The sequence below is a fragment of the Rhinopithecus roxellana genome, unplaced genomic scaffold (genome assembly GCF_007565055.1).
Source record: "Rhinopithecus roxellana isolate Shanxi Qingling unplaced genomic scaffold, ASM756505v1 contig2531, whole genome shotgun sequence".
NCBI lineage: Eukaryota > Metazoa > Chordata > Mammalia > Primates > Cercopithecidae > Rhinopithecus > Rhinopithecus roxellana.
The window spans coordinates 39203-111291 of NW_022142117.1; the positions used below are offsets into that span (position 1 = coordinate 39203).

The 72089-nt window shown below is 46.4% G+C and overlaps 2 pseudogenes; both read left to right on the forward strand.

The window, feature by feature from the left end:
- The first annotated feature begins 11428 nt into the window (after positions 1 to 11428).
- Positions 11429 to 33604, forward strand: LOC115895796 (annotated as a pseudogene).
- Positions 33605 to 33871: 267 nt separating this feature from the next.
- LOC104670156 lies at positions 33872 to 48591 on the forward strand (annotated as a pseudogene).
- Positions 48592 to 72089: the final 23498 nt, after the last annotated feature.

The following is a 72089-nucleotide window of genomic DNA, read 5'->3' on the forward strand; positions in this document are numbered from 1 at the left end:
CAGCTCTCCCCAAAGCTGTCAGACAGAGTCGTTCGCGTCTGCACCGGCCCCCGCTGTTTCCCCTGTTGGTCTTCAGCTGTGCGCTGTCCCCAGAGGTGGAGTCTACAGAGACAGGCAGGCTTCCTTGAGCTGCTGTGAGCTCCACCCAATTCGAGCTTCCCAGCGGCTTTGTTTACCTACTTAAGCCTCAGCAATGGCGGGCGCCCCTCCCCCAGCCTGGCTGCTGCCTTGCCGATAGATCGCCGCAGACTGCTGTGTTAGCAGTGAGGGAGGCTCCGTGGGCATGGGCCCCTCCCGGCCAGGTGTGAGATATATTCTCCTGGTGTGCCTCTTTGCTTAAAGCGCTGTATTGGGGTGGGAGTTACCCGATTTTCCAGGTGTTGTGTGTCTCAGTTTCCCTGGCTAGGAAAACGGATCCCCTTCCCCCTTGCACTTCCAGGTGAGGTGATGCCTCGCCCTGCTTCAGCTCTCGCTGGTCAGGCTGCAGCAGCTGACCAGCACTGATTGTCCGGCACTCCCTAGTGAGATGACCCCAGTACCTCAGTTGAAAATGAAGAAGTCACCGGTCTTCTGTGTCGCTCGCGCTGGGAGTTGGAGACTGGAGCTGTTCCTATTCGGCCATCTTGCTCCACCCTCCGAAAAAGGAAATTTCTTCAGAGAAAAACTGGAGAGAAGCTTTCTGAGAAACTGCTTTGTGATGTGTGCATTCCACTCAGGGTGTTATACCTCTTTTCTCATAAGGCAGTGTTGCAACACTGTTCCTGTAAAACGAAAATGCGATATTCTGGGGCGCATAGAAGACTATGGTGAAAGGTGATATATCCTCAAATGAAACCCAGAGCAAAGCGTTCGAAGAAACTGCTCTCAGATATATGCATTCATTTCACTGAGGTAAAGCTTAGTCTACATTGCCGAGTTTGGAAATTCTGTCTTTCAGTAATCTGTGAGGGGATATTCAGTGGTGCCGGGAGGCCTGTGGTGAGCTTCTCTTTTCATTGAGTAGTATCATAAAACTGTTTTTGTTTGGTCTGCGAAGGGATATTCAGGAGCACTTTACTGTGATGAGCAAGGAATGTCTTCTGTTGAAAACTGGGGAGAAGTCTCTGAGCAACTGCTTTGTGATTTGTGTATTCATCTGTTAGTGTTAAATCATTCCTAGGATTGAGCAGTTTGAAATCACTGGTTCTGTGGAATCTGAGGCAGGATATTTGGGAATGCTCTTTTGAATATGGAGAAAGAACTATCCTCAAATAAAAACCGGAAGGAAGCTCTTTGAGGGTTACAGTGAGAAAGGAAACGTATTCAGATAGAAACTGGAGAGAAGATTTCTGAGGAGCTGCTTTGTGATGTGTGCATTCCACTCACAGAAATATACCATTCTTGTAGAGGATTCCGGAAACCCTTTTGCAGAAAAAGCTACCAAGAGACATTCAGGAGTATAGGGACGGCTATGGTGAAAAAGGAAATATCCTCAGACAAAAACTGGAAAGATTTCTGTGAAACTGCTTTGTGTTAGATATATTTATTCATCTCACATAGTTAAAACTTTTCTTATATTATGCAGTTTGGAAACTCCGTCATGCACGGATCCATGAAGGGACATTCGGGAGCACATTCAGGCCTATGGTGAAAGAGGAGATATCTTCAGATAAAAACTGGATGGAAGCTTTCCGAGGAACTACTTTGTGATGTATGCATTCCACTCAGGGAGTTATACCTCTTTTCTCACAAGGCAGTGTTTGAACACTGTTCCTGTGAAACTGAAAAAGTGATATTTCGGAGCGCATTGAGGACTATGACGAATAGTGAAATATACTGAAATAAAATCGAGGAAGAAGCATTCCAAGAATCTGCTCTCTGATATGTGCATTCTCTTCACAGAGTTAATGTTTACTCTATGTTGCCCAGTTTCGAAACTCTGTCTTTGAAGAATCTGTGCAGGGATATTTAGTGACGCCCGGAGGCTTGTGGTGAGCAAGGAAACGTCTTCCGATGAAACCTGCAGAGAAAGGTTCTGAACCACTGCCTTGCGATGTGTGTATTCGTCTCATAGAGTTAGAGCATTCTTTGGATTGAGCAGCTTGAAATCACTGTTTTTGTGGCATCTGAGGAAGGACATTTGAGAACGATCCTTAGAACATGGAGAAAGAAATATCCTGAGGTAAAATCCAGAAGGAAGCTTTCTGTGAAACTGCTCTGTGTCGTCTTAATTCCTCTTGATCAGTTAAGCCTCTCTTTTCATTGAGCAGTTTTCTAACCCTGTGTATGTTTAGCATGTGATGGGATGTTCGGGAGCACTTTGAGGCTTATGGTGTAAAAGGAAATATGTTCAGGCCGAAACTGGAGAGAAGCTTTCCGAGGAACTGCTTTGTGACGTGTGCATTCCACTCATAGTGTTATACCTCTCTTCTCATACAACGTCGGGGAAACCCTTTTGCAGAAACAGGTACCAAGTGATGTTCGGGAGCATGTTGATGCCGATGGTGAAAAGGAAAATAGCCTCAGACAAAAAGTGGAAAGAAGCTTTCTAGGAAACTACTCTGTGATATGTGTAATCATCTCACATAGATAATTCTTTCTTTACATTACGCAGCTTGGAAGCTGTAATGGACGGATGAACAAAGGGACCTTCGGGAGCACTTTCAGAACTATGGTGAAAAAAAATCTTCAGATAAAAACTGGAAAGAAGCTTTCTGTGAATCTGCTTTTTGCTATTTTTATTCATCTCACATAGATGAACCTTTCTTTACCTTATGAAGCTGGGAAACTCCCTCGTGGATGGATCCGCAAAGGGATATTCGGGTTCACATTCAGGCCGATGGTGAAATAGAAAATATAGTCAGATAAATACTGGAGAGAAGCTTTCTGAGAAACTGCTTGGTGACGTGTGCATTCTACTCGGGGGGTTATAACTTTCTTCACATAAGGCACAGTTTGTATTCATCTCATAGATTGAAATCATTCTTTGGAATGAGAAAATACGTGGTGATGTGTGCGTTCCAATAAGGGAGTTAAACCATTTTTCTCATAAGGCACTGTTTGAACACTGTTCTGTAAAACTAAAAAAGTGATATTTCGAGCACGTTGAAGACTACGGTGAAAAGTGAAATGTCTTCAATAAAACCCGGAAAGAAGCATTTCAAGAAACTGCTCTCTGACATGTCCATTCATTTCACAGAGATAAGCTTACTCTACATTTCCCAGTTTGGAAAGTCTGTCTTTGAGGAATCTGCGAAGGGATATTAAGTGGCAACTGGAGGCCTGTAGCGAGCAATGAAATGTCTTCTGTTGTAAATTGGAGAGAAGCTTTCTGAGCAACACTTTTGTGATGTTTGTATTCATCTCAAAGAGTTAAATGATTCTTTGAATTGAGCAGTTTGAAGTCACTGTTTCTGTGGAATCTGAAAAAGGACTTCTGGGAACACCCTTTAGAATACCCTGAAGAAGAAATAACCTCAGATAGAAACCAGAAGAAGATTTCTGTGAAACTGTTCTGTGTCGCATGAATTTCGCTCATACAGTTAAGCTTCTTTTTTCATTCAGCAGCATTCTAACACTGTTTATGATTAGTCTGCAAAGGGATATTCAGGAGCACTTTGAGGTTTATGGTGAAAAAGGAAATATCTTCAGATAGAAACTGGAGAGAAGCTTTCTGAGGAGCTGCTTTTTGACATGTGCATTCCATTCAGGGACTTTTACCTCTTTGCTCATAAGGTAGTGTTTGAACACTGTTCTTGCAAAAATCGAAAAAGTGACATTTCGGAGAGCATTGAAGACTATGGCGAAAAGTGAAATAACCTCAAATAAAACACAGAAAGAAGCATTCCAAGAAACAGCTTTCTGATATGTGCATTCATTTCAGAGAGTTAAAGCTTACTCTACGCTGCTCAGTTTGGAAACTCTGTCTTTCAGGAATCTGTGAAGGGATATTAACTGTTGCCTGGAGGGTTTTGGTGAGCATGGAAAAGTCTTCCGATGAAAACTGAAGAGAAGGTTTCTGAACAACTGCTTTCTGATGTGTGCATTCATCTCATAGAGTTAAACCATTCTTTAGACTGAGCAGTTTGGTATCATTGTTTTTGTGGCATCTGAGGAATGACATTTGGGAATGCTCTTTAGAACACGGAGAAAGACATATCCTCAGGTAAAATCCAGAAGGAAGCTTTCTGTGAAACTGCTCTGTGTCGTCTTAATTTCTCTCACTCAGTTAAGCCTCACTTTTCATTGAGCAGTTGTCTAACCCTGTTTATGTTTAGCGTGTGCAGGGATATTCGGGAGTGCTTTGAGGTTTATGGTGAAAAAGGAAATATGTTCAGACCGAAACTGGAAAGAAGCTTTCCAAGGAACTGCTTTGTGACATGTGCATTCCACTCACAGTGTTATACTTCTCTTTTCATATAGCACCAGGGAAACCCTTTTGGTGAAAAAGGTACCAAGTGATATTCAGGAGCATGTTGATGCCTGTGGTGAAAAGGGAAATAGCCTCAGACAAAAACTGGAAAGAAGCATTCTTTGAATCTGCTTTTTGCTGTGTTTATTGATCTCACGTAGATAAAGCTTTCTTTACATTATGCACCTTGGAAACTCTGTCACAGATGGATCTGTGAAGGGATAATCCGGATCATATTCAGGCCTATGGTGTAAAAGGAAATATTGTCAGATAAAAACTGTAGAGAAGCATTCTAAGAAACTGCTTGGTGATGTGTGCATTCTACTCAGGGAGTTATACCTTTTTTCTCATAAGGCAGTGTTTGGACACTGTTCCTGTAAAACTATCACAGTGATATTTCGAGCACATTGAAGATTGTGGTGACCAGATAGAAGCATTGCAAGAAACTGTTCTCTGACATGTCCATTCATTTCACAGAGTTAAAGCTTACTCTATATTTCCCAGTTTGGAAAGTCTGTCTTTGTTGAATCTGCGCAGAGATATTAACTGGCAACTGGAAGCCTTTAACGAGCAAGGAAATGTCTTCCGTTGAAAATTGGAGAGAAGGATCCTGAGCAACACTTTTGTGATGTTTGTTTGCATCTCTAGAGTAAAATGATTCTTTGGATTGAGCAGTTTGAAATCACTGTTTCTGTAGAATCTGAAAAATGACATTTGGTAACGCTCTTTGGAATATCCTGAAAAAGAAATAACCTCAGATACAAACCAGAAGGAGCTTTCTGTGAAACTGCTCCGTGTCGCGTGGATTCCATACACACAGTTAAGCTTCTCTTTTCATTGAGCAATATTCTAACACTGTTTATGTTTAGTTTGCAAAGGGATATTCGAAAGCGCTTTGAGGCTTATGGTGAAAAATGAAATATCTTCAGATAGAAAGTGGAGAGAAGCTTTGTGACGAGCTGCTTTGTGACGTGTGCATTCCACTCACAGAATTATATGTTTCTGCTGATAGAGGATTGGGGAATCCCTTTTGCAGAAAAACCTGCCAATGAACAATGGGGAGAATATGGACGGCTATGATGAAAAAGGAAATATCCTCAGACAGAAATTGGAGAGAAGATTTCTGTGAAACTGCTTTGTGATAGGTATGTTTATTCATCTCACATAGATGAAACTTTCTTTATATTACCCAGTTTGGGAATTCCGTCTAGGACAGATCCGCAAAAGGACATCCGGGAGCACATTCAGGCCTATGGTGAAAAAGGAGATATCTTCAGATAAAAACTGGATAGAAGCTTTCTGAAAAACTGCTTTGTGATGTGTGCGTTCCACTCACGGAGTTATACCTCTTTCCTCCTAAGGCAGTGTTTGAACACTGTTACCATAAAACCAAAAATGTAATATTTCTGAGGGCCTAGAAGACTATGGTGAAAAGTGCAATGTCCTCCAATAAAACCTGGGAAGAAGTGTTCCAGGAAATTGTTTCCTGATATATGCATTCATTTCGTAGAGGTAAAGCTTACTCTACGTTGCCCAGTTTGGAAAGTCTGTCATTTAGGAATCTGTGAAGGGATATTAACTGGCGCCCAGAGGTTTGTGGTGAGCAAGGAAATGTATTCCGATGAATACTGGAGAGAATCCTTCTGAGCAACTGCTTTGTGGTGTGTGTATTCATCTCATAGAATTAAGCCATTTTTTGGATTGAGCAGTTTGAAACCACTGTTTTTGTGGAATCTGAGGAAGGACATATGGGAACGCTTCTTAGTATATGGAGAAGAAATATCCTCAGGTAAAATCCAGAAGGAAGCTTTCTGTGAAACTGCTCTGTGTCGTCTTAATTCCTCTCAGTTAAACCTCTCTTTTAATTGAGCAGTTTTCTAACCCTGTTTATGTTTAGTGTGTGCAGGGATATTCGGGAGTGGTTTGAGGCTTATGGTGAAAAAGGAAATATGTTCAGACCGAAACTGGAAAGAAGCTTTCCAAGGAACTGCTTTGTGACATGTGCATTCCACTCACAGTGTTATACTTCTCTTTTCACATAGCATCAGGAAAACCCTTTTGGTGAAAAAGGTACCAAGTGATATTCAGGAGCATGTTGATGCCTGTGGTGAAAAGGGAAATAGCCTCAGACAAAAACTGGAAAGACGCATTCTTTGAATCTGCTTTTTGCTGTGTTTTTTCATCTCATGTAGATAAAGCTTTCTTTACATTACGCAGCTTGGAAACTCTGTCATAGATGGATCTGCGAAGGGATATTCAGGATCATATTTGGGCCAATGGTGTAAAAGAAAATATCAACAGATAAAAACTGTACAGAAGCATTCTAAGTAACTGCTTCGTGATGTGTGCATTCCACTCAGGGAGTTATACTTTTTTTCTCATAAGGCGCTGTTTGAACACTGTTCCTGCAAAACTATCAAAGTGATATTTGGAGCACATTGAAGATTAATGTGACCAGAAAGAAGCATTCCAAGAAACTGCTCTCTGACATGTCCAATCATTTCACAGAGTTAAAGCTTACTCTACATTTCCCAGTTTGGAAAGTCTGTCTTTGTTGATTCTGCGCAGAGATATTAACTGGCAACCAGAAGCCTGTGACGAGCAAGGGAATGTCTTCCGTTGAAAATGGATAAAAGATTTCTGAACAACTCTTTTGTTGATGTTTGTATGCATCTCATAGACTAAAATGATTCTTTGGATTGAGCAGTTTGAAATCACTGTTTCTGTAGAATCTGAAAAAGGACATTTGGGAGCGCTCTTTAGGATATCCTGAAAAATAAATTCAGATAGAAACCAGAAGGAGCTTTCTGTGAAACTGCTCTGTGTCATGTGAATTCCGCATGCACAGCTCAGCTTCTCTTTTCATTGAGTAGTATTCTAACACTGTTTATGTTTAGTCTGCAAAGGGATATTCGGGAGCGCTTTGAGGCTTACAGTGAAAAAGGAAATATCTTCAGATGGAAATTGGAGAGAAATGCTTTCTGAGGAGCCGCTTTGTGACGTGTGCATTCCACTCACAGAATTTTATGTTTCTTCTGATAGAGGATTGGGAAATACCTTTTGGAGAAAAAGCTACCAATGAACATTTGGGAGTACATGGACGGCTATGGTGAAAAAGGAAATATCCTACACAAAAACTGGAAAGAAGCTTTCTGTGAAACTGCTTTGTGATAGATATGCTTATGCATCTCACATAGATAAAACTTTCTTTCTATTATGCAGTTTTGAAATGCCGACATGGACGGATTTGCGAAGGGACATTCGGGAGCACATTCAGGACAATGGTGAAAAAGAAAATATCTTCAGGTAAAATCTGCATAGAATCTCTGAAAAACGGCTTTGTGATGTATGTATTCCACTCAGGGAGTTTTACCTCTTTTCTCATAAGACAGTGTTTGAACACTCTTCCTGTAAAACCGAAAAAGTGATATTTTGGAGCTCATTGAAGACTATGGTGAAAAGTGAACTCTCCTCAAATAAAAACGAGAAAGAAACGTTACAAGAAACTGCTCTCTGATACATGCATTCACTCCACAGTGTTAAAGCTTGCTCTACATTGCCCAGTTTGGAAACTCTGTCTTTGAGGAATCTGCAAAGGGATATTTAGTGGCACCCGGAGACCTGTGGTGTGCAAGGAATGTCTTTCGTTAAAAAATAGGGAGAAGTTTCTGAGCAACTGCTTTATGACTTGTGTATTCATCTGTTAGAGTTAAATCGTTATTGGGATTGAGTAGTTTGAAATCACTCTTTCTGTGGAATCTCAGGAAGGACATTTGGGAACGCTCTTGAGAATATGGAGAAAGAACTATCCTCAGATAATAACCAGAAGGAAGCTTTCTGTGAAACTGCTTTGTGTGGTTTGAATTCCTCTCTCTCAGTTAAGCTTCTCTTTTCATTGAGCAGTTTTCTAACACTGTGTTTCTTTAGCGTGTCAAGGGATATTCAGGAACACTTTGAGGCTTACAGTGAAAAAGGAAATATGTTCAGATAGAAACAGGAGAGAAGCTTTCTGAGGAGATGCTTTGTGACGTGTGCATTCAACTCAGTTTGTATCTCTGTTCTCATACGGCATCGGGGAAGCCCTTTTGGAGAAATAGGTACCAAGCTATATTCAGGAGGATATTGACACCTATGGTGAAAAGCGAAATAGCCTCAGACAAAAAGAGAAAAAAAGCTTTCTGTGAAACTGCTCTATGCTATGTGTATTCATCTCACATAGATAAAGCTTCCTTTACACTACACAGCATGGAAACTCTGTCATGGACGGATCCGCGAAGGGACATTCAGGAGCACATTCAGGACTAGGATAAAAAAGGAAATATCATCAGATAAAAACGGCAAGGAAACTTTCCGTGAACATGCTTTTTGCTATGTGTATTGATCTCACAAACATAAAGTTTTTTATGTTAAGCAACTTGGAAACTAAGTCATGGACTGATCCACGAAGGGACATTTGGGAGCACATTCAGGACTCTGGTGAAAAAGGAAATATCTTCAGATAAAAACTGGAAATAGGAGATATCTTCGGATAAATACTGGACAGAAGCTTTCCTAGAAACTGCTTAGTGATGTGTGCATTCCACTCAGGGAGTTATACCTCTTTCCTTAAAAGGCAGTGTTTGAATACTGTTCCTGTAAAACTGAAAAAGTAATATTTCAGAGTGCATGGAAGACTGTGGTGAAAAGTGAAATATCCTGAAGTAAAACCCAGAGAGAAGCGTTCCAGGAAACTGCTGAGGCAGGAGGATCACTGCAAAAACATTTTTAAAAAATTAGCCAAGTGAGCAGGCGCAGTAGCTCACACCTGTAATCCCAGCACTTTGGGAGGCCAAGGCAGGTGGGTTACCTGAGGTCAGCAGTTCGAGCCCAGCCTGGCCAGCATGGTGAAACCCCGTCTCTACTGAAAATACAAAAATTAGCCTGGTGTGGTGGCTGATGCCTGTATTCCTAGCTACTCGCGAGGCTGAGGCAGGAGAATCGCTTGGACCTGGGAGGCAGAGGTTGTGCAGTGAGCCAAGATCGTACCATTGCACTCCAGCCTGGGTGACAGAGCAAGACTCCCTCTCAAAAAAAAAAAAAATTGCCAGAATGGTGGTGTGGGCCTGTAGTCCTAGCTACTCAGGAGGCTGAGGCAGAAAGAACACTTGAGTCCAGGAGGTTTGAGGCTGCAGTGAGTCATGATCACACCACTGCAGTCCAGCCTGGGCAATAGAGCAAGACCCTGTCTCTACAAACAAATTTTTAAAAATTAGCTGGAGTGGTGGTGCGTACCTGTAATCCCAGCTACTCAGGAGGCTGAGGCAGGAGGATCACTTGAGCCCAGGAAGTTGAGTCTGCAATGAACCAAGATCATGCCACTGCCCTCCAGCCTGGACAACAGAGCAAGATTCCATCTCAAAAGAAAGATAAATCAAGATGGATAGAGGGAGGGAGAGAGAGAGACATGGAGAAGGAAAGAAGAGATGGGGGAGATGGCAAGAAAAAGAGACAGAAGAAAGCTCATGCAGTCCTTGCCAAAGGGTGCCCACTCTGGGCTCACACTGCACCCATACTGGGGACTGGCAGAATTGGACTCTGCCTTTTACTCCTGCCCACACTCTGTGCACTCCCATGTAAGACACTGTCACACACACACACGCTCTCCATGTGCTTATTACAGATCACGGTTCACTCTAACCTTCCCCACTCTCACACCCATGTACACACACGGATATCTTCCCTCCTACACTCTCCCAGTCTCTCACACTAACTCTTGCATACTCCCCACCAGAGATCCCTGGCATCATTTAGTCGCTAATGTCTACTCAAGAAAGGAAGGGAGGCCAGGTGCGGTGGCTCATGCCTGTAATTCCAGCATTTTGGGAGGCCAAGGCAAATGGATCACCTGAGGTCAGGAGTTCAAGACCAGCCTGGTCAAGATGATGAAACCCCGTCTCTTGTAAAAATACAAAAATTAGCCAGGCCTGGTGGTGTATGACTGTAGTACCATCTACTTGGGAGACAGAGGCAGGAGAATTGCTTGAACTTGGGAGGTTCAAGCCATGGGAGGTGGAGGCTGCAGTGAGCTGAGGTCATGCCACTGCACTCTAGCCTGAGCAACAGAGCAAGACTACCTCGAGAAAAAAAAAGAAAGAAAGGGACTTCCCAAGGTCATGTATCAGGGCAGGGAAGAGCTGGGGGCCCAGCTGGCTGCTCCCCTGCTGAGCTGGGAGACCACCTAGGTCTGACTTCTCCCATCTTCCCAGCTTAAGCCAGGCCCTGGGGTCATGGAGGCTGGGGAGGCACCGAGGAACACGCCTGGCATGTGCTGACAAGGGATTTTATGCTCCAGCCCAGCTGGCTGGGAGGAGCCTGCTGGGCAGAGGCTGGAGCTGGGGGCTCTGGAGGGCACCTGGGGGAGGTTGCACTGTGAGGATGAGCTCAAGTTGGGTCAGAGAGCAGGGCCGACTCTGCCAGTGCCTGCATCAGCCTCATTGCTCTCCTGGGCTCCTGGCCTGCTAGACTCTGGGCTGCAGATCCTTCTTGAGAGGCCGTGAGTAGTGAGACAAGGAGCAGGGGTGAGGGGTGGCAGGAGAGAAGATATATATAGAGAGAGAAAGAGAGGACGAGACAGAGAAAAAAGGAGAGAGAATGCCTTAGACAAAGGAAGATGGAAAGATAAAGAGACAGTCTGGGGGCAGTGGCTCATGCCTGTAATCCCAATACTTGGGAAGGCCAAGGCGGGAGGATGGCTTGAGGGAAACAGTCTGAGATCAACCTGGCCAACATAGTGAGACCCTGTCTCTAAAAAAAAAAGAAAAAAAATTTATTTTAAAGGGAGAGAGAAAGAGACTCAGAGATTGAGACTGAGAGAGCAAGACAGAGATAGAGAGACACTGACAGGAGGAGAGGAAAACAGAGAAAGGGAGGAGAGTAATGGAAAGAGAGATAAAAAGAAAAGCAGATGGCAGAGACACAGAGAGAGGGACCCAGAGAGAGCCAGACAGACGCAGGTGGCTGGCTGCGGGCACTGTGGGGGTAACAGGAGGGGGACCTGTGATGGCCCTGGGGACAATGCTCAAGGCTCCTTTCCTGCTCCTGGGGCTGCTGACTGAAGGTAAGTGGGATCCCAGCCTTGTACCCAGCGCCAAGTGGCCCCCATTTCCCACTTACCTTCCCTAGACAAACCCTCTGCCCTTTCCTTGCACCCTGCTGTGTCCCCAGGCCTGGCGCAGTTGGCGATTCCTGCCTCCATCCCCCGGGGCTTCTGGGCCCTGCCTGAAAACCTGACAGTGGTGGAGGGGGCCTCGGTGGAGCTGCGGTGTGGGGTCAGCACCCCTGGCAGTGCGGTGCAATGGGCCAAAGATGGGCTGCTCCTGGGCCCCGACCCCAGGATCCCAGGCTTCCCGAGGTACCGCCTGGAAGGGGACCCTGCTAGAGGCAAGGGATCAGAGCCTGAGACCCTCAGCCACCAGCCCAAGTTGCAACCCTGACCTCCGGCTCCCCCTGCAGGTGAATTCCACCTTCACGTCCAGGCCTGTGACCTCAGCGATGGCGCGGAGTATGAGTGCCAGGTCGGCGGCTCTGAGATGGGGCCCGAGCTCGTGTCTCCCAGAGTGATCCTCTCCATCCTGGGTATGGGTGACAGGCCCCCAGGACCCAGGAGTCCAAGCCCCTGGCCCCTCCTCTCCCAGACCCTCGTTACCAAGCTCCAATCTTCAAATCCTTCTCAGTGCTGGAAGCTTACCCCAGACCCTTCTCACCAGTTCCTCCCAAGCTGCTCCACCTGACCCCGGAGGCAGGCACCATGGTCACCTGGGTAGCTGGGCAAGAGTACGTGGTCAGCTGTTTGTCTGGGGACGCGAAGCCAGCACCTGACATCACCATTCTCCTGAGTGAGTGAGGGTGAACTGGGTGGCAGGGGACAGCATGAAGCCTCTGGAGTGGGAAGGGTGTGTGTTCCTGACCAGTGCCCTCCTAAGGGCCCCAGAAAAGATGTCATCCCTGGGATGGGTACCGAGGAGAAGGTGTGGGGAGATGCTGAGGCCAGTGTGGGACCCGGTGGATGGGAGGGCACATTGAGGAGGCAGCATCCAGCACAAGGCTGAGGACCAGATAGAGATATGGGCAGTAGCGCTGGTGCAGACATGAGAAGCTGAGGGATGCGGTGCATGGTACAACCCAGCAAGGAGTTGAGAGGAGTGGGGAGACCCAGGACCCAGCACTGAAGATTGCAGCCTTCAGGCAGTCCAGAAAGTCAGGAGGGGATGCAGCTGTGCCCCAGGCCCTTTTCTTCTAGAACCAGGAGGGAGGGGGCATCACATCCACTTTGAGAACTTCCAGGCCATGCTCCCCAGAATCTATCTTGCGGGGAGCCCAGAACCCCTCTAGCCCTCTTGTTGCCCCAAGGTGGACAGACATTATCCAACATCTCTGCAAACATGAATGAGGGCTCCCAGCAGAAGCTCTTCACTGTGGAGGCCACAACCAGGTGTGGAAACTGAAAAAACCCCCCAACCATGACCCCTAATTTTCCCCATGGGAACCACAGACCCCAGGGATGCAAGCATGAAGCTTGGGCTAGGTATGAACATCTGCAACCCAATGCTTCTTCATGGGGAACTCTCAAAGCTGATTCTCAAAACTTCTTCACAGGGAACAGGGGTGGTGGCTCATGCCTGTAATCCCAACACTTTGGGAGGCTGAGGTGGGTGGATCACCTGAGGTCAGGAGTTCAAGATCAACTGGGTCAACATGGTGAAACCCTGTTTTCACTAAAAATACAAAAATTAGCCTGGCGTGATGGCGCATGCCTATACTCCCAGCCTATCAGGGGGCTGAGGCAGGAAAATCGTTTGAACCCAAGAAGTGGAAGTTGCAGTGAGCTGCGATCGCACCACTGCACTCCAGCCTGGGCGACAGAGCCAAATTCTGTCTCAAAAGACAAACAAATAAACAAAAACTTCATGGGAACCTCAGTTCCAGAGTCCCTGGCACTAAAGTTTTGATCAGATGTGGGTCTCTCTAGGCTCCAGTTCTCGCTGCTCACTCCCAGAATCTCTCCCATGGAACCCCAGATCCCAGAGGAGATCGGCATGGGGACTTAGACCAGGTGTGGGGACCAGAGGTGGCATCCCCACCTCTTCTCCCTGACTCCCCAAATTTCGGATGATGACTCTGACTCCAGAACCTTGAATTCTCATCCCAGGGTGACACTCCAGAGCTCGGATAATGGGCAGTTGCTAGTCTGTGAGGCGTCTAGCCCAGCACTGGAGGCCCCCATCAAGGTCTCATTCACCGTGAATGTTCTGTGTAAGTGGAGAACTGGGTCAACTAGGGCGCTGAGGATGGGGAGCAGGCACTGGGGGGTGTAGGGGAATCACAGGGATTACGGAAATTCAGGCACTCAGAGAAACATGGGGTTTCAAAAGCAGGTTGTGGAGCCTGGAAAGAGTGGATGGGCTACTCCAGGCCCATTGAGTGACTGATATCTCCCAATCCCTCCAGGACCCCCTGTCATCGAGTGGCCAGGCTTGGATGAGGGGCACGTGCGGGCAGGACAGAGCTTGGAGCTGCCATGCGTGGCCCAAAGGGGGAATCCCTTAGCCACACTGCAGTGGCTGAAGGTGAGGGCAGAAGCGCGCATGGGAACTGTGGGGAGAGCGGGGGCCGGGAGCTGGTCCTGAGCTGGCTCAGGCCTGTCCCTGTCTCCAGAATGGCCAGCCAGTGTCCACAGCGTGGGGCACAGAGCACACCCAGGCCGTGGCCCGTAGTGTGCTGGTGATGACCATGAGGCCAGAAGACCATGGAGCGTGACTCAGCTGCGAGGCCCATAACAGCGTGTCTGCAGGGACCCAGGAGCACAGCATCATGCTGCAGGTCACCTGTGAGTCTTGGTGCCAGCTGCCCACCTGTCAGTCTGTGCCTCAGAGAACCATCTATGTGTGCCCCCAAATTATGCCTACTGGATGCCAAAGATCTCAGCATCTGTCTGCAGTCCTGTTGTTCTGTCTGGGCTGGTCTGTGAGAAATTCAGCTCAGCTTTAGTGTCTTCCCTCTCTGTCCCTGCTGTTCCCCCTAGTGCCATTACAATTCTGGGATCTGCATACCAGGTTGAGAACAAGAACGTGACACTCTCCTGTGTCAGCAAGTCCAGTCGCCCACGGGTCCTGCTACGATGGTGGCTGGGCTGGCAGCAGCTGCTGCCCATGGAGGAGACGATCATGGATGTGAGGCGGGGGCCAGGCTCCTGGGTCTGAGCATGGGGGGTGCTGAAAGCATGACTCGTGGATTAGGAAGGGGATGGGTCCAGCAGCCTGGGGGCTTTCTCCTTGACGACCATGGGTCCAAAAGAGAGGGAGGTAGAGATGGCTCATGTGTCCCTCCTGGGGACTGGGATGGACTCAGGCCTCTAGCATGATGGATGGGGGTGCTGCACTCCCCACATCTGAAGCTCACTCCCTGCCAGAGACTGCATGCATGGTGGTTACATCTCCGTGTCCAATCTGACATTCCTGGCACGGCGGGAGGACAACGGTCTGACCCTCACATGTGAGGCCTTCAGTGAAGCCTTCACCAAGGAGACCTTGAAGAAGTCACTCACTCTGAACATAAAATGTGAGTGTCTGCCCTTGCCCAGCAATGCCCCCAAGCCTCAGGACCCAGCCCAGAGAAAAAGTCACTCTTCCTGCCTCTCTTCTCAGATCCCGCCCAGAAACTGTGGATTGAGGGTGCCCCAGAGGGGCAGAAGCTCCGGGCTGGGACCCGGGTGAGGCTGGTGTGTTTGGCCATCGGGGGCAACCCAGAGCCCTCCCTCACATGGTACAAGGTTGGTGCCACACCAGGGCTATGGGGGTGGCCAGGAATGTGGGGGAAGGACCAGGCCCCCTTCTTTACTTCAGAATGTTGGGCAATCTTGGAAAAAGATTAAATTTCTTGAAAAGTACTAGAGATTCTGAGGTTTGGCAGGGAATCAGGAAAGACACAAATGCCATGAGAATTAAATGGAATCCTAGGAAAATTCTGGGGAAACAGTGAGAATTCTAGGATAAAAATTGGAATTCTGAATCAAGATTAGGTATTCTAGAGAAAAGGTAATTTCGTTAAATTTATGGAAAATTCTAGTGAAAAATCTCAGAATTCAGGTGAAATGTCACTAATTTTAGGGAAAGACTTGAATCCCAGAAAAAAAGAAAAAGAAAAAGAAAATTTGGAGAAAAACTAGTAATTCCACAGACTATCGAAAATTCATTAGTATTAAATCGAATTCTTGGGATTTGGAGGTAAGAAAATGAAATTTCATTAAAATGAAAGAGAAGCCTAATTCTAGGAAAATCCTGGGAAGTTAGGGAGCTACTTGAAAATTTTGGGGGGAAGACTAGGAATTATAGAAATGACAATGGAGTTTCATTTTAATAGGATGGAATTCTGGGGAAGTGCTGAGAATCTGGGCAATATAAAGGAATCTGTTAGAAGACTGGGATTATAAGATATTATAATATCGGGAAAGAGTCAGAATCTATGGAAAGTTTAATTTGTGCAGCAGCACCAAAAACAAAAACAAAAACAAAAAAAACAGTAATCTATGGAAAGGCACTGGAATTACGGAAAATTTCAAAGGAAATCTTTGGGGACAGTGGGAATTTTAAGAAAAGGAACTGAGGCATTCTGGGAAAGGCCTGGGAATTTCAAGGGAGTTTCCTGCACGTGGCGTTGGGTAAACAGAGCAGAAATAGATTTTGAGGAGTGCCCTGAGGGCCTGCAGGTGGCTGCAGAGGCGGAGCGGGGGTTGGGTGTGGTACAGGAGGTGGATTCAGATCCCCAAAACTGCCGTGCATTCAGATCCCCAAAACTGCCGTGCACAGGGATCCGGGGAGGCGGGAGAGACTCCAGGGCGGGGGTCACTCAGTTCCACTCCCCACTGCTTTGCCTTAGGAGGGTGGCGCTGATGGGGGTGTTTCTCCGTATCACCAAAAGGCTTTGTCTGGGCTGGCGGCACCAACCCAGTGGGCAGGGTGTGGGAGTTGGGGGTTGGTGGAAGCCGCAGGGCTGCCTGCGGCCTCCAGTCACTCCCACCCCATAGGACTCGCGCACCGCGACTGAGTCGCGACTGCCGCAGGAGCCGCGGCGCATGCAGCTCGGCAACGTGGAGAAATCTGGGAGCACCTTCTCCCGAGAGCTGGTGCTGGTCACAGGGCCGTCGGACAACCAGGCCAAGTTCACGTGCAAGGCTGGCCAGCTCAGCGCGTCCACGCAGCTGGCGGTGCAGTGTGAGGGCGCACACGGCTGAGGCCGGCGGGCGGACTCGGCGGGGGCAGGACGAGGTGGGGGACAGAGCCAGGTGGGGCAGGGACCCAGCCAACTCTGGACTGGGGGGGTGCGGGTGGGGGCGGGGTGGGGTACCCGAGACTGGACGGAGCCTGGGGTGCAGGCGGGATGGACGCAGACCAGGCCGCCCCTAACCTCTGAGTCTCGCTCCTCCAACCCCCTCTCCCAGTTCCCCCAACTAACGTGAAGATCCTGGTCAACGCATCTGCACTGCGCCCAGCGGACGCCTTAAACTTGACATGCATCAGCGTTAGCAGCAACCCGCCGGTCAACTTGTCCTGGGACAAGGAAGGCGAGAGGTGGGAGTGCGAGGGATCCCGCTCCTCTCTGGCCTCGCCCCCTCCACGCGTGTCCCGCCCGCGCCTAGCCCCTCTCCAGCCTCTGGCCCTGCTGGCAGCCCTGGCCTCACCCCAGGTCCACAGGCTGGAGGGCTTGGCCGCCCCGCCCCGGAGAGCCCCGTTCAAAGGCTCCGACGCGGCCAGAAGCGTCCTTTTGCAAGTGTCATCCCGCGATCATGGCCAACGCGTGACCTGCCGCGCCCACAGAGCCGAGCTCCGCGAAACCGTGAGCTCCTTCTTTGGCCTCAACGTGCTGTGTGTGCCCCGGCCTGAAAGGTCCTCTTGATGCCTTCTTGACCCTAACCTACTCCTTGCGTCTCCCCCCCCTCCCCGCCCTTTTTTTTTTTTGACGGAGTCTGGCTCTGTCCCCCAGGCTGGAGTGCAGTGGCTCGATCTCGGCTCACTGCAAGCTCCGCCTCCCATGGTTCACACCATTCTCCTGCCTCAGCCTCCCGAGTAACTGGGACTACAGTCGCCTGCCACCATGCCTGGCTAATTTTATTTTTGTAGTTTTGGTAGAGAGGGGGTTTCACCGTGTTAGCCAAGATGGTCTCGATCTCCTGACCTGGTGATCCGCCCGCCTTGGCCTTCCAAAGTGCTGGGATTACAGGCGTGAGCCACCACACCCGGCCTCCTTCCTTCCTTCCTTCCTTCCTTCCTTCCTTCCTTCCTTCCTTCCCTCCCTCCCTCCCTCCCTCCCTCCCTCCCTTTTTTTTTTTTGATGGAGTCGCCCTCTGTGGCTCGGGCTGCAATGCAGTGGCGCAATCATAGCTCACTGTAGCCTCCAACTTCTGAGCTCAAGTGATCCTACCTCAGCCTCCTGAGTAGCTGAAACTACAGGTGTGCACTACCACTTTTGGTTAGTTTATTTTAATTTTTTTGTAGCAACAGGGCCTCACTATGTTGCCCAGGCTGGTCTTGAACCCCTGGGCTGAAGCAATCCTCCTGCCTTGGCTTCCAAAAGTGCTGGGATTACAGGCGCATCCCACTACACTAGGCTGATTTTTTGTACTTTTAATTTTAAGTAGAGATGGTATCTCTCTAAGTTGCCCAGGCTGATCTTGAACACCTTGACTCAAGTGATCCTCCTGCCTTGGTCTCCCAAAGTTCTGGGAGTATAGGCATGAGCCACTGAGCCTGGCCTGGGTCTTTGCTTTGACACTATCACTCTATCATTAACCCCATCCTGAAACTTGAAACTCCCTACCTTCATCCTGACCAGTGGTCCTGGGCCAAATCCTATCCTGTCCACTCCCATATTGCCTTTGTCCTCTCTCCTAACCCCGATCCCTATCATGACCCCTCTTTCCATCCTTCAACCTGATGCTGGCTTCTACTCTTTTCCTAAACTGTATTCTAATTTCTATCCCAAACTTTACCCCTGAATTCAGTTCTGAACTTGTTACCTTGTCCACAACCTTAAACCCTGTAGTGATCCTCCAACTTTAACCCTTGAATCTGTGATTGATCTCCAATCTGTCCTTGATCCTGACCTTGACAACAACCTTGACTCCCTGCGGCGCCCCCTCTGAAGACCGTCCAGAGTTCCTGGGGGAGCAGGTGCTGGTGGTGACCGCAGTGGAGTAGGGCGAGGCGTTGCTGCCCATGTCTGTGTCCGCTAACCCCGCCCCCGAGGACTTCAACTGGACTTTCCGCGGCTATCGCCTCGTATGATCCTGTATAACTATATACTTACCAGGGCATGCTCCCAGAATGAATAACTGTTGGTGGCAAAATGAATGGATGGATGAATGGTAGACAGTCAGGCGAGTGGGTGGGTAGATGGATAGATGGGTCGATAGGTAGGTAAGTGGATGAACAGGTGGATGAATGAGTGAGTGGATGGAGGAACAGATGGACAAGTGAAAGGATGGATAAATGGGTGAGTGGATGGGTGAGAAGATGATTGAAGGAGAAAAATCAGTGTATAGATAGAGGGTAGATGGATGAATGGATACACCAGCAGAGGAAAGATATCTATGGAAGGATGATGGATGAATTAATGGATGGATGGGTGGAAAGATCAATGGAGAGATGAATAAATAGGTAACTGGGTAAATGTTTGAACAGATGTATGTATTTATGGGTGTGCAAGCATGAGTGAATAGTTGTGTGAATGGGTGGAGAGCTACAAGGGTGGATGCACGGGTGCAGAGAAAGAAGACAAATGGGTGGAGGAATGAGTGAGTAAACCGATGAGTGGATGGAAAGATAAATGGATGAATGGATAGATAAGCAGATGGATAAATGAATGGATGGATGGATAGATGGTTCCAAGCATAAGTGGTTGGGTGAATGGATGGTAGGTGGTTGCCTGGATTGGTGGATAAAAAGATGGATTGGGTAAATGGATAGATGGATGACAGGAGAATTATTTTTTTTCTTCAGTACCTCTGTGGAGGGTGATTGTATCTAGGAGAATGAGACTACAAAAGGGACAGTTTGAGCAGTGATGGATCTGGGGCTAGACTGGGAGGACAATTCTTGACTCGGGCCTCCAGGGAGAAGATGAGGAGGACCAGAGCCTGGATGACATGGAGAAGATATCCAAGGGACCCACGGGGCGCCTGCGGATTCACCAGGCCAAACTGGCCCAGGCTGGTGCTTACCAGTGCATCGTGGACAACGGGGTGGCGCCTCCAGCACGAGGGTTGGTCTGTCTTATTGTCAGATGTGGGTATCACCCAAACACCTGACTTTAAGACCTGCCACTGAACCCACAGCCCTCATGTCTCCCACATAGCTCATGTTGACCTCCCATCCCCTCCCAGTTGCCCCCCAGGTGGAGCACCCCACTCCGCTAACTAAGGTGGCTGCAGCTGGGGACAGCACCAGTTCTGCCACCCTCCACTGCCATGCCCGAGGTGTCCATCGTTTTCACCTGGACCAAAAATGGGGTCCCTCTGGATCTCCAAGATCCCAGGTGAGCCCAGGCCCAGCCAGGCAGCACTCCAGCCCCAGGTCTGGACCTCCAGCCCCATTTCCCCTCCCTGAGTCCTTACAGAGAAGGGTGCAGAGAAGGAAGATGAATGCGTGGAGGAATGAGTAAGTGAATGGATGAGTGGATGAAAAGATTAATGGATAAATGGATAGATAGGCAGATAGTTAAATGAATGGATGTCTGTATAGATGATTCCAAGCATAAGTGGTTGGGTGAATGAAAGGGTGAGTGGTGCCCTACCTTCTCTCTAGGTACACGGAGCACACATAACACCAGGGTGGTGTCCACAGCAGCCTCCTGACCATTGCCAACGTGTCTGCAGCCCAGGAATACGCCCTCTTCACATGCACAGCCACCAACTCCCTAGGCTCGGACCAAACCAACATTTAACTCGTCAGCATCAGTATGGAGGGGTTGTGAGGGTGTTGGGGAGGGGGTGCTCCTTGGATCCATTCTCACATCCCTGATTGGCCCCGGGCTGCCCATGTTTCTGAAACCTGAGAATATGTGTATATGTGAGGCTGGAGTTTTTGCCTGCCCTGAAAATCCTAGTGGAGACTGGATATTCAGGGAGACCCACAGCAAAAGCAAAAGAAAAGAAAAGAAAAGAAAAAGATGGAGAGGGGGTACTTACTAGCTCAAGTAACTAAAAAATGGATTTTCAGGGGTTTCTGGAGCTAGGTTCAGCTGTCATCAGCAACTCTCCATTCTTTGTTGTTGAAACAGAGCTTTACTCTCGTCACCCAGGCTGGAGTGCAATGTCGCAATCTTGGCTCACTGCAACCTCCGCCTTCTGGATTCAAGCGATTCTCTCACCTCAGCCTACCAAGTAGCTGAGATTACAGGCGCCCGCCACCATACCCAGCTAATTTTTGTATTTCTAGTAGAGACGGGGTTTCACCATGTTGGCCAGGGTGGTCTCCTGACTTCAGGTGATGTGCCTGTCTCAGCCTCCCAAAGTGGTGGGATTACAGGTGTGAGTCATCACACCCAGCCCTCTCTATTGTTATGTCTGCATACCTCTGTGTTGGCTTTATTCTAAGGGCCCTCATAGTGGTCTGTTAGAATTCCCAGAGGAAACAGAATTCTTTCTCTTCCTAACAGTGGTATAAAAGTACTAGGATTAGCCAGGCGTGGTGGCTCACGTCTGTAATCCCAGCACTTTGGGAGTCTGAGGTGGGCAGATCACAAGGTCAGGAGTTTCAGACCAGCCTGACCAGTATGGTGAAACCCCATCTCTACCAAAAAAAAAAAAAAAATAGCTGGGCGTGGTGGTGCGCACTTGTAATCCCAGTTACTCGGGAGGCTGACCATGTTGGTCAGGCTGGTCTCGAACTCCTGACCTCATGATCCACCCGCCTCGGCCTCCCAAAGTGCTGGAATTATAGGCCTGAGCCCCCACTCCCAGCCTTATTTTTTATTTTTGAGATGGCGTCTCGCTCTGTCACCCAGGCTGGAGTGCAGTGGCGTGATCTTGGCTCACTACAACCTCCACCTCCCTAGCTCAAGCAATTCTCCTGCCTCAGCCTCCTAAGTAGCTGGGATTACAGGCATGTGCCACCACACCTGGCTAATTTTAGTATTTTTAGTAGAGACGGGGTTTCACCATGTTGGCCAGCCTGGTCTTGAACTCCTGACCTCAGGTGATCCACCTGCCTTGGCCTCTCAAAGTGCTGAGATGACAGGCGTGAGCCACACGCTTGGCCAGTTTTTGTTTGTTTTTGTTTTGAGACACAGTTTTGTTCTTGTTGCCCAGGCTGGAGTGCAATGGTGCTGTCTCAGCTCACTGCAACCTCCGCCTCCCGGGTTTGAGCAATTTTCCTGCCTCAGCCTCCCAAGTAGCTGGGATTACAGGCATGCGCCACCACGCCTGGCTAATTTTTTGTATTTTTAGTAGAGACGGGTTTTCGCCATGTTGGCCAGGCCGGTCTTGAACTCCTGACCTCAGGTGATCCACCTGCCTTGGCCTCCCAACATGTTGGGATTACAGGTGTGAGCCACCACACCTGGCCTAGTTTTTTTTTTTTTTTTCTTCAGAATAACCTCAAATGCATATTCTAAGTTTTCATCTTAAGAAAGCATGGCTCACTCCTGTAATCCCAGCACTTTGGGAGGCCAAGGCAGGTGGATCACCTAAGGTTGGGAGTTCGACACCAGCCTGACCAACAAGGAAAAACCCTGTCTCTACTGAAAATAAAAAATTAGCCGGGCGTGGTGGCACATGCCTGTAATCCCAGTTACTTGGCAGGCTGAGGCAAAAGAATCGCTTGAACCTGGGAGACAGAGGTTGGAGTGAGCGGAGATCTTGCCATTGCACTCCAGCCTGGGCAACAAGAGCAAAACTCCATCTCAAAAAAAAGAAAAAGGAAAGAAAGAAAGAAACTAATAAAAGAACAAATTAAACCCAAAGTAAAAAGAAAGAAGAAAATAATAATGGTAAGAGCAGAAATGAATGAATTAGAAAACAGAAAAACAATTGAGAAAATCATTGAAACCAGAAGCTGGTTATTTGAAAAAAAAAATCAGTAACATTTATAAAGCTGATTAAGACAAAAAAAGAGAGATGATACAAGTTACCAATAACAGGAATGGAAGAAGGGGTGTTACCACAGATTCCACAGACATTAAGAGGATAATTAGGGAATATTATGAATGACTTTATTCCAATAAATTCAGCAAGTCGGATGAGAAGGACAAATTCCTTGAATATGATGAATATGTTACAATTCTGATAGGTACAGTATTGTAATGGTTCATCCTTACAGAGCCTGGTTCAGAGAAGCTTGGGTTCAAATCCCCTCTCTGCTACCTCCTAGTTGTGTGACCATAGGCAAGTGTCTCAGTTTCTAAAAATATGTAATATATAGCACAGATCTTTGTGGCTCAGTTTCTTTTTCTTTCTTTCTTTCTTTTGTTTTCTTTCCCCCTTTCTTTTCTTTTGTGTGTGTGTGTGTGTGTGTGTGTGTGTGTGTGTGTGTGTGTGTGTGACGGAATCTTGCTCTGTCACTCAGGCTGGAGTACAGTGGCATGATCTCCGTTCACCGCAACCTCTGCCTCCCAGGTTCAAGAGATTCTCCTGCCTTAGCCTTCAAAGTAGCTGGGATTAAAGGTGCATGCCACCACACCTGGCTAATTTTTGTATTTTTGGTAGAGACGGGGTTTCACCATGTTGGCCAGGCTGGTCTCAAACTCCTTACCTCAGGTGATCCACCTGCGTCAGTCTCCCAAAGTGCTGGGATTACAGGTGTGAGCCACCACTCCCGGCTGCAAGCTGCTTCTTTCTGTTTTTCTCTTCCTGACAGAGCAGGCTTTTTCTCAATGTAAGGAAGGACACTTTCTCATCTCTACAATCTTCTCTGCTCTTCCCCCCACCCCATTCCTGTCTTCCCTTTGAACACTGAAACATAAAGTATGACACTTGCCTCCTTTGCTTTAGAACTTATACTTCTATTAAGGGATCAAGAGCCCAAAGTCTTTTTTGGTTAACTCAACAAATTGATAATTCAGGTGAAAAGGATCTTGTATACCGAAAGTGCTCATCAACAATTAATTTTGGGGCCAGGCATGGTGGTGGATGCCTGTAGTCCCAGCTACTCAGGAGTCTGAGGCAGGAGGATAGCTTGAGCCCAGGAGGTCGAGGCTGCAGTGAGCTATGATCATGCCATTACACTCCAGCCTGGACCACAGAGTGAGACTCTGTCTCTTTAAAAAACAAAATAAAATAAAAAAAAAATTGGCCAGGCACAGCAGCTCATGCCTGTAATCCCAGCACTCTGGAAGGCCGAGGTGGGTGAATCACAAGGTCAGGAGGTCGAGACCAGCCTGGCCAACATGGTGAAACCCCATTTCTACTAAAAAGTTAGCCAGGTGTGGTGGCAGGCACCTGTAGTCCCAGCTACTTGGGAGGCTGAGGCAGAACAATTGCTTGAACCTGGGCGATGGAGGTTGCAGTGAGCCAAGATTGCGCCACTGCACTCCAGCCTGGGTGACAGAGCAAGACTCTGTCTCGGGAAAAAAAAAAAAAAAAATTATCTGGGCGCAGTGGCTCAGGCCTGTAATCCCAGCACTTTGGGAGGCTGAGGTAGGCAGATGGAGTCTTGCTCTGTGAACCAGGTTGGAGTACAGTGGTTTAATCTCAGCTCACCGACTTAGTGTTAAGTTGCAATCTCTGTATCCACTCCCCAGGTCTGGACCAGCCTTCCGGAGAACCTGAAGACCAGCTGCCCATAGAGCCGCCTACAGGCAAGTCCTCTGTCCCCTGATCCCTCCCGTCTCCCCAAAGGAGACGTCTCCTTGTCTTTGACCCTACCTGCTCTGCTCGTAGTCACAGCTGCTTAACAACTTAGTTCTGGCCGAGCTCAGTGGTTCACGCCTTTGGGAGGTCAAGGCATGTGATCACTTGAGCCCAGGAGTTGAGACCATCCTGGGCAACATGGTGAGACTCCATCTTTGCAAAAATAAAAAATAGCTGGCTGTGGTGGCATGTGCCTGTAGTCCCGACTACTCAGAAGGCTGGGGTGGGAGGATTATGTAAGCCCAGGAGTTGGAGGATGCAGTGAGCTATGACTGAGCCACTGCACTCCCGCCTTGGGAACAGAGGGAGACCCTATCTCAAAAAAAAAAAAAAAAAAAAGACTTAGTTCTCTCCCTGCAGACTTGCAGACCCCTTAGAGCTTCCTCTTTTTTCTTTCTTTCTTTCTTTTTTTTTTTTTTTGAAACATAGTCTCGTTCTGTTGCCCAGGCTGTAGTGCAGTGGCAAAATCTTGGCTCACTGAAACCTCCAACTCCCAGGTTCAAGCGATTCTTTTGCCTCAGCTTCCTGAGTTGCTGGGATTACAGGCACCCGCCACCACACCTGGTTAATTGTTGTACTTCTTTAGTAGGGATGGGGTTTCGCCATGTTGACCAGGCTGGTCTCAAACTCCTGATCTCAAGTGATCTGCCCGTCTCAGCTTCCCAAAGTGCTGGGGTTATAGGACTACAGGCATGGGCCACAGCACCCGGCTTTTTTTTTTTTTTTTGAGACCGAGTCTCGCTCTGTCGCCCAGGCTGGAGTGCAGTGGTGCGATCTCGGCTCCCTACAACCTCCACCTCCCAGTTTCTTCTCTTGCTTCAGCCTTCTGAGTAGCTGGGACTACAGGCGTGTGCCACCACAGCCAGCTAATTCTTTGTATTTTTAGTATATATGGGGTTTCACCGTGTTAGCCAGATGGTCTCTAACTCCTGACCTCGTGATTCGCCCACCTCAGCCTCCCAAAGTGCTGGGATTACAGAGGTGAGCCACTGCATCTAGCCACTTTTTTTTCTTTGATCTTTGTCTTGCCTGGAGTGATAAATTTTTCTCTTCCAAATTTAGTTTAATTCTGAAAAAATTAGCTCACTCCACGTCCTGTAAGAAGCCTGCATCAGTTAGCATTTGCTGTATAACAAACCACGCCAAACATGGGTGATTATAGCAACATTCTTTCTCATGATTCTAAGAGTCTGGCAGAACGGTGCTGGTCTGGGCTGGCTTAAGTAATCTCTGCAGCCAGCTGGCAGCTCCACTGGACTGGGTGGTCTAGGGTTGCCCCCTTCCCACACGTCTGATGGTCATCTGGCCTCTTGGTTGGAACAATGGAGATAACTGGGCATGTGTCTCTTCTTGACTTTTTCACATGAAGGTGTCACAGGGGTCAAAAGCAGCAAGAGAGTACATTCCAGTTTACTAGCTGATTCTGTCACAGTTGCTGTTGTCTCACTGGACAAAGCACGTCACATGGCTCAACACAGAGTCAGTGTGGAAAGGCCCTGTACTCAAGGATGTGACTACCAGGAGAGGATTGCAACCGTTTGGCAAACAATCCCCTTCAGAGCCTGAGAAAAAGGTTGCAAGTGACAGAAATACAGCTGTTTTGTCAACACATAAAAGAATGACTTGGCTGGGCACAGTGGCTCATGCCTATAATCCTGGCACTTGGGGAGGCTGAAGCAGGCAGATCACTTGAACCCAGGCATTGGAGACAAACCTGGGCAACATGGTGAAACCCCATCTCTATAAAACAAAAACAAAAAAATTAGCCAGGCGTGGTGGTGCACACTTGTAGTCCCAGCTACTCAGGAGGCTGATGTGGGAGGATTTCTTGAGCCCAAGAGGTTGAGGCTTCAATGAGCCGAGATCACGTCACTGCACTCCAGCCTGGGCAATAGAGTGAGACCCTGTCTCAAGGGAAAAAAAAAAGGCTTGGTACATGAAATAAAAACTTCCAAGTGTGGCCACTTTCAGGTGCTCAAAAATCTCACCAGCGATCTGTTTTTCACCCTCTCTCAACTTTGCCTTCATCTGTGGTGGCTTCTTTCTGAGTTTCTTCAATCAGAGGGGCAGAGAAGCCCTTCCCAACCTCTGTCTTCTTGATAGCTAGTAGAATTGTCCTAAATGTTTTGTTAAAAACACATGTTGGGTCAAATGCCTGTGTCTAAACAATCACTGTGGAGAGAGGAATGGAGACTCTTATTGTTCAGGCCAGGCCATGTGCCCACTATGGAGTCCTGCCTGAGCCCAAGATTGGGAGTGGGGAGTGGATGTTCTCCCCAGGGGAAAAAAGTGCTGTTAGTAGAAGATAGGGGAGATGGCCACCTAACAGATGCCTACTTAGAGGGATTCAGACTTGTCCTCAGGGATACAGCAGCCAAGTCAGCCTGATACTGACTGGGATGGAAGTTAGTGGAAAGAAGTCATTGGAGGCCGGGCGCGGTGGCTCACGCCTATAATCCCAGCACTTTGGGAGGCTGAGGTGGGCAGATCACTTGAGCCTAGGAGTTCAAGACCAGTCTGTCCAACATGGCGAAACCCCGTCCCTACTAAAAATAAAAAGCAAAACGTTAGCTGGGTGTGGTGGCATGCGCCTGTAGTCCCAGCTACTTGGGAGGCTGAGGGAGAAGAATCACTGGAACCCGGGAGGTGGAGGTTGCAGTGAGCCGAGATTGTGCCACTGCACTCCAGTCTGGGTGACAGAGTGAAACTCTTTTTTTTTTTTTTTTTTTTGAGACAGAGTCTCACTCTGTCACCCAGGCTGGAGTGCAGTGGTGTGATCTCGGCTCACTGCAATCTCCGCCTCCCTGGTTCAAGTGATTTCCCTGCCTCAGCCTACCGAGTAGCTGGGACTACAGATGCCTGCCACCACATCTGGCTAATTTTTTGTATTTTAGTAGAGACGGGGTTTCACCGTGTTGGCCAGGCTGGTTTTGAACTTCTGACCTTGTAATTCACCTGCGTCGGCTTTCCAGAGTGCTGGGATTATAGATGTGAGCCAACACGCCCAGCTAACTCTATCTTAATTAAAAAATAAAATAAAATAAAGAAGTCCTTGAGATGGGTTTTTTTTTTTTTTTTTCCAGAGACAGTGTCTTGCTCTGCCACCCAGGCTGGAGTGCAGTGGTGCTACCATAGCTCACTGGAGCCTTGACTTACCGGGCTCAAGCAATCCTCCTGCCTCAGTCTCCTGAGTAGCTGGGACTATAGACATGCACCACCATGCTGCTAAACTTTTAAATTTTTTGTAAAGAAGTGGCCTTGCTATGTTGCCTAGGCTGGTCTTGAGCTCCTAGGCTAAGCGATCCTCCCATCTTGACCTCCCAACGTGCTGGGATTACACGCATGTGCCGCAGCGCCTGACCTTGGGATGGAATTTGAAAGGCAAACAGAAGTTTGCTTGAGAAGAAAGGACATTTGAGGACACTTAGCTATTCCAAAGCTCTAAGGTGTGAATTTGCTTCAGTGATTCCGGAAATAGCTAGTGGTTGGTTTGGTTTGTGTGGCTGGACAGTCCAGTGCCAGGGTCTAAGTTCGGTGGACATGGCTGGAGGCGTTGGAAGAGGCTGGACCACAGAAAGTCTTCAGTGCCCAGCTAAGGAGCTGAAGCTCCCTCCTGAGTCCGGAGTTCAGTTCTGAGTTTGCAGAGTTCAAGCAAAGGGAGGACATTTTGTTAATGGCTTGACTTAAGAAGCCACCTGCCCTTGGGTGGCAGAAGGGTTGGGCACAGAGACCCCTCCCCATCTGTTTCTCTGGCCCTGGGGGAGGGACTTGGTCAGGGGTAGGCTTTCTCGGGGAGACCCACTCCTGGCCTACAGCCTGTTGTCTGGGATTCACTGAGGGGTATCTTCCACCCCTAGGACCCTCGGGGCTGTCCCTGCTGCCTGTGCTGCTCGGTCTTGGGGGACTTCTGCTCCTCTCCAGTGCCTCCTGTGTCGGGGGGGTCCTCTGGCAGCGGAGACTCAGGCGTCTTGCTGAGGGTGAGGAGAGACATTCCCTGCTGAGGGTGATGGGGAACTCCCTGGGGCCAGGGGAGGGGCTTGTATGGGGTCACTGAGCCCTTCATTCCTATTTCCTTCGAGCGTCTCAGGGAAGACAGAGGCAGAGTAAGTGGGGATATTTTTCTGTAAAGAAGGCTCTGAGGGAGGAGGTTTTGGGGAGATGGGTGGCGGGGGGCAGCACTCAACTGCCCTCCACACCTCCATCCTGGAAGGTCGGAGGACCCAGTCAGGAACAAATATGAGGAGAGCCAGTGGACAGGAGAGCAGGAAACTTGGAGCTCCACGGTGAGTGGGGGTGGCCTTGGAGACCCCACAGTCAGGGCACCGACGGCGACTGAAACCCTGCTGTTAGCATCAGGTTGATCATTGCCGTTCCTGGGACCGTGGGGTCAGAGGATGGAAAGGGCTTTGTCTGTTTTGTGTGTGGGAAACAGGTCAGCACAACAGAGGCAGAGCTGTATTACCGCTCCCTGAGGGACTTGAGCCCCCAGCTGCCCCCGACACAGGAGGAGGTGTCTTACTCCCAAGGTGAGTTAGGACCCCACTCAGAGGTACACCCGACGCCTGGACTGGGTGCCTTGATCATGTCTCCCTTCCACTCTAACTCCAAGTTTCACAGGTGAAGATGAGGATATGGCCTTCCCTGGGCACTTGTATGATGAGGTAGAAAGAACGTACCCCCCCGTCTGGAGCCTGGGGACCCCTCTATGATGAAGTGCAGATGGTGAGGAGCTTTGCATCAGCAGCCATCCTTCCTGGCTAGTGCTCGGAGCCTACCTCCTACTACTTGTATTAGTTAGGGCCAGCTAGCTGCTGTAACAAAGAGGCCTGACCATGATCCAGTGGTTTAAAGAAGACAGTCGGCTGGGCATGATGGTTCATGCCTGTAATCCCAACACTTCGGGAGGTCAAGGCAGGAAGATCGCTTGAGCCCATGAGTTTGAGACAAGCCTGGGCAATATAGTGACTTGTCTCTACAAAAAATTAAAGAAAGGAGCCAGGCATGGAGGTGTGCACCTGTAGTCCCAGCTACTCAGGAGGCTGAGCCAGGAGGATCCCTTGAGCTCAGGAGTTGGAGGCCGCAGTGAGCCATGATGGCACCACTGCACTCCAGTCTGGGCAACAGAGCAAGACCCTGTCTATGAAAAAAAAGACGGCAGTCTATTTCTTTTTCACAGTCAGACACAAGCGGCCCTGCTCTAGTCATCCGAGTCTACATGAATGAGCCAGTTCACTGGGGGTTCAACCCATGAGAAAAGGTGAAAGAATGTGGAGAAGGCACAACCTTGCCTTGTGGCCCAGGCCCTGAAATGGTGCACACCACTCTGCTCTCACTCCCCTGATGAGAATAGAGTCACACGGTCACACCTGATGGAAAGGAGGCTGTAAAATATGGTCTGGCTTGGCAGTGATGTGCCTTGCTGCAATTCTGCTGCTGTGGAAGGAAGTAGACATGAATATTTTTAGATAATTAGCCGTATCTACTCCACTGAGTAAAGGGAGAGAATTTGGGGGCCCATTCAACTGAAAAATCAAGGCATACAATTGTCATCAGGCCCAGTTGGGCCCAGAATTGTCCTCCCCAAAAATGCTATTATGGCTAGGCATGGTCACGGCTCACATCTCTAATCTCAGCAGGCTGAGGTAGGTGGATTGCTTAAGCCCAGGTGTTAGAGACCAGCCTGGGCAACATAATAAGAACCCATCTTGAAAAAAAAAAAAAAGTTAAGCCGAGCATGGTGGCTCACGCCTGTAATCCCAGCAGTCTGGGAGGCCAAGGCAGGTGGATTACCTGAGGTCAAGAGTTTGAGACCAGTCTGGCTAACATAGTGAAACCCTGTTTCTACAAAACATGCAAAAATTATCCAGGTGTGGTGGCACACACTTGTAATCCCAGCTACTTGGGAGGCTGACGCAGGAGAATCGCTTGAACCTGGGAGGCGGAGGTTGCAGTGAGCAGAGATCATGCCACTGCACTCCAGCCTGGGCAACAGAGCAAGACTCTGTGTCAAAAAAAAAAAAAAGTTTAAAAAACTAACTGGGCATAGTGATGCATGCCTGTGGTCCCAGCTACTCAGGAGGCTGAGGTAGGAGGAACGCCTGAGGCAGGGAAGTTGAGGCTGCCATGAGCCCTGATTGGGCCACTGCATTCCAGCCCGAGAGACCATGTTTCAAAGAAGAAAGGGAAAAAATGTTCCTGGAAAATCTAGATTTGTATCCTACGAGATCAGCAATCTTTAAAGAAAGAGAATGCCTGTTTTCCAGTGGCCCCAAATGCCCAATGCTGACACTTACTGGACTAGTATGGGTCACATTCTCATCACTGAACACATCCCTGAGTCAGGGGAGGGAATATGCTAACAGGATAGGCCCGGGTCAGTTCGCCATGGGATCAGGAAGTAGGGGCCAGCCCCACTCAGTTCACTGGGCTGAGAATGGGAGAGGGACAGAGAGCTCGCAGGGAAGTGAGGATGGTGGCTGTACAGGAAAAAACAACAGACAGGCACTTTGACCACCAGCCAACCCCCACCCATTGCTGCACAGTTAGGGAGATGGGACAGAACCCCTGATTTCTTGTGTGGCCTTGGCTGATGCTCTGGCACCTCTGGTCCAAGGATTTCCTTCTGTCTCTGTGAACGACCTCCGATACAGGGCACTGTTATCAGATCCTAGCTCCTCACCAGCATGGTGCAAAGCGCTGTCCATGGTGCTGGACCATATGCGCGCTCTCTTTTTTTTGAGGCGGAGTCTCGCTCTGTCGCCCGGACTGGAGTGCAGTGGCCAGATCTCAGCTCACTGCAAGCTCCGCCTCCCGGGTTTACGCCATTCTCCTGCCTCAGCCTCCGGAGTAGCTGGGACTACAGGCGCCCACCACCTCGCCCGGCTAGTTTTTGTATTTTTAGTAGAGACGGGGTTTCACCGTGTTAGCCAGGATGGTCTCGATCTCCTGACCTCGTGATCCGCCCGTCTCGGCCTCCCAAAGTGCTGGGATTACAGGCTTGAGCCACCGCGCCCGGCCATGCGCTCTCTTTAGAGATGCGCCATGGAGGCTGCAGGCTTTTTCCGAAAAGGACCAGATAGTAAACGCTTTGGGCTGTGTGAGACATACGGTCTTCCTCAAACTCTACACAAACTCTGCCACTGTAAAGTAAAAGCAGCCATAGACGATGCATAAATGAATGACTGTGACTATGTTCCTGCAAAACTTTATTTTTGGACACTGTAATTTGAACTTCATGTAATTTTTCTGTGTCACAAATGTTATCTTTTTTCATTTTTCTCCAACAATTAAAAAATGAAAAACTGGGCCGGGCACGGTGGCTCACGACTGTAATCCCAGCACTTTGGAAGGCCGAGGCGGGTGGATCACTTTAGACCAGGAGTTGCAGACCAACCTGACCAACATGGTGAAATCCCATCTCTACTAAAAATGCAAAAAGTTAACCGGGCATTGTGGCGGGCGCCTGTAGTCCCAGCTACTCGGGAGGCTGAGGCAGAAGAATTGCTTAAACCCAGGAGGCAGAGGTTGCAGTGAGCCAAGATTGCGCCACTGCACTCCAGCCTGGGCAACAGACCAAGACTCCATCTCAAAAAAAAAAAAAAAAAGAAAAGAAAAAAAGAAAAATAATAAAAACCATTCTTAGCTCTGGGGCAGTAAAAGAAAAGCAGGTGGCAGGCCATATTTGGAGCATGGGCCAATCTGCTTTAAAGTCTGCTGAACTAAAATAGTCATTTTCTCCCAGCCCTAGAACAAAACACATCCCCAGTTAGGGCCACCCTTCATGTTTTTAGTTTGTTTTGTTTTGTTTTTCTCTTCTATTACGATTAGGGAGCTGTTTTGGAAATTCATAGGACAATAGAATCATAACTTACATTCCATAGTTGCCATAGCTGATAACATGGACTTTTAAAGTTTTCATTTTTAAAAATTTTATTTATTTATTTATTTTTGAGATGGAGGCTCGCTCTGTAACCCAGGCTGAAGTGCAGTAGCACAATCTCAGCGCACTGCAACCTCAGCCTCCCAAGTTCAAGCGATTCTCCTGCCTCAGCCTCCCAAGTAGCTGGGATTAACAGGCATGCACCATCATGCCCAGCTAATTTTTGTATTCTTAGTAGAGACAGGGTTTTGCCCATTGCCCAGGCTGGTCTTGAACTCCTGACCTCAAGTGATCCATCTGCCTTGACCTCCCAAAATGCTAGCATTACAAGCATGAGTCACCATGCTCAGCCTAAAGGTTTTATATTTCTGACATTTACATTATTTTTCTAACATGAAATCATTGGATATCTTGGGCTTGCTTCAAAATAATCCAGTTAGTGTGGGAGGGGAATAAGGTAGAAATATAGATAAATCAATTGACCAAGGGTTGCTACTGGTTTTTTCTTTTTTCTTTTTTTGAGATAGTCTCACTCTATCAACCAGGCTGGAGTACAGTGGCATAATCATGGCTCACTGCAGCCTTGACCTCCTGGGCTCAAGTGATCCTCTTACCTCAGCCTCCTGAGTATCTAGGACTATAGGCACTCACCACCACACCTAGCTAATTTTTTAAAAAATATTTTTTATAGGCTGGGTACAGTGGCTCACAGTTATAATTCCAGCACTTTGGGAGGCTGAGACGGGTGGCTCAATTGAACTTAGGAGTTCAAGACCAGCCTGGGCAACAATGGAAGCCTCATCTCTGGGAAAAAAAAAAAAAAAAAAAAAATTCAAAAATTAGCTGGGTGTGGTGGTGCATGCCTGTAGTCCCAGCTACTTCGGAGGCTGAAGTAGGAGGATGGATTGAGCCCAGAAGGTGGAGGTTGCAGGGAGCAACCATTGCACTCCAGCCTGGGTGACAGAGCCAGACCCTAAGAAAAAAAAATTATTTTTTTGTAGATGCAGGATCTCACTATGTTGCCCAGGCTGGTCTTGAACTCCTGGTCTCAAGAAATCCTCCTGCTTTGTCCTCCCAAAGTGCTGGAATTACAGGCATGAGCCACCGTGCCTGGCCTGATATTATTGAAGTTAGGCGATAAGCACATGGAGTTCATCATAGGCATTCATTATAACGCACTCCTTTTTCGTATATTTTGGGGGTTTAGTAAAAGCTAAAACAGTTTTTTTCTGGGAAGTTAAGCAGGGGTGTGTATCCCCCAGATCTTCAGTGAAGACCTACAGGGCATCTCTCCATGGTTCTAACTCCACTTTTTGCCTGTCAGGGCTCCTGGGACCTCCGCTGGCCTGAAGACGCATATCAGGATCCAAGAGGAATCTATGACCAGGTGGCAGGAGACTTGGACACTCTGGAAGCTGATTCTCTGCCCTTCGAGCTGAGGGGACATCTGGTGTGAGAGCCCTCTCAACCCCCTTGTCCTGCACCTGCAGGAATTTACACTCCACTGGTCCCTTTCATTACAGCCTGGGCCGAGCTGGTTAGGTGAGCTCCATAAAACCCAAAGGGACTCGGCTTTGTCAGGAGAGGACGTGGAGGGGGTTGAGTGACAGAAGATGGTTCCGCTGGTACCAGACTAGAAACAAGGTATATCCTGGGGTTGGCTTTAGAAACTAAACTTCTGCGAAAGGACAGGGCAGATTGTAAACAGCATCTCAAAAATGAAATGCTGCCGGGTGCGGTGGCTCACGCCTACAATCCCAGCACTTTGGAAGGCCGAGGCAGGTGGATCACCTGAGGTCAGGAGTTTGAGACCAGCCTGGCCAACATGGTGAAACTCCATTTCTACTAAAAATATAAAAAATTAGCTAGGAATAGTGGTGCATGCCTGTAGTCCCAGCTACTTGGGAGGCTGAGGCACGAGAATCGCTTGAACCCAAGAGGTGGAGGTTGCAGTGAGCCAAGATCATACCACTGCACTCCAGCCTGGGTGACAGAGCGAGATTCTGTCTCAAAAAATAAAAATAAAATAAAAATAAAAAATAAAATGCTATTCTGAGGGTCCCTGTGTACTTCATGAAGTAAAGTTTTCAGAAGTGGGAAAAGACATATTAAAAACTCTGTTCATTTTGCATTCCATGACATCTAAAATAGCTAATAATAAGTAGAATTTATGAACCCATGTTGTATCCTATTATTATTTCCCACAGTTATCTAACACAGGAGACATAAACTATGACGCATGTAAACATAAGTTTGCTCTATAAGCATTAAAATAAACAGACAAAAGAAGCTAGAGGAAAAGAATACATACTGTATGCTTTCATTTATAGAAATTCTAAAATAGGTGAAACTAATCTATGGTGGCAGAGAGCAGAGCAGAGGTTTCCTGGGGCCATGAGAGGAGGGTTGACTGCAAAAAGGCATGGGAGAACTTTCTTTTTTTTTTTTTTTTTTTTTTTTTTTTTTTTTTTTTTTTTGAGGCGGAGTCTCGCTCTGTCGCCCGGACTGGAGTGCAGTGGCCAGATCTCTGCTCACTGCAAGCTCCGCCTCCCGGGTTTACGCCATTCTCCTGCCTCAGACTCCCGAGTAGCTGGGACTACAGGCGCCCGCCACCTCGCCCGGCTAGTTTTTGTATTTTTTTTAGTAGAGACGGGGTTTCACCGTGTTAGCCAGGATGGTCTTGATCTCCTGACCTCATGATCCGCCCGTCTCGGCCTCCCAAAGTGCTGGGATTACAGGCTTGAGCCACCGCGCCCGGCCGGCATGGGAGAACTTTCTTAGGTGATGGAAATATTCTATATCACGATTGTGGTGGTGGTTGCATGGATGCACAGATTTGTCAAAACTCATTGAACTGTACACTTAAGATGGGTGCATTTTTATTGTACACAAATGCTGTCTCAATAAAAGTGATTTTAAAAACAGGCTTCATAATAGAAGCCCAGTAAGAGGATTCCTCCCTCCCTCCCTCCCTTTACTTTTCTTTCCTGTCTCTCTCTCTCTCTCTTTCTGTCTCTCTCTCTCTCTCTCTCTCTTCCCCCTCTCTCTCTGTCTCTCTATCTCTCTCTCTTTCCCCTTCCCTCCCCTCCCATCTCTTCCCTTCTCTCCCCTCCCCTTACTTTCTCTTCCTTTCGTTTCTTGTCTCGCTTTGTCAACCAGGAGTGCAATGGCATGATCTCAGCTCACTGCAACCTCCACCTCCCAGGTTCAAGTAATTCTCTTGCCTCAGCCTCCCGAGTAGCTGGAATTGCAGGCACCTGCCACCAGGCTCAGCTCGTGTTTTGTATTTTTAGTAGAGATGGTGTTTCAACCAAGTTAGCCAGGCTGGCCTCAAACTCCTGGTCTCAAGTGATCCGCCCGCCTCGGCCTTCCAAAGTGCTGAGATTACAGGCATGAGCCAGCACTCCTGGCTCCATCTTTCTATTGAACAGCAGGATAGCTGAGAAGTCTACCTGTTTCCATGAAGAACAGACTTTCTTCAGACCACCACTTAAACTTTCTAGTTCATGTTTTTGTCAATATATTTATTTTTCTTTGATTTTGTTTTTTACAAATACACCCCAACTGTTAAATGATAATGCTATTTTTTATCAGCACAGACTAAAATAAGTTTTTACACCACAGCACTGGAATACACAATACATTAAGATCTAAATGATTTCCCTGTAATTAAAGGTGACTTCATTCCTAACAGTAGAATTTTTCTAATTGTATATTTTTTCTTTTTTTTTTCAAATAAATCCACAGCCAACAACATGTAATTGTATATTTTCCTTTTCAAAGAAAAAACCTACAACATTTTAAATTTTATTAAATTTTTTTTTTTTTTTTTTTTGAGACAGAGTCTCACTTTGTCGCCCAGGCTGGTAGTGCAGTGGCGCGATCTCAGCTCACTTCATCTTCTGCCTCCTTGTTTCAAGTGATTTTCCTGCCTCAGCCTCCGGAGTAGCTGGGACTACAGGTGCCCGCCACCACGCCTAGCTAACTTTTTGTATTTTTAGTAGAGACAGGGTTTCACCATGTTGGTCAGGCTGGTCTCAAACTCCTGACCTTGTAATCCACCTGCCTCGTCCTCCCAAAGTGGTAAGGAGTTCAAGACCAGCCTGGCCAACATGGTGAAACCCCATCTCTACTAAAAATACAAAAATTAGTTGGGCGTGGTGGTGCACACTTGTAATCCCAGCTACTCGGGAGGCTGAGGCAAGAGAATCTCTTGAACCAGGATGTAGAGGATGCAGTGAGCTGAAGTAACGCCACTGCACTCCAACCTGGGCTGTGGACTCTGTCTCAAAAATAAAATAAAATAAAATAAATAAAATAAATAAAATAAAATAAAATAGAAATAGAAATACAAAAATTATCTGGGTGTGGTGGCACACACCTGTAGTTCCATCTACTTGGGAGGCCCAGGTTCAAAAATTGCTTGAACCGAGGAGGCGGGGGTTGCCGTGAGCAATCATTTAAAAAGTAACAAGAAAGAGGCTCCCCAGGTGATCTCAGTGGGCAGCCCAGGTGAGACACTGATACTGGGGGTGGCAGAGCATATAAGGAGTTCTTTTCTTTATTCTTGAGCACTGGAGAGTGCCGCTGGGATAGGAGCCTTCCTGGGAACCAGGCGTGAGCCACCAGGCCGGGCCAACAGCAGCCTTTCCTAAAGAATAATCAAGGTCCCTCACAAGCTAATCCCAAAAAGACTGTTTTGCCTCAGGCCTCTCTCCTCTTCCAATACATATCTCTCTCAACTCTAGCTGCTTGTGGTCTCCCAATGGTGAGTGTGTGGGGGCTTAGAACCCAGCTTCTCACCCTGTCTGCTGCTATCCTGTCGAAGCCATTCATGAGCCTGGCAGGCCTAGTACCATGGTGGTTAGGGACCGGGCACTCTGGAGACAACACAGTGGTCACCAGTAGGTAGTCTAATACATTGTGCTCTAGATCAAAACTCTGGTTTACAGGAAATACAAGATAAAGGAATACATTAAATAACATCATAAGTATATAATCAGACAAATCTAATATAGGAGGCATTCTACAAGACAACTGGCCTGGACTCCTTAAAGAAGCCAGTATTGAGGAAGGGGCTATGGTTCACACCTGTAATCCCAGCACTTTGGGAGGACGAGGCAGGCGGATCACCTGAGGTCAGGAGTTCGAGATCAGCCTGGCCAACATGGTGAAACCCCGCCTCTACTAAAAATACAAAAATTAGCTGGACGTGGTGGCGGGCGCCTATAATCCTAGCTACTCAGGAAGCTGAAGCAGGAGAAACGCTTGAACCTGGGAGGCAGAAGTTGCAGTGAGCTGAGATCGCGCCATTGCACTCCAGCCTGGGTGACAGAGGAAGACTCTGTCTCAAAAAAAGAAAAACGAAACAAAAACCAAATGAGCAATATTGGTTTTTTTTTTTAAAAGATCAACAAGAGTGATAAAATTCCCTGTTAGAGTAAAAAAGAGAGAGGGCAGGGATTACCGGTATTAAGAATGAGAGGTTATCACTACAAATTCTGGAATCATTAAAAGAATATAGAGGATACTATAAACAACTTAACATCAACAGATTTGACAAATGACATTTCCTTGAAAAACACAACATACGAATGTTCACACGGATGAAACAAAAAATTCAAAGAGCTCTATATTTATTAAAGAAATCAAACTCATGATTTAAAAACCTTCCCACAAAGAAAATTCCAGGTCCAGATGGCTTCACTGGTAAATTATCAAAGACAAAAGGAAGAAATGACATAAAACCTTTCAAATTTACATCAGAGCTATATGTGCTGAGATGTCAATGATCCTTCAAAATAATTGTTAAAAAAAAAAAAAAAAAAAAAAAAGGCCGGGCACAGTGGCTAATGCCTGTAATCCCAGCACGTTGGGAGGCCTTGGTGAGCAGATCACCTGAGGTCAGGAATTCAAGACCAGCCTGGTTAATATGGTGACACCCCGCCTCTACTAAAAATATAAAAATTAGCTGGGCTTTGGGGCACGTGCCTGTAATCCCAGCTACTTGGGAGGCTGAGGCAGGAGAATCTCTTGAACCTGGGAGGTGGAGGATGCAGTGAGCCGAGATCTGCAGCCTGGGCAACAGAACAAGACGGAGCAAAAAAAAAACCCAAAAAGGCAGACTGAGTACAGAGGCTAATGCCTATAAGGTCAGTGTTTGGGAGGTCAAGGTAGAAGGATTGTTTGAGCCTAGGAGTTTGAGGCTGTAGTGAGCCATGATCATGCTGGAGCACTCCAGCCTGGGTGACAGAGGGAGACCGCCCATCTCAAAAAAAAGGAAAAGAAAAAACTTTTTTTTTTTTTTAAATTTAGCTGGGCATAGTGGCATGTGCCTATAGTCCCAGCTACTTAGGAGGCAGAGGTGGGAGGATCACCTGAGCCTGGGAGGTTGAGGCTGCAGTGAGCCGAAACTGCCACTGCACTCCAGCCTGGGCAACAGAATGAGACCCTATCTCAAAAATGAATAAATAAAAAATAAAATAAAAATTTCAAAAGCAGTGTGCAAAAACACAAGTAGTATTTTTTCATGTACGTAATGAATAAAGATGATATATAGGTGCTGGAGATATACAGGTGCTATAGAAACTGTAGAAAGTTCATGCAACTTTCTATGCGTGAACAATCTCTGCAAGAATACACTGTCACCTTAGAGTGAAGAAACTGGTGCACAGAAATTCAGGAGTGAGAGGAAGACTAACTTTCCACTCTGTTTCCTTTTGTATTGTTTTAGTTTTTAAAAATATGAACAATGCATGTGATTTTTTTTTAAAAAAAGCTCAAAGGGCTGGCGTGGTGGCTCACATCTGTAATCCCAGCACTTTGGGAGGCAAAAATGAGAGGATTCCTTGAAGCCAGGAGTTTGAGACTAGCCTGGGCAATACAGCAAGACCCTGTCTCTACAGGAAAAAAAAAAAAGTTGAAAAGACTTTTTAAGCTCAGGCTTTGCTGGATTCTAACCTGGCTGTTGTCACTCGGCTCTGTGGATCATGTACTAAAGAAAAGATAGCAGGAAAAGATAGTAAAAATCTTACAGGCAGCATGGTGGCTCACGCCTGTAATCCCAGCGCTTTGGGAGGCCGAGGCAGGTGGATCACTTGAGGTCAGGAGTTCGAGACTGGCCTGACCAACATGGTGAAACCCTGTCTCTACTAAAAATACAAAAATTAGCTGGGCGTGGTGGCGTGCGCCTGTAATCCCAGGCACTCAAGAGGTTGAGGCAGGAGAATCACTTGAATCCAGGAGATGGAAGTTGCAGTGAGCTGAGATCGTGCCATTGTACTCCAGCCTGGACAACACAGCAAGACTCCATCTCAAAAAAAAAAAAAAGAAAAAGGAAAAAAAAATTTACAGTCTGGCATCTCAGGGAAAGAGGTCTTAAATCTGCACTTGGCCACCAACTGGCTGTGTGACTTTAGGCAGGTGTCTCCATCTCTCTGAGCCTCCACTTTCTGTTGTTGTTGTTTGTTTGTTTGAGACAGAGTTTTGCTCTTGTTGCCCAGGCTGGAGTACAGTGGCGTGATGTCGGCTAACTGCAATCTCCACCTCCCAGGTTCAAGTGATTCTCCTGCCTCAGCCTCCTGAGTAGCTGGGATTATAGGCGCATGCCACCACACCCAGCTAAGTTTTGTATTTTTAGTAGAGACGGGGTTTCAGCAGGTTGGCTGGGCTGGTCTTGAACTCCTGACCTTAGGTGATCCACCTGCCTCAGCCTCCCAAGGTGCTAGGATTACAGGCGTGAGCCTCCGTGCCCAGCTGAGCCTCCACTTTTAACATCTGTGAATTGAGCGAGGATTAACCTGGCTCAGCTCCTGGGAGGTAACCTCTAAGCCTTTGTACTATCCTGCTTGATAAAAGTATTTTTGTTTGGGAGGTTGAGGTAGGAGAATTGCTGGAACCTGGGAGGCGGAGGTTGCAGTGAACCAAAAATCGTGCTACTGCACTCCAGCCTGGGTTACAGAGTGAGACTCTGTCTCAAAAATGTTTTTAAAAGAGTATCTCTGTTTATCTGGGGACCTTGGGCCATGCAGTATCAGCTTGACCTCTGGAGGAGCTAGAGACAAGGTCGGTCATGCAGGAAGTCAGCCATGCCCGTGTGACCCCAATAAAAACCCTGGTCATCAAGGCTCTGGTCAGCTTCCCTGACTGCAATTCTCAATGCGTGCTGGGAAAATTGAGCACTGATCTCTTGACTCCACTGGGAGAGCATGACTAGAAGCTTGCTCCTGGTGTCTCCTTGTGCCTCTTCCCTTTGCTAACTTTAATCTGTATCCTTTCACTGTAACAAACCATAACCGTGAGTCTCATGGCTTTTCTGAGTTTTGTGAGTCTTTCTAGAGAATGATTGAACCTGATGTGGCCTTGGGGATCCCCAAACCAGGGGATCCCCAAACCATGGTACATGCTTCATCATGAAGACAAGCATCAGTGAGATTGTATACACACAGCACTTAATGACCACAGCCAGTGCTTACTGAACACAGATTGTGTACCAGGTTGTATGTGTCCATTAATTGGATCCACACAACAGCTCTGGGAAACTGATATTATGATTAATTTTTTTAACTTTTTTGGTGAAATGTACATTCAGGAATGTATAAACATATGTTATAGCTTTTAAAAAAGACTTACAATGTGAGAACCAGGTGCCGTGGCTCATGCCTGAAATCCCAGCACTTTGGGAGGCCGAGGTGGGAGGACTGCTTGAGTCCAGGGGTTCAAGACCAGCCTGGGTAACACAGTGAGACTCTGTCTCTACCAAAAAAACAATTAAAAATTACCCTCAGTGTGATCACACGCACCTGTAATCCCACTACTTGGGAGGTGGAGGAAGCAATTGCCACAAAAGCAGTTAAGTAGCTCGTCCTGGATCACAAAGCCCAATGTCCTGAACCCAGGGATCCTTGCCCCGGAGCCCCTGTTTTCCCCAGCACGTGGTGATTACCTAGTAAGTGCAGACTGTTGTGCTGAGGATTGTTGGGGGCTGTTATTGGGGGTTCACCTCCCGTTACCGTTACTCTGAACTCTGTCCCCATTTGTTAATAATTAATTGCTCTCAAGGAGCCTGTGATCCTGAGGCTTTGCCCAGTTAATCAGTCACTGCCCCCAGTCTGAGCAAGGGGCAGTTGGTGAACCTGCTGCCTCCAGGGCACCTTCCCTGGTGTGGAGGCAGCCAGGGACCCAGGATGCTCCAGACCTGTTACCTGCTCTGTTCCCAAGCTAGTCCCCTGGCGAGGGGCTGGCAGCCCCTGAGTTTTGATGGTGGTGTCTTCCAACTCAAGGGCACAGGAGAGCTGACACGGGCCTTGCTGGTTCTCCGGCTGTGTGCCTGGCCCCCACTGGTCACTCACAGGCTGATGGTGAGCAGTGATCCCGAGGACCAGCCTGGAGGCTCCCCATAGCCTGGCACTGAGCCCTCGCTCTCTGTCACCCAGCTCCAGGCCTGGTCTCAGTGACTCCTCCTGGGCTCCCAGCTCTCAGGTGCGTTTCTCCGAGCATCCGTTTATGGGCAGTTTGTGGCTGGTGAGACGGCAGAGGAGGTGAGGGGCTGCGTGCAGCAGCTGCGGACCCTCAGCCTCCGACCACTGCTGGCAGTGCCCACTGAGGAGGAGCCGGACTCTGCTGCCAAGAGCAGGTGAGTAGGGAGCCAGGGCCCAGGGAGGCTGGGAGGACGCAGGAAGGGGCTTCGCAGGTCGGGACCTGACGCCTGCTGGCTGGGCAGTGAGGCCTGGTACGAGGGGAACCTCGGCGCTATGCTGCGGTGTGTGGACCTGTCGCGGGACCTCCTGGAGCCCCCCAGCCTGGCTGAGGCCAGCCTCATGCAGCTGAAGGTGACGGCGCTGACCAGCGCTCGGCTCTGTGTAAGGAGTGCAAAGATGGTGCCAGGAGGGCACGGCTGCCCACCGGGCTCCGCAAACCACCCCACCTACCACCCCATTTCAGAAGGAGCTAGCCTCATGGGTCAGAAGGCCAGGAGCCTCTTTGGAGCTGAGCCCCGAGAGGCTGGCTGAAGCCATGGACTCTGGGCAGGTAAGGATCTCAAGCGGGACTGTCGGGGACAGAGTGCCTTGGACTCAGAATGCGACCACACGGCACACCAGATGTTCAAAATGCTCACGGCCACCTCCAGCCTTGCAGCAGCCAGCAGAAATGCAGCTGTAGCTCCCAGGCATGGTAGAAATGGATGGAATCAGGGTCATCTGGGTTCTCAGGGAGGAGCCTGGAGGCTGGAGGCTCTCAAGAGAAGGGACTGGGATAGAAGCTGTTTATCAGCTAGAAAGAGGTACTTCAATGTGTCCTCAGTCAACACAGCCGCACGGGTGTGAGCTGGCTGGGTGTAAGTTCTGATTAGGCCAATGGGATCTTAGTTTGTTCATTCAATCATTATTTCCTTTTTATCTCTATATTCTATTTCAACCTTACTCCATCTTTTTTTCTTTCTTTCTCTCTCACTCCTTCCTTTTTCTTTCTCTCTCTCTCCTTCCTTCCTTCCTTTCTCTCTCTCTCTTTCCTTCCTTCCTTCTTTTCTTTTTCCTTCTCTCTCCCCTCCCTCCCTCCCTCCCTCCCTCCCTCTCTCCCTCCTTCCTTCCTTCCTTCCTTCCTTCCTTCCTTCCTTCCTTCCTTCCTTCCTTCCTTCCTTCCTTCCTTCCCTCCTTCCTTCTCTCTCTCCTCCCTCCTCTCTCTCTCTCTCTCTGTCTTACTGTGTTGCACAGGCTGGTCTCTAACTCATGGCCTCAAGCAGTCCCCCAGCCTCAGCCTCCCGAAGTTCTGGGATTATAGGTGTGAACCATCACACTCAGCCTCCTGTCTTGTATAATGCATATGTTTTTGTTTCTATGATTTTGTTTTGCCAGGTGTATACCATTCGTGGGGGGCATATTTTCCCCAATATTCTATTATAAAAATTTTCAAATATACAGAAAAGTAAAAAGAATTGTACATGAACATCCATGTACCTGCCACCTTTAACTATACTCGCTTTAAATCATATCTGTCCCTCTATTCCTCTATCCATCCATCAATCCATCTTATTTTTTTGGTGCATTTCAAAGTGAATTGCAGACCTCAGTATGTTTTCCCCCTGAATGCTTCAGGATGTGAATAATGGGCTCATTATAGAGCCCAATAATTATTCCCAGTACTTTTTTCTTTCAAGGTAAAACAATGAACTACACACATTGTAAATGTGCCCCTTGATGAACCTTGACCAAAACACACACTTGAGCAATCCAAATCCCTATCAAGATTTAGAACATGGCCGGGAGCGGTGTCTCATGCCTGTACTCTCAATAATTTGGGAGGCTGAGGCAGATGGATTACTGGAGGTCAGGAGTTCAAGAACAGCCTGGCCAACATCGTGAAACCCTGTCTCTAGACATACAAAATTAGCCGGGCATGGTGTCGTGCGCCTGTAATCCCAGCTCCTGGGGAGGCTGAGGCAAAAGAATCACTTGAACCCAGGAGGCGGAGGTTGCAATGAGCCAAGATCATGCCATTGCACTCTAGCCTGGGCAAAAAGAGCAAAATTCTGTCTCAAAAAAAAAAAAAAAAAAAGGAAGAAAAAAAAGAAAAAGAAAAAGATTTAGAACATTTCCATCACTGTGAAGTTCCCTCCTGCCCATCTCCATCAATCGAGAGAATGTTTTAAATTTACACAAAAGCATTGTATCAGCTGTCTCACTCTACTTCTTATTTTTTCCATTGATACTAAGATCCACACAAAGTTTTGTTTTGGTTTTGTTTTTATACAGGGTCTGTCTCTGTCACCCAGGCTGGAGGGCAGTGGCATGATCACAGCTCACTGTAGTCTCGAACTCCTGAGCTCTAGGAATCCTCCCACCTAAGCCTCCCAAGTAGTTGGGATTATAGGAATAAGCCACCACGTCCAGCTAATTTTTAAAATTTTTTGTAGATAAAGGGTCACACTGTATTGCACAGGCTAGTGCCTCAAGAATCCTTGTGCCACTGGCTGCTGCACGGTTTACCTCTCCTGGGGTGAACCCCTGGGTGGCCTCTGTGTCTCCACCCTCCCAAACAGCGCTACAGTGCACATGCTGATGTTTCTTTTTCTAATTTTTTTATTTGTAATTTTTATTTATCTATTTATTATCATTATTTTAAGACAGAGTCTTGCTCTGTCGCCCAGGCTGGAGTGCAGTGGTGTGATCTCGGTTCACTGCGACCTCCGTCTCCCAGGTTCTCCTGCTTCAGCCTCCTGAGTAGCTGGGATTACAAGCGCCCGCCATCACGCCCGGCTAATTTTTGTATTTTTAGTAGAGACGAGGCTTCACCATGTTGGCCAGGCTGCTCTCGAACTCCTGGCCTCAGATGAAACGCCCGCCTCAGCCTCCCAAAGTGCTGGGATTATAGACGTGAGCCACTGCGCTCAGCTCTTTTTTTTTTTTTTTTTTTTTTTTTCAGATGGAGCCTCCCTCTGTCGCCAGGCTGGAGTGCATGGAGTCTCCCTCTGTCGCCCAGGCTGGAGTGCAGTGGCCGGATCTCAGCTCACTGCAAGCTCCGCCTCCCGGATTCACGCTATTCTCCTGCCTCAGCCTCCCGAGTAGCTGGGACTACAGGCGCCCGCCACCTCGCCCGGCTAGTTTTTTGTATTTTTTAGTAGAGAGGGGATTTCACCTGGTTAGCCAGGATGGTCTGGATCTCCTGACCCCATGATCCGCCCGACTCGGCCTCCCAAAGTGCTGGGATTACAGGCTTGAGCCACCGCGCCCGGCCTTTTTTTTTTTTTTTTTGTCAGGGGCGGGGGATGGCCTCTGGCTCTGTTGCCCAGGCTGGAGTGCAGTGTTGCAATCTCGGCTCACTGCAACCTCCGTCTCCCAGGTTCACGCGATTCTCCTGCTCCAGCGTCCCGAGTAGCTGGAACTATAGGTGTGTGCCACCATGCCCAGCTAAGTTTTGTATTTTTAGTAGAAATGGGGTTTCACTATGTTGGCCAGGCTGGTCTTGAACTCCTGACCTTGTGATCCGCCTGCCTTGGCCTCCAAAAGTGTTGGGATTACAGGCGTAAGCCACTGTACCTGGCCTTATTTGTAATTTATAAAGTGTATCAGAGAACACATAGAAACAAGATTTCATGGTTCAGAAACTCAGCTTGGGAAAGTAAGGAGTTCATCTCTTCATGAGCTTTAGTTTATTCCTGTGGGGAGAGTGACAGTAACTTCTTGGTTTTAAGCAGGCTGGGTGCGGTGCCTCATGCGTGTAATCTGCATTTTGGGAGGCTGAAATTGGAGGCTTACTTGAGCCCAGGAGTTCAAGACCTGCCCGGGCAACATAGTGAGACCCTATTTCTACAAAAAATTAAAAACTTAGCCTGTGTGCTGGTGCACACCTGGTGTGGAGGCTAAGGCAGGAGGATCACTTGAGCTCAGGAGGCCAATACCAGCCTGAGTAATACAGTAAGCCCTCGTCTTTACAAAAACATCCTTAAAATTAGCTGGATGTGGTGGCAGGCACCTGTAATCCTTGCTACTCGGCAGGTTAAGGTGGGAGGATTGCTTGAGCTGGCAAGTTTGAGGCTGCAGTGAGCTAAAAATTGAGCTAAAAATTCACTCCAGCCTGGGCGACAGAATGAGAGACGCTGTCTCTAATAAAAAGAAAAAAGAAAAAGGAAGAGGGCCAGGTGCCGTAGCTCATGCCTGTAATCCCAGCACTTTGAGAGGCTAAGTGGGGGTGGATCACTTGAGGTCAGGAGTTTGAGACCAGCCTGGACAACATGGTAAAACCCCATCTCTACTAAAAACAAAAGTTATCCAGAAATGGTGGCACTTGCCTGTAGTCCCAGTTACTCAGGAGGCTGAGGCAGGAGAATCACTTGAACTCACACTACTGCACTCTTGCCTGGGAGACAGAGTGAGACCCTGTCTCAAAAAAAAAAAAAAAAAAAAAAAAAAAAAAAAAAAAAAAAAAAAAGAAGGAAAGGAAGGAAGGGAGAAAGGCAGAGAGGAAGGAATGAAGGGAGGGAGGGAAGGAAAAGAGAGAAAGACCCAGGCTCTGGAAAGGCTGAGGTTCAAACCTCAGGTCTGCCCTGAGTTAGCTGTGTGACTTTTGACAAGTGACTTCCCTGCTCTGTGCCTCAGTTTCCCCATCTAGAAAATGGGGGACAATAACAGTTGCTACATCAGAGGGTGGTAAAGATTAAATGAGTTGGCCGGGCGCGGGGGCTCAAGCCTGTAATCCCGGCACTTTGGGAGGCCGAGATGGGCGGATCACGAGGTCAGGAGATCGAGACCATCCTGGCTAACATGGTGAAACCCCGTCTCTACTAAAAAATACAAAAAACTAGCCGGGCGCCGTGGCAGACGCCTATAGTCCCAGCTACTCGAGAGGCTGAGGCAGGAGAATGGCGTAAACCCGGGAGGCAGAGCTTGCCGTGAGCTGAGATCCGGCCACTGCACTCCAGCCTGGGTGACAGAGCGAGACTCTGTCTCAAAAAAAAAAAAAGATTAAATGAGTTAAATATTTGATGGGTGTCTGAAATAGCTCCCTGAGGGCCTGAGACTATGTCCCAAGTCAAGGGGGAGACAATCCTCTGTTGGGGGAAGAGGAAACCAGGCTGCTGCCCCCAGCTTTTCCCTCCTCCAGGAGGCAGCATTCTCCCCACCGTGGGAGGGTTGCAGCTTCCAGCCCAACCTGCCTCCAGATTCCATGAGCAAGCCTAGGCCTGTCATCTATATCGACCTTATTGGATATAATAAAGCTTTCAGCCCCACCTGTTCCTCTTTCTTCCATTTCCCAACTTCTTTGAACCCAGCCAGACTCCCTGGAGTCACCAGCAGCTCACATTCAGCCAGATGAATCTGCATAAGACTGTGAGTTAGGAATAATTGTTACTTCCATGTTACAAGCGTATCCACTCCCGAAGTGTTTGCTGAACATCTATCTTGTTCCAGACACGGTGCTAGGGTCTGAGGGGGCATGAAGGTGAAATCCCTGACCTCGAGGCACTTCCTTGCAAGTCAGGGGCAAGAGACAATAATTAAAACCAAAGTCAGAATCCCAGCACTTTGGGAGGCTGAAGTGGGAGGATCGCTTGAGCCCAGGAGTCTGAGACCAGCCTGGGCAACATAGGAAGACCTTGACTCTACAAATAGTAAAAAGTTAGCCAGGCGTGGTGGTGGGTGCCTGTGGTCCTAAGTACTTGGGAGGCTGAAGCAGGAGGATTGCTTGAGCTGGGGAGGTAGAGGCTGCAGTGAACCATGATCGCACCACTGCATTCCAGCCTGGGCAACGCAGCAAGACTCTGTCTCAACAAAACAAAACAAAAATCAGCACGTAACAAGTAGGGGAAAATAAGGCTGAGGAACAGGAAGAGAAGTTGCCAATGTATAGCTGGGAAACCATGTTGAGAAAGTGACATTAGAGCAAATACTTGAAGGAAACATGGCAGCAGGTAAAGGCCTGGAGGTGGGAAGTTGCCCGTCGTGTTCAAAGAGTAGCAGGGAGAGCTGAGCACGGTGGCTCACGCCTGTAATCCCAGCACTTTGGGAGGTCAAGGTGGTTGGATCACTTGAGGTCAGGAGTTTGAGACCAGCCTGGGCAACATGGTGAAAACCCATCTCTACTAAAAGTACAAATATTAGGCGGGCATGGTGGCGAGCACCTGTAATCCCAGCTACTTGGGAGGCTGAAGCAGGAGAATCACTTGAATCCAGGAGGCAGAGGTTGCAGTGAGTTGAGACCATGCCGCTGCACTCCAACCTGAGCAGCAGAGCAATACTCCATCTCAAAAAACAAACAAACAAACAAAAACTGAGGCCCAGAAAGGTTATATAACTTACCCAAGTCACACAATAGGTGGTGGAGCCTGGATTCAGACCCTGATTCTAGGCTCATAACTCCCTCAATAAAAAGTACCTAACTAATATTGCTCATTTTTAGATTTCTAGCAACTTCTAAGCTTTTTCCCACTTCCCCTGCTGCCCCGTAGAACCTCCAGGTCTCCTGCCTCAACTACGAGCAGAACCAGTACCTCCAGGTCTCCCTCAGCCGCTTGCATCCGGTGGCCCAGGTAACTCCTCCTGCTGGGGTCTGGCTCCACTGCCCCTGCTGGACACCCAGGACCCTGACCGCCGTCTCTGTCACCCTCAGTATGCCCGGGCCAAGCATGTGCGGCTCCTGGTGGATGCGGAGTACACCTCACTGAACCCGCGCTCTCGCTGCTGGTGGCTGCCCTGGCCGTGCGCTGGAACAGCCCGGGACGTGCAGGCTGGGGTCTGCACACCCTGACCTACCAGAACCTGCCCGCGTGCCCTACAGGACACATTCGAGCGGCTGGGGAGGGACGCAGAGGCCGCACACAGGGCCGGTCTGGCCTTGGGAGTGAAGCTGGTATGAGGTGTCTATCTGGACAAGGAGAGGGCGGTGGGCCAGCTTCATGGGATGAAGGACCCCACTCAGCCTGACTATGAGGCCACCAGTCAGAGGTAGGCCTGCGCCAGCTGGCCTCTGCAGGAAATAACACCTAATGGTCGGGTGCAGTGGCTCATACCTGTAATCCCAGTGCTTTGGGAGGCTGAAGCTAGAGATTCACTTGAGAACAGGAGTTGGAGACCAGCCTGGGCAACATAGGGAGACCTCATCTCTAGAAAGTTTTAACAATAGCCGGGTGTGGTAGCACGTGCCTGTAGTTCAGCTACTTAGGAGGCTGAGGTGGGAGGATCACTTGAGGCCAGGAGTTCAAGGCTGCAGCGAGCCATGACTGCACCACCGCACTTCAGCCTGGGCAACAGAGTGAGACTCTCTCTCAAAACCAAGCACACACACAAACAAAAAAACAAAAAGAAATGCCTACAGTGGCCTCTAAGCCCCACGTGCTCTGGTCCCTGCCACTTCCCTAACTTTCTCTTCCTCTCTCTCCCTCCACTGCAGCCACACTGGCCGCCTCCATGATCCCCAGGGGCTTGGTACTTCCTGTTCCCACTGCCTGGGACACTCCCACTGCAGAGAGCAGCATGGCCCCATCCCTCACCTCCTTATATCTTTACGTCTTGGTACCTTCTCTCGGGGCCACAGGGACTCACCCAAGTTACAGAGCAGGTGGCCTAGCCATGCTTGGAATCTAGGCTCATGTCCGAGATCTGCAGGGGCTCCAGGGCACGTTTGTGTACCATCAGCTTAACTGGCACCAAGCCAGGCACAGTGGTGTGTGCCTGTCATCCCAACTACTTGGGAGGCTAAGGTATGAAGATTGCTTGAGCCCAGTATGAGCAACATAGCAAGATCCCATCTGTAAAAACATTAAAAATAAAACATTATGGCCAGACATGGTGGCTCATGCTTGTAATCCCGGCATTTTGGGAGGCTGAGGCAAGCAGATCACTTGAGGTCAGGAGTTTTGAGGCCAGCCTGGCCAACATGGTGAAACCCTGTCTCTACTAAAAATACAAACATTAGTCAGGTGTGGTGGCTTGCACTGGTAATCCCAGCTACTTGGGAGGCTGAGGCAGGAGAATCGCTTGAACCCAGGGGGCAAAAGTTGCAGTGAGCCAAGATTGCGCCACTGAACTCCAGCCTGGGTGACAGAGTGAGACTCTGTCTCAAAATACTACTACTACTACTACTACTACTACTACTACTAATAATAATAATAATAATAATTTGCACTATTATTTTAAAAATTGAAATCTAATTCACATATCATAGAATTCACAATTTTAACATGTACAATTCAGCGGAGTTTAGTATATTCCCAAAATTGCGCAACCGTGACCACTCTTTGATTCCAGAATATTTTCATCACCCCAAAAAGTAACCTCATACCAGTGAGAAGTCATTCGCCTTCTGTTCCCTCCTCCCCTCAGCCCCTGGAAACCACTAACTTACTTTTTGTCTCTGTGGATTTGCCTGTTCTAGACGTTTCATATAAATGGAATCACATAATATGTGACCTTGTATATTTGGCTTTTTTCATTTGTTTGTTTAACTTATTTTTGAGACAGGGTCTCACTCTGTCGCCCAGGCTGGAGTGCAGTGGTGCGATCTTGGCTCACTACAGCCTTGACTCCCCAGGCCCAAACCATCCTCCCACCTCAGTCTCCCAAGTAGCTAAGACGACCAGCGCACGCCACCATGTCCAACAATTTTTTTTTTTTTTTTTTTTTGGAGACACGGGTTCTCCCTGTGTTGCCAAGGCTAGTCTTGAACTCCTAGGTTCAAGCAGCCCTCCTGCCTTGGCCTCCCCAAGTGCTGGGATTATAGGCATGAGCCAGCATGTGCAGCCTCGACTGTGCATTTTAAAGGCAGAATAGCCTACCGATAAGGAGCCTGGGCTCTGGAGCATCAGACAGCCTGAATTCAAATCCCAGCCTGGTCACCTATAGCTGTGTGACCTGGGGATGAGAGATGGAACCCTTCTCAGTCTCAGTCTCCCCACTCTGTAAAAAGGGAATAGGAACATCTGCCTCCCGGAGCTGATTTGAGAATTAGATGTCCCAGGAAGGTTTCAAATCTCCGTTGGCCAGAGAACACTGGTGGGGGTAGCTGGAGGCCTTAGGTGGGAGGTCCTGTCCAGTGATGGGGAACAGGATCAGGAGCCTGCTTACAGAAGCAGTCAGACCATGATTTGGTAAAGCAGCTGTGCCGTGCTGCAGGATCTCTTCTGCCCCTGGTGGGTTTGTAGTCTCCAAAGCCCACACACTAGAATGACTAAGTTGCCTGAACAGGAAAGATGGGGGCCTGCCCCATCTTGTCTCTCAGAATTTATCCTCTGTGATGCAGCTTAATGTTTAGGCTATTAATTTTACTGTCAGCGTTAGAGTTGTTCAGAAAGAATCTCACTGTTATCTCTCAGGTTAGATATATGAGAATTCTCTTGTTAGTAGCAAAACTTATTTTTGATATTGGAAAGATCATCAATTCTTAGGAAAAATATGAAATGCTTCTCCTTTGGATTGAGGCCATTGTGAAGATAACTACTTGACTGTTGCAGTCAAATGCAGTTGAATTAAGAATATGGTTTTATCCTGTATGTACATATATATATGATAAAGGATATTTGGAGTGTGTGTGTATATGTATACACACATATGTGTATATATATATATGTTTTAAAAATCCTTTATACTTTCCAAAATACATAAAGTTGTTTTTTTAAATAAATACACATATTAAAACATTTGAAAATGACTAAAGAAAATACCTCAGAATTCATTTTCTTTTCAGCCATTTCCATCTGCTCTTGTTTATTAGTCAGAATCTCTTCTTGTGACAATCCAGCGATCTGTTCTTCCGAAACTTGCTTCTGGGTATCATTTTTTTCATCACTAGAAGAAATTTTGATCTTCATGAAATACTGGAGGTGTCCCTAAAATGATCTACAGGGCAAGATGGTGCCATCAGATGTCATTCACACAATGTATATCTGCACATTAATCCAAGACAAGGCAAAAGGATCTCACATCCGTTAACCCAGCTCTCCCCAACCATGTTGGCACCAGGGACTGGTTTTGTGGAAGGTAATTTTTCTGTGGACCTGAGTTGGGGGATGGTTGCAGGATGATTCAAGCACATAACATTCATTGTGCACATTATTTCTATTATTACTTATATATAATGAGATAATTATATAACTCACCATAATGTAGAATCACTGGGAGCCTCAGCTCGTTTTCCTGCAACTAGATGGTCCCATCTGGGGGTGACAGGAGGTGGTGACAGATCATAAAGGATTAGATTCTCATAAGGAGTGAACAACCTAGATCCCCTGTGTAAGCAGCTTACAAGAGGGTTTGAGTCACACTCCTATGACAATCTAATGCCACCACCGATCTGACAGGAAGAGGAGCTCAGGCAGTACTGTGAGTGACAGAGAGTGGCTTTAAACAGATGAAGCTTTGCTTGCTCACCTGCCACTAGCCTCCTGCTGTGTGGCCCAGGTCCCAACAGGCCAGGGACTGGTACTGGTCCATGGCCTGGGGATTGGGAAGCCCTGTGTTAACCCATATTTTTATCTTTATTTTTTGGAAACACTTTCCACTTATATTCTTGATTCCTCTGTATTTTATAGACAACTTAGAAATTCCTTTTGGAACAAGACAGGGTCTAATATTGTGTTTTTAACACACAACTTTGAATTAATTTTATCTGTGTATGCAACAGAGATGTGAAATAAACTAATCCTTAATCACTTTCAATTTTACTTTTATTTCATGCATATTAAGAATAAAACTGGGAAGTCCTAAGCAGAGCAACTGGGCAAGAGAAATAAAGGACATTCAAATTGGAAAAAAGAAAGTCAAACTATCTCTTCACCAATGATATGATCTTATCCCTAGAAAACCCTAAAGACTCCTACAAAACACTCCTAGACTTGATAAATGAATTCAGTAAAGTCTCAGAGGCTACAAAATGTACAAATACCAATGAGTAGTACCACTATACAGCACCTACAGCCAAGCTGTGCGTCACAACAAGAACCCAGTCCCTTTGACAATGGCTGCAAAAGAGTAAAATACCTAGGAAAATACTTAACGAAGCAGGTGAGTCAGCTATAAAAGGATAACTGGAAAACACCACTGAAGAAAATCAGAGATGACACAAATAAATGAACATACATCCTATGCTCCTGGACTGACAGCATTGATATTGCGAAAATGACCATAGTGCCCAAAGCAGTCTACAGATCCAATACAGTTTCTATCCAAGTACCAATGTCATTCTTCACAGAGTTATTTTAAAAAGCTGCCATTCCTGTAGAATCACAAAAGAGCCTGAATAGCAGCGCACACACCAAGCAAAAGGAACAAACATGTTGGCATCACATGACCTGAAAACTGTAATTATTTTTAATGAGGTAAAAATGTATAAGAATATCACTTATTGGCCGGGCGCGGTGGCTCAAGCCTGTAATCCCAGCACTTTGGGAGGCCGAGACGGGTGGATCGCGAGGTCAGGAGATCGAGACCATCCTGGCTAACACGGCGAAACCCCGTCTCTACTAAAAAATACAAAAAACTAGCCGGGCGAGGTGGCGGGCGCCTGTAGTCCCAGCTACTCGGGAGGCTGAGGCAGGAGAATGGCGTAAACCCGGGAGGCGGAGCTTGCAGTGAGCTGAGATCCGGCCACTGCACTCCAGCCTAGGCGACAGAGCAAGACTCCGTCTCAAAAAAAAAAAAAAAAAAAAAAAAAAAAAAGAATATCACTTATTATACAGAGAAGACAGTGACAAGAAAAGAAAAGGAATTTAAAAAGAGAATATCACTACCATATGCATATATTAACTGACAAAGAGACTAAAATCTCCTACTGGAGATTATGTTAAGACTTGAGCAAAAGCTTCTAGAAATACCAAAAACAGAAACAAGACAAATAATTTTAAGGAATAAATTATACAGAGAAATATGTATTTTAAAAAAAAGAAAACAGATCTTCCTGAGAGCTATTATTAAGAATTCATCTCGACCAAAATTTTAAAATGAGGTCTAAAATTCTGGAATATAAAATGGATTCATTTTGACCATAGTTAATTGAAGGCAACTTTTAAACCAAAAATGTTCAGTTAAAGTTGAGTCTAACTTAGGAAAGAAATGAACTGTACCAATGGTAACAAGAAGTCACCCAGAGCCAGTTTGAAATCTAGTCAACCAATCAATGACCACTGGTCTTGCTCACCAACCAATACAGATGGGAGCAGCTTGCTTCTGAAATACAGCCAAGCAGCAGCACCTGCTCCATCAGAAGAGCCAGTGCCTGACCAGTATTCCTCTTACTATAGGAAGCAAAAAAATTCCAACTCTGCCTTTTTATTTCAAATACCAAAGGTTCATACTCCCTTGAAAAGAATTTGTAAGTCCATTAAATGTGCCACCCCAATTTTTAAAAACATAAAAAGTGAGTGGCCAGGTGCAGTGGCTTACGCCTGTAATCCTAGCACTTTGAAGGGCCGAAGTGGGTGGATCACCTGAGGTAAAGAGTGTGAGGCCAGCCTGACCAACATGGTGAAACCCTGTCTCTACTAAACATACAAAAATTAGCCAGGCGTGGTGGCATGCCCCTGTAATCCCAGCTCCTCAGGAGGCTAAGGCAGGAGAAATGCATGAACCCAGGAGGTGGAGGGTGCAGTGAACTGAGACCCCACCACTGCACTCCAGCCTGGGAGATAGAGTGAGACTCCATCTCAAAAATCAAATCAAATCAAATACTAGTAAAGTTTGCAATTCCTCTGACTCAGTTTACCATAATTACAATTATGATTACTAGTAAAAGAATAAATAATGAATAACCACAATATTGGGCTTTTCATCCCTAAATAAAAAAATTAGTATAAAGAATGTAGCTTATTATAAAGAGCCAAAACAATTTTTAAAATGCGTATAATTACCAGGCAAAACTATTAGAGTGAACCATGTCAAACTTTTTAAAAAGTGAGAATCAATCAAACAATATGCCCAGGATAAACTCCACTCACTCATTTAATAAGGATTTATTAGGTAGCTACATCCAATATGCTAGGCCTTTTTCTAGGCAGTGAGGATATGGTAGTGAAAAATAAAATCCCTATGCATGAGAGTGAGATAAACACACAATAACAACGGACAGAGAAGACAAAATATACAGTACGTTAGAGGAGAAAAACTAAAGCAGTAAAATGAAATGTTTACGTGTTTGATGGGGAGGGTGGTGGGAAAGTTGAGATGGTCAGAAAAGTCTCTGCTGACAAACGGGATTTTTTTTTTTTCTAATACAAAAACCTTTTATTTGTATATCAAAGACTCTAAGAAATGATATAAGGTTAACAGCGTTGATGTCAAGATACAAATGGGTTTGAAGTTAGAGATGATAAATCACTTTGTTTCATTGAACCTTCCCTTGGTTGCATTAGAGAGCCTCCCTGGTACGCTCCCAGTTGAATCTTAAGCATGATGCGTCCAGGTAGTACATGGTTCTTCCTCAGAAAGTGGTTGTTCCATAATGTGTTTCTTTTTACCCTTTTTCTACTTCTTAGTAGAAAGGAGGTTTTAAATAAAGAACTGAAGGAATGGAAAGAGTAAGCTAGAAGGATATCTGTGGAAAAAGCATTCCAGACACAGAGAACTGCCAAGTACAGAGGTGTGCTTGGAGTCTTTAAGCACTAGGGGTAGATAAAGGATGGCAAGAATTTCAGTGCGGCTGAAGCAGAGCAAGGGAGATAATTAGGAGGAACTTTGACACATACTCAGAGTGAAATGGGAGGCAATCAGAAGGGCTGGGGCAGAGGACTGACACAATTTGACTTCTATTTTAAGTACATCCACTGAGTTAAGAATTGATGAAAAGGGAAGTTTTTAAAAGCCACGACTATCAATTGCCAGTCTGTGACACTCATGTAGACTGCAGATGAGGGTGGCTCAGATGTAGAAGATATGACTGGCTTCTGGACATATTCTTCAGGTAGACCTGACAAGATTTACTGAGAGATTAGATGTGAGGTGTCAGAGAGAGAGAGAGAGATAAGTCAAGAATGACACTGAGATTTTTGGCAGAGAAACTGGAAGAGTTGCCCTTAACCAAAGTAGGAAAGACTACATGAGATGTAGATTTCAGGAAGGCCATCAGTAGCCCAATTTTGGGTCTGACAAGTGTGTGATACCCAATAGCTAACCAAATAGAGATGTCAAGTAGGCAGGCTGATATGGAAATCTGGAATTAAGGAGAGAGATCTGAACAAGAGACATACATTTTGAAATTGCTAGCATATACATGGTAGAAAAAGTGACTAGGGGCTGGGTGCAGCGGCTCATGCCTGTAAACCCAACACGTTGTGAGGCCAAGGCAGGCAGATCACCTGAGGTCAGGAGTTTGAGACCAGGCTGGCCAACATGGGGAAATGCTGTCTCTACTAAAAATACAAAAATTAGCCGAGCATGGTGGCATGAACCTGTAACGTCAGCTACTCAGGAGGCTGAAGCAGGAGAATCGCTTGAACCCAGGAGGCAGAGGTTGCAGTGAGCCGAGATCACACCACTGAACTCCAGCTTGAGTGACAGAGTGAAACTCTGTCTCAAAAAAAGAAAAAGTCATGAGAGAGAAGATTGAGGACTGAGCCCTGGGAAAAAATAATGTCCAAATGGAGAAAGATGAGGAGGAGCAAGCAAAACAGACCATGATGAATGGACTAGAAAGGCAGGAGGAAAAGCCTGAGGGAGTGAGGTCCTGAAAGCCAAGTTGAAGACGCTGTTAGAGAGGAGATGTCCTCCATTAGCTCAAATACTGCTGACAGATTAAATAAAATGAAGTGTAAGAAAAATGTCTAGATATATTACAGAAAAAAATTAGTGATAACCTTGAGGAAAAACAACGTTGGAGGAGTGGTGAAACTGAAGACTTACTGGTGTGAGATAAGAGTGAATGAAAAGAAAATTGAGTTCATGAGTATAGACAGTTCTTTTAAGGACATCATACTTAGAAGTCATGGCTGAGAATGTTGTAATTTTCTTCCACAGTCATGGAAAAGTAATAGACAATTAATTTCAAATTTTATATAACAGGTGTAGTCTTCAAATTTTACATAACAATTATATATTTTAAAGGTTATAAAATTATACACACGTGGCATTAAAAATGACAGACTGATTCTTAAAACTATAGAACTAAAAGTCACCTTGAACATTTCTAGATTACATAAGCAGATTATCATTTTGTTCATGCTTATACATAAAGACCAAGAAACACTAAAAGTTTCAAGGAGAGTATTTCTTGCTTGATAAAAATCAGCCAATTCTAGAACAGTTGATACTCATCAAATATACAAAGTAATTGATCACAGTAAAATACTGAGTTCTATCAACAGGAATAAAGTGGTAGAAATGCTGAAAATAATCTTATTTTATAAATGAAATTTTAAAAATTATATGAAGTCACTGTGGAAAACTATGGTGTGGTGAATACCGAAATATATCCTTTTCTCGAAGGATAACGTCACACATGCAGGACACTTTTAGGAATAAGAGTTACTGCATTAGCAGCACCTTCCTTTTAGCACAAGTTCAGCACATTAGCAACTGTGGGCCAAATCCAGCCCACTGCTTGTTTTTGTAAGTCTTGGAAAGCAGCCACGCTTATTCACTCTACAGTCCACAGAGTCAATTAGCTGGGTGTGATGCTGCACACCTGTGGTCCCAGCTAGTAGAGAGGCTGAGGTGGGAGGATCACTAGAGCCCAGAAAGTTGAGGCTGCAGTGAGCCGTGATCCCACAACTGCACTCCAGCCTGGGGAACAGAGACCCTGTCTCAAATACTCAAATATATATATATATATATTCTGCAAAACCTAAAATATTTACTAACTGGCTCTTTGCAGAAAACTCTGGCCAACTCCTGGTTTAGTAGATGAATGATCCTTTGATATATTTTAATAAAAGTTTTACCCAATATACTGAAACGTTTATATTAAATATAGATCCCCATGTACAGTTCCTTGGCAATATTCAGATTGAAGATCCAATATTTCAGCACTCAGGCACTGACAACAAAATTTAATAACTAGCAATCAAGGTACAGTGTCAATGTAGCATGTAGCTTCCATTTGCAACACAGCAGATATTACAAGAATTCTAACAAAGTTATCTTAAGATGTGTTATCAAACTAAAGGTTTTAATACAGTTTAATTGTGAAATAATCAGTATACTCTAGATCTAACCTCATTTGTCTAAAATGCTTGCATACTACATGATTTTCTGGAAATGAAAATTGAGCTATTTCCTATTGGTAAGGATTTACTTTTAATAATGATTATTTCCTACTGAAAAGGATCCACCTTTTTGATATAATGATGCCATAATAAATGTCCTTATACATAAGTATATATGTAACAAATCTATATAAATATCCTTAACATACATATCCTTACTATGTTATATGTGTGTGTGTGTGAATATGCTACTAAATTAATGTTTGAAATGTGTTCACCAACAGTGTACGAAATGTCTTTTTCAATGAGACCATTTCCTTTGCAGCAACACAGATCGAGTTGGAGACCAATATCCTGAGCAAACCAATGCAGGAACAGAAAATCAAATGCCACATGTTCTTGCTCATTAGTGGAAACTAAACAATGAGACTCATGGACACAAAGAGGAGAGTAACAGACACCAGGGTCTGCTTGAGAGTGGAGTGTGGCAGGAGGGAGACGACCAAAAAACTACCTTTTGGGTATTTTGCTTATTACGTGGCTGATGAAATAATCTGTAGCCCAAACCTCCTTGATACAGTTTACCTATATAGGCAAATAGATCTTACTGAAGAGGAAGAATGATTGGCTAAGATAATCCACCAGGACAGCTGGCATACGTTTAGACACAGCTAAATTGAATGGTTTCTGAGGAGGAGTGTATTAGTCTGTTCTCACAGTGCTATAAAGACATACCTGAGACTGGGTAATTGAAAAAGAAAAGAGATTGAATTGGCTCACAGTTCCGTGGGCTGTACAGACTTACGTTTATAAGGAGGCCTCAGGAAACTTACAATCATGGCAGAAGGCGAAAAGGAAGCAAGCACATATTCACATGGCTGAAAGGAGTCAGGGGAGGTGCTACACACTTTTTACACAAGCAGATCTCAGGAGAACTTTCTCTTCAGACAGCACTAGGGGGATGAGGCTAAACCACTAGAAGCCACCTCCGTGATCCAATCACCTTACACCAAGCCCCTCCTCCAACACTGGTCATTACAATTCCACATGAGATTGGGAGTGGAGGGTGCACAAATCCAAACCATATCAAGAAGCATTTTAAAAATTGAGGGAAGTTCTAATAGATGGCAAGTCAGGAAAGGGCATTCCATCAGCATAATACTCCTCTTAATCCATGCCAAAGCAGGAGAAAGGGAAAAGTGCAAGGATGAAGATGGGACACAGCAAAATGACAGGATGACTCACAAGATGACCACTGTGGAAAGCATTTACTGACTCAAAATCCAAACCATGAAGACAATAAGAGCAAATTTGCTGAGTTTCTATGCTCTTTATGTTTATTACGGAAGGGCAAAAGCCAGACCCTTGACTTTTTTTTTTTTTTTTGAGACGGAGTTTCGCTCTGTCGCCCAGGCTGGAGTGCAGTGGCCGGATCTCAGCTCACTGCAAGCTCCGCTTCCCGGGCTCATGCCATTCTCCTGCCTCAGCCTCCCGAGTAGCTGGGACTACAGGCGCCTGCCACCTCGCCTGGCTAGTTTTTTGTAGTTTTTAGTAGAGACAGGGTTTCACCGTGTTAGCCAGGATGGTCTTGATCTCCTGACCTCGTGATCCGCCCGCCTCGGCCTCCCAAAGTGCTGGGATTACAGGCTTGAGCCACCGCACCTGGCCTTTTTTTTTTATTATACTTTAACTTCTAGGGTACATGTGCATAACGTACAGGTTTGTTACATATGTATACTTGTGCCATGTTGGTGTGCTGCACCCATCAACTCGTCAGCACCCATCGATTCATCATTTACATCAGGAATAACTCCCAGTGCAATCCCTCCCCCCTCCCCCCTCCCCGTGATAGGCCCGGGTGTGTGATGTTCCCCTTCCCAAGTCCAAGTGATCTCATTGTTCAGTTCCCACCTACGAGAGAACATGCGGTGTTTGGTTTTCTGTTCTTGCGATAGGTTGCTGAGAATGATGGCTTCCAGCTGCATCCATGTCCCTACAAAGGACTCAAACTCATCCTTTTTTATGGCTGCATAGTATTCCATGGTGTATATGTGCCACATTTTCTTAATCCAGTCTGTCACTGATGGACATTTGGGTTGATTTCAAGTCTTTGCTATTGTGAATAGTGCTGCAATAAACATACATGTGCATGTGTCTTTATAGCAGCATGATTTGTAATCCTTTGGGTATATACCCAGTAATGGGATGGCTGGGTCATGTGGTACTTCTAGTTCTAGATCTTTGAGGAATCGCCATACTGTTTTCCATAATGGTTGAACTAGTTTACAATCCCACCAACAGTGTAAAAGTGTTCCTATTTCTCCACATCCTCTCCAGCACCTGTTGTTTCCTGACTTTTTAATGATTGCCATTCTAACTGGTGTGAGATGGTATCTCATTGTGGTTTTGATTTGCATTTCTCTGATGGCCAGTGATGATGAGCATTTTTTCATGTGTCTGTTGGCTGTATGAATGTCTTCTTTTGAGAAATGTCTGTTCATATCCTTTGCCCACTTTTTGATGGGGTTGTTTGTTTTTTCCTTGTAAATTTGTTTGAGTTCTTTGTAGGTTCTGGATATTAGCCCTTTGTCAGATGAGTAGATTGCAAAAATTTTCTCCCATTCTGTAGGTTGCCTGTTCGACATTGTTATTGTTAATTAACATCATCACCGCCTGCTCTTAAGTGTCTAGATACTTTCTAGAATCTAGTATTACTTTCACTCAAATGTTTTTTGGATATGCCCTGTCATGCATGTGATATTGCATCAACATTCTACATTAACCACAGCAAGATGACTATGTAATATATGGGATCACTTTAGGGGAGTGTATTTCTACCATATTTTGAGAAGGAAAATGAAGTAGAGATGTCCATTTGTCAATTTCCTCTACATTATGTTAAACATTCAAAGAGATTATTTTATTTATTTCAAAGATGCATTCATGTTGAAATTAAAATTTAAATTAAGAAAATTTATAAACTGAGTCAAAAGAAAAGTAAGCGAGGCAGTTGGTTAATGTGTCGGTTAATGCCACCATACTTCTGCATGCCCTGGAAGCGTCAGGCATAAATGACTCTAAAGTATTCGGCATGTGGCCAGGTGTGGTAGCTCATGCTGTCATTCCAGGATGTGGAGAGGCTGAAGCAGGTGGATTGCTTGAGACCAAGCAAGGCAACATGGTGAAACCCCATCTCTATGAAAATATGAAAATTAGCCAAGCATGGGGGTGCCTGCCTTTTAGTACCAGCTACTGGAAAGGCTAAGGTGAGAGGATCATTTGAGCCCAGGAGGTCGAGGCTGCAGTAAGCTCTGGTTGCACCACTGCACTCCAGCCTGGGTGAAAGAGGGAGAGCCTCTGCCCAGGACTCTTAGGATAGCACTATACCCACAGGGATTGCCCGCAGTAACTTCACATTTGAGTGGAAGTGGAGATCATATGTACCTATGCCAATAGGTAGCAAAGGAAAAACATAAGAAATCATGGCAGAAATGACCCAAAGAATGAAAAAGGGTGGGAGTAATTGAGAGAGGCTTTCTGGTGATACAATTTGAACTGATTTCTGGAGAAAGGGTTGAATTCCAATAGGGGGAGATGGACCAAAGTTAATTTTGATGAGGGAAATGTCTGGAGCAAAATCTCGAAAAGGAAAACAGGCCCATTTGAAGTGTTAATGAGGGTCCAGTGGGATGCGGTGCAGGAAGAGAGTTCTCAGAGAAAAGGTAGTTGGTCTGATAGGTCAGGGTCTTGCAGGCCGAGGCAAATATTCCATTATTCATTATTCCATTTTTCAGATTGGAAAATAGACACCGAGGGTCCAGGGTCACAAAGCCAGGAAGCGAATCTGGCTAGTATAGTGGTAACACCCTCTTCTTAAATGATCCATTAAAGGGCCTCTTTTCCAGGCACTCCAAACCTCTTCTCCATCTTTAGCTTCTCCAGAGTATCATGAGGCTCCCTGTCTAACTCACAGGACAGGGTCTCAGAAAAGCAACAGATCCCAACTCATACTAGCTTTTACATAACAACTTTATAATACTGCAAAACAAGAAGTTCAGAGGTTGGGCGAGAGCTAGCACTGGTTAGTCCAGCAGTTCAACCATAAATCCAAGGACCTGGGTAATCGTTCACCTCTCCACCTCTCCACACCACCATCCTCATGGGCCAGCTTCTACCTCCTCCTGAATGCTGTACCTTTCCCTAGCTTTCTCCCTGATTTTAGCTCAAGTGCTGCTTCCTTCTTGCGGCCAGCCTTTCCTGCCTCCCTCTTGGTGCCAGTCCACCTTCCCAGGCTCTTGCAGCACACCTGGGTCTGCTGCACTTCCCCTTATTACATAATTCTCTGACTAATGTCAGCTCTTTCCGTTAAGACTCTAAGCTCCACTAGGGAAGAAATTCTGTGCATTTTGCTCACTATTGAACCCTGGAGTCGACCACTCAAATATTTGTCAAATGAGTAAATGGTAGCTCTGTGCAGGGCCAAGGAACCCAAGAAACACAAGAAACATGCAAACTACCAAAATACTCTTTACAACTCACTCCCCTCTGGAGAGTTTTCCCTGAGGCACATTCCTGTTGGTTTCTTCCCCTGAAGGAGCATTCTCCTGTCTCCTTCCTGTAAAAGCCAGGTTTTTCTCAGATAGCCACAACATGCCCCATGCAAAGAGATTTGGATTATTCTATCATTTGGACATATTCTGTGCACACTATGCAGGTCCACAGGGTGCTGGTTGCCCCAGCTGCTGCTGGTGGTCTTCATGTAGCCAAGGTATCGCTAGTGCATATGGAGAAAACAGAGCAACTGGAGAGAAACTGAGGAGGTAAAAGTGGGCAGGGCTTGGTGATGTTTGGGGATATGAGGGATAAGACAGGTTTTCTTAGGAAAATCTCCTGTTTTTTCCTTTTGGATAATGGTATAGATGAATAAAAGTTCCAATCACGGGGATAGAAAACACTGGAAAATATGAGATTCATTGAGGCAAGTCTGTCATACACTATTCCATCGTCAGTTTCATACGTGAAAGGGAGTCAGATCTCATCTCCACCTTGTTTGCTTCTATCTTACTGTGTTCTACCTTGTTGGATCAAGTTATCACCCTCCTCCTGGTAGTGGACTTACCTACTAGTATTTGCACTTCCTCCTTGGCAGCCTAGAAGCTCTGAGACAGCAGGATCAGTGTGTGTGCACGTATGTGTGTGTGTGTAACTGGATTCCCCACAGCACATTATTGTTTCATCCATAGTAAATGGTAGAGGAATATTTGCGGGCCTTAGCTGGACTGCAGCATTGTGAAGGTCAGATAACCACATTTGATAGACAGGTTGCATTCTAACCCTGAAGCACACAAAATATCCATCTTATCAGCCTCGCTCACACCGGCTGTGCCTTTCCTTTGTGGTTGTATGTTTGAAGAGCTCATGGCAAGCTTCTTAAAAAGGGGATTGGATGTTCACCAGCCTCAGGCTGCATGACAGGGTGACTGTGTCTTTGAATATCCCGGATGGAGGCTGGTCATCCTTTTGTCTTTGGGTGAATATACTACTCAGGAAGGCAGGGATGTGTGCACCCCCCATTCTTGTTAATGAGTTTGCATTTTATTTTGGCAGATCTAAAACAATATTTCAAAGGCAGTGTAGAAGCAAATGGGGACATTACTTGTAATCGTTTAGTATTGTTATGACATGACATTTGCTTACAGAGAGAGAGGCAAGCCACCATCTTCAAGGGAGGGTATAGTCAGTGACCGTGATCCTGGTGTTCATGTTGCAATATCATGACAACTGCCTCCCAGTACTGGACTTGATTACTCCTGCTGCATTCCCAGTGATAACTGAGTTGCTTAATTTACGTTCTTCACCGCTGTTTGTGAAAGGGAAGTTAGAAAACTACACTATATATAGCTTCATGCACTGAAAATTTGACGTTATCAAAGGAGGCATGATCTTGTCTCTTTCTATCCCTCTCTAAATGTTTCCTATGATCATATTCAAAGGCTCATGGGGTGAACGGGTCATCAAGGAAGGGCTGGTAACTCAACCACAAGTAAAATATTACAAACATCTGAAACCTGCATTTTTACAGGTGAGAGAAATGAGGCCAGAAATGTTAAGTGCATCATGTTGAATACAATTTTATTTGGTGATCAGGCAGCCCTGGGTTCAAATCCTGCCTCTATTGCTACTAATTAAGCCGCTTAACTCCATCTGATCCTCAGGTTGCCCATCTGTGTAATAAGCAGTAATAGCAGCTCTCCTGCAGGACTATGGTGAGAATTACAGCTCAGGCAACGATCATGATACTTCTTGGCACAGAGGTGTTCACTACCTAGGCAGTGTTATTATTGTGTCTAAAGTCACAAAGGGAGTTTTTGAGAAAGATGGAATGAAAACTTGTTTCTCTCAACTCTGAGCTTATTAGGTCACACTGTTTTGCTTGAATACAGCAGCCCTGGAGTCTCTCAAGGGAGGGTGTTTGTAACATCTGCTCAGGCACGGTTTCATTTACCATATACCCAGAGACTAGCCCTGTACAAGTTGTGGGGAGATACTCACGGGAATTGGCGGACTTTTGGTCAAATATTTTCCCTAAACCCAGGTCTCTATGGCATTCTACAGAACACTCTGCATCCTTCTAAGGGACACTAGAAGAGCAAATGGATTGTACAGTGAGTTACAAATAAAAGTGCCAATCTCAGCATGAAAGACTGAGGGTGTTACCTAAATGAGGACACAGACCTCTCCATCTACATACAGGCCACCCTAAGTGACCATGAGCCTGCCAGAAAGAAAGAACATGCTATGTAAAAGTTTAATAACAGTGATGAATATTTGAACTTCAGCTCCAGAGCAGTTCAGTGGCCTCCCTGCCAGGAACAGAAGCCAAAATACATCAGAATTCCTGAAGGTTCTGAAAGGTAAATGAGAATCCTAGTGTATGGCAAAACATTCCCACAAAAGAAGGGCTCCGTGTGTAGAGACTTAGAAAGGATTCCCAACTTCAGTCCCTTCAGAACCAGAAGCAAAGGTGGGGGACAGCGCAATTAAGTGGCCCTAGAGATTTGCCAGGAACTAGAGCCTTCCGGAGAAGTCCAGTTTTCCTATGCAGGGAGAGGACTGGGAGTTCTCTGGTCAGAAGCGTTGTGCCTTTGTTTTCATGAAGACTTTTGGAGTCCCCCAGCATTGGAGGAACATTGCCTTACTGCAGACTCAAGCACAGTCTCTTACCTGGTAAGAAAAATGGAGCTGCATGCAGCTGCTGAAAACTTTATCCAGAAACCCAAAGATGTTGGCACAAACAAAGGAGGGCTGAAGAAAAGTGACCATGAAAACACATTTAGCTCTTAATCTGACCCATTTCTTCTGGGCCAGGCCTGGTGCCAGGAATGTGGTGATGAAGGAGGCCTGAGCTGAGATCGTGAGGATGAGAGGGAGTCCACCGTGTGGGGATCTGGAATGATGAAAGGGACCAGCGGATTAGGGGACTCCGCGGCCAGAACTTCTGCTGAGTGGAAAAGGGCTTGGAGTAACTGAGGTCAGCTGGATTCCTGAAGTACTGCTCAGAGCCCTTGAAGCCATCTAAGGGCACACTTCTCAGGCCTGCTCCAAGCCACGCTCAACTGGGAATCTTTTAAGGACAGCTGCTCTGTTAGGCTTGCCTGAGACAGTGTAGTTTTCCCCCGCCGCGGTAGAGGCACAGACAGTTAAGAGTGCAGGAGCCGGCCTCACAATGCCGTGGACTAGGGTAAAAGAGGACCCCGGCCTCTCACAGCCTTGGGCTAAAACATGGGAGGATCCCGACCTGTGGTTCCATGGACCTCTGCAATGCCATGCGCCCTAGGTTATGCTGCTGAAGGACCTCTCCGCTCTGGACTAAGGCACCGGAGGATCCCCGCCCTGCCCCGCCCCGCGGTGTCCTGGACTGTGTCACTGCAGAACCCCAGCCCCTCCACGCCCTGGACTCTGGCTCTGGAGGACTCCGGCCCTAGCTCGCCCTGAACTACTCCTGCCCCTCAGCGCGCTGGACTGTGTTTCCAGAGAACCTGGTCCTGCGGCAACTTGGGCTACTGCGTGGACTCCAGGACCCCAGTCCTGCCGGGCCCTAGACCAAGACCCAGCAGGACCCGCCATCCCCTGTACTAGGGCACCAGAGGACCCACACCTTGCCGTGCCTACATCTTGAAAGGACCCCCGATCCGCTGAGCACTGGACTCCAGCACAGAGGGACCCCCGCCATGGAGATACGAACCACCCCTGCCCCACCGCACCCTGGCCTACCGCACGCCAAGACTCTCGCCTGAACGCGCCCTACACTCTGGCGTGGGAAATCCGGCCCCTCAGAGCCCTGGACCCTGGCATTGGAGGACTCCCACTCCGCTACGTCCTGGACTCCGGCACCAGAGGACTCCTGTCCCGCCGCACCCTGGACACCTGCACTAGAAAACCTTGTCTCCTCTCCCCCTAGACTATAGGAGGGGAGGACCCTGCAAACCGACTCCGGCACAGTAACACCCCTGACCCGCCATGCCTTGTATTCCAGTACTGGAGGACCCCCTGCCAGGGCGCTCTCTGGACTACCCCTGCCCCACTGCGTCCTGCCCTACAGCACAGCAGGACAGCCTTACCACTGCGCGCTGGACTGAGGCAGAACAGGACTGGGGCCTCGTGTGTGGTGGACTGCAGGGCGAGCTGACCCCCGCCCCGCCGCGCTTTGGACTATGGCACAGGAGGACCACCACTCCCGCATGCCCTGGACCACCGCAGGACAGGTTCCCCCACTCCCCCGCGCCGGGAAAACGGCACTGGAGGACCCCGGTCCAACCGCTCCACGGACTCCACCACGGAAGACCCTCGCCCCGCTGCGCCCTGTACAAAGGTACAGGAGGACACAGTCTCACTGCCCCGTGGGCTATCGCATAGGAAATCCCCCACCCCCATGGTGCCAGATACTCTGACAAGAAAGGACCCCTGCCACCTGCTCCCAGGACTACAACAAGGCAGGAACCACACTCCTCCGATGTCCTCATTGTGGGAACTGTGAATCCCGGCCCTGGTATGCCCTGTACTAAGTCACCCAATGACCCCGACCCCACCAGGTCGTGAACTCCAGCACTGGAGGACCATTGCCTTACTGCGGACTCAAGCACTGGACTACGGCAGGGCAGGATCCCTGTCCCACCATGCCCTACACTATGGCACGGGAGGACCCAGTCTCACTGTGCTCTGGACTCCAACACCTTACACAGGGGACTCCCACTCCACCACGTCCTGGACAAGAGAACCCCCGCCCCACTGCACCCTGGATATAGGAAGGCAGGAATCCCGCCCTGTCACGCTCCGGACTGTGGCACCTGAGGGTCCACCCCCCCAGCGCGCCCTGGACTACTGCTCCGCAGAACTCCTGTTCTGCCGCGCCCTGGACTATGGCATCAAAGGACCCAGCTCCCCGCGACCTGGACTATGGCACCAGAGGACCCAGCTCCCCTGCGTCTTGGACTAAGGCAACAGAGGACCCAGCCCCTCGCGCCCTGGACTATGGCACCACAGAACCCAGCACCCGGCGTCCTGGACTAAGGCACAGTAGGACTCCGGCCGCATTGTGTACTCCTGTACAGGAGGACCGTTGCAGGGCAGCACACTTGACTGAGCTACTGAAGGAGCCACACTCCTGCCTCACCCTGGACTAAGGCACTGGAGAACTCTTCCTCCGCAGAGCCGCGGACTCTTGTAGGAGAGAACCTCCACCCAGACTGCCCTGGACTGTGGCCCAGTAGGGCCCACACCACGTTATGGATTCTTGTACTGGAGGAAGAGTAGTGATAAATGTCCAGGTTTACAAGTTGAAAAGTAGCAATCAATGTGTTACAATGAATGGATTTGATGTAAAATTACAAATGCTGAAAACATTATGTGTAATTGCCTAGCCAGAACAATTACACAAGACAAAGAAATAAAATAAATCCATATACGGAAAGAAGAGCTAAGATTGTTTCTGTTTTCTGAAAATATAATCTTAAGATGGAGAAAATCTTAAAGACACCACCAAAATAAACGGTTAAAGCTGATAAATTCAATAAAGTTAATAGCTACAAAATCAACATACAAATATCATTATTGTTTCTATACACTACTGACAAACTATTACCTGAAAAATAAATTGATAAGGTAATTCAATTAATAATAGAATCAAAACAGATATATAAATATATCAAAGGTGGAGGAGTAAATTTAATCAAGAATGTGAAAGATTTGCACACTGAAAACTATAGCACATTGATGAAAAAATTTTAATAGCATAAATAAATGGAGAAACATCCTTTATTGATGGATTCAAAAATCAATATTGTAAAAGTGTCAATGCTACCCCAAACAATCTACAGATTAAATGCAACCACTATGAAATTCCAATGTCATTCTTCACAAAGCAGAAAAATTACTCCTAACATGTGTATGGAACCACAAAAGACCCCAACTAACCAAAGCAATCTTGAACAAAAAGAACAAAGCTGGAGGCATCAGACAACCCAATTCCAAACTATATTGCAAAGCTATAGTAATTAATACAGCATAGCAATGACATACAAACAGACACATAGAACAGTGAAAAGGGATATAGAACCCGTAAATACATCCGTGTGTTTGTGGTCAATTGATTTTTTGATAAAATAACCAAAAAATACACAATGAAGAAAAAAATATTTTCAATAAATGGTATAGAAAAAACTGACCATCCACATACAGAAGAATAAAATTTGACTTCTATTTTGCTCTTTATACAAGCATCAAATCAAAATTAAAGACGTAAATTTAAAACTACTACAAGGAAATACAGAAGAAGACTGTCTGACATTTGCCTGAGCTGTGATTTTCTGTAGATTATTCCAAAAGCACAGGCAACAAAAGCAAAAACACACAAATGAGATTGCATAAAACTAAAAAGCTTTTCCCCAGGAAAAGAAGCAATAATAGAATGAAGAGAACCCACAAAAGGGATAACATTCTTAAAGCATACATCAGATAAAGGTCTCATATAATAATGTATAAGTAACTCAACCTTCTCAAAAATAAGAAAAAAGCTATGTTTATTAAAAAAAAAAAAAATAAGCAAAGAACCTGAATAGACATTTCCTAAGGCATACAAAAGGCCAACAGGTACATGAAAAAATCATAAACATTCCTAATTATCAGAGAAATGCAAATCAAAGCCACACTGAGATATCACCTCACACATTTTACTATGGCTATTATAAAAACAGATGGAAGATAAGTGTTGATGAGGACATAGAGAAAAAGAAACCCTGTACAGTGTTGGTAGGAATGGAAATTAGTACAACCATCTTGGAAAACAGTATGAAGCTTCCTCAAGAAATTAAAAATATATTTACCCTATGATCCATCAATCCCACTTCTGGATATATGCCCAAAGGAATTTCAATCAGGATGTCAAAAAGAGACATCTGCAATTTCACGTTCATTGCAGCATTATTCATAATAGCCATGAATTAGAAACAACCTAAGTGCTTACCAACTGAAGAATGGATAAAAATATGTGGAAAAATTGGAACCTTCTACACCTCTGGTGAGACTTCCAAATGTAAAACAGTCTGGCAGTTCTTCAAGATGTTACACACAGAGTTAGCACAGGACGCAGCAATTCCACTCCTGTGTATTTACCAAAAAGAAAACAAAACAAATGCTACACACAGTAGTACACAAATGTTTATAGCAACAAAAAGTAGAAAACAACAGAAATGTTCATCAACTGAGGAGTGGATAAATCAAATGAATCCATAAAATAGAATCTTATTTAGCAAAAAAAGGGAAAAAAAGTATTAATGCCTGCTCCACAATGGTTGAACATTAAAAATATGTGAAGTGCAAGAAGTGAGTAAAAAATGACTATGTGTTATGATGATTCCATTTATGTGAAATGTCCAGAATAGGCAAATTCATATTCAGAAAGTAGACAAGTGGTTGCCTAGACTAGGAGGGGTTTAGGAAAGGCTGGAGAAAATGGGGAAAGTTTGCTAATGGACTCAAGTCTCTTTTAAGGAGCATTAAAATGTTCTAAAATTAAATTAAAATTATATTATGATGATTATTTGTCCACCCAGTTAATATCCTAAAAGAATTTGAAGTTTGTACTTTAAAAGAGTGAATTACATAATGTATGAATAATATCTCAGTAAAGCTGTGGGAAGTTGAAAGTATATGTAGGATGCATACAAAAATACCCCTTATCTTTATAAATGAATCAAATTCTGTCATTTGTAAAAGCATGGATGTATTTAGAGGACATTATACTAAGTAAAATAAGCCAGACACAGAAGGACAAATATCTCATAATATCACTTATATGTGAAATCCAAAAATGTGCACTCATAGATGTTAGGAGTAGAATGGTGGTTTATCAGAGGCTGAGCAGAGCTTGTAGGGGAGAAGTTGGGAGTAGAATGGCGGTTTATCAGAGGCTGAGCAGGACGTGGGAGGGAGAAGTTGGGAGTAGAATGGTGGTTTATCAGAGGCTGAGCAGGGCTTTGGGGGGGGATGTTGGGAGTAGAATGGTGGTTTATCAGAGGCTGAGCAGGGTTGGGGGAGGAAGTTAGGAGTAGAATGGTGGTTTATCAGAGGCTGAGCAGGGCTTTGTGGGGGGATGTTGGGAGTAGAATGGTGGTTTATCAGAGGCTGAGCAGGGTTTGGGGAGGAAGTTAGGAGTAGAATGGTGGTTTATCAGAGGCTGAGCGGGGTGGGGGGAAGTTAGGAGTAGAATGGTGGTTTATCAGAGGCTGAGCGGGGTGGGGAGGAAGTTGGGAGTAGAATGGTGGTTTATCAGAGGCTGAGCAGGGCATGTAGGGGGGAAGTTGGGAGTAGAATGGTGGTTTATCAGAGGCTGAGCAGGGCATGTAGGGGGAAGTTGGGAGTAGAATGGTGGTTTATCAGAGGCTGAGCAGGGCTGGGGGGAAGTTGGGAGTAGAACGGTGGTTTTTCAGAGGCTGAGCAGGGGGGAGTGAGGGTTGAAAAAGGGGGAAATATTCAGTGGGATAATGCTTCAGCAAGGAGAAATACATTCTGGTGATATGCTGCACAGCAAAGTGACAGCAGTTACTCCTAATGTAGTGCATGTCTTAAAACTGCTAAAATACTACATTTCAAATGTTTCACCATAATGTAATAAATATGTGAGGTGGAGGATATGTTATTTAACCTAATTTGTCCATTTCACAATATTTACATGTATTGTACCACATTGTACCCATATATATTTATTTATCAATAAAAACAAAATTTTAAAAAGCGAGCTAAACAGATGTGCTAGATCTTCATCTAAAGACATTTCTGAGAAAAATATATCTGTTTTCTTTCAGAATAAATTTACAGTTAATAGATATTATGGTAACTAAAGTAAAGCAGATAATTTTGGCCATCAGCTTATACTGTGGGATAATCTGTTTTTGCTGACCTTGTAAAAGCTGCGGCAGATTAACCACAAGTAGGAAAGATTTTTATCATGATCAGGTAAAGGTTCTGCTTGCTTCTATTTTGAATAATATTGTCCCCCTAGAATCACAAAGTGTGAATGCCTTTTATTTCAGAGGTCTAGCACTAAATGCTTTAGTCAGTTATATTGCGCATTCTGAAATAAGTACTTGTGCATTTGAGAAGGTACTATATATAATCATGTTTTTAATTTAACTATCATATATGTCTATTTTTCTAGTTGAGAGTCTATATTTTATAGAGACCCTCCATATATATAAGTGCTTTTCTGATAGTCTATCCATTAAATTTCAAACATAAGTTAAGGCATCATTTTGCTTTTTTTTATTATTGTTATTATATTTTAAGGCTAGTCAAGTGAAGCAGTGGGAGTGGAGAAGGAACTGCTTTAATTTTTATATATTGGTGTTACAGACTGTATGGGACAGGCTATATATTTGTTGGCTGAATTTTAGAAGCAAAGTGAAATATTTATTTCATATTTCATTAGATTTAGGAATGATGATTACTTTAAGGGATTGTCGCTAGACTGAAAACACCACATCATCAATCACTTGGAAACAATATTTTGCCTATGTGTTTTGTTGACAAGAACTTTTATAGTGGCAATATAGCTCACAATTGAAATATGTGAAAAATGTGCAGAAAAAAGACAATATTTGTTATTAAGGGATATTTAGGCCTGAGATGCAGGATGCAAATATTTAAAACATACACCTTTTAAAGATTAGATTTAAAATGTAAATTGAAGCAGAGCACTTAGAAAAAGACATAATATGTAATATAAAAGTCCTGGGTTTAAAATGTTAAAATACTAAATGAGAAA